General features: G+C 35.2%; 5 protein-coding genes, 2 long non-coding RNA genes and 1 pseudogene across 8 annotated transcripts in view; 5 read left to right on the top strand and 3 right to left on the bottom strand.

The window, feature by feature from the left end:
* Nucleotides 1–7,180: 7,180 nt before the first annotated feature.
* On the top strand, nt 7,181–12,424 carry LOC110873497 (serine carboxypeptidase 1). Its single transcript, XM_022122437.2, has 14 exons — nt 7,181–7,412; nt 7,505–7,650; nt 8,553–8,620; nt 8,747–8,869; nt 9,285–9,387; nt 9,461–9,498; nt 9,626–9,727; nt 9,937–10,017; nt 10,118–10,363; nt 10,897–10,962; nt 11,070–11,191; nt 11,575–11,688; nt 11,767–11,812; nt 12,195–12,424. The coding sequence occupies exons 1-14, from the start codon at nt 7,279–7,281 to the stop codon at nt 12,276–12,278; spliced, it is 1,473 nt and encodes a 490-aa protein (XP_021978129.1). The 5' UTR covers nt 7,181–7,278; the 3' UTR covers nt 12,279–12,424.
* Nucleotides 12,425–14,384: 1,960 nt separating this feature from the next.
* LOC110871369 (calmodulin-like protein 3) lies at nt 14,385–14,840 on the top strand. The gene has a single exon (XM_022120170.2). The coding sequence runs from the start codon at nt 14,385–14,387 to the stop codon at nt 14,838–14,840; it is 456 nt and encodes a 151-aa protein (XP_021975862.1).
* An 11,130-nt stretch (nt 14,841–25,970) lies between these two features.
* Nucleotides 25,971–27,104, top strand: LOC110871370 (putative F-box/FBD/LRR-repeat protein At4g13965). The gene has a single exon (XM_022120171.2). The coding sequence runs from the start codon at nt 25,971–25,973 to the stop codon at nt 27,102–27,104; it is 1,134 nt and encodes a 377-aa protein (XP_021975863.1).
* Nucleotides 27,105–39,369: 12,265 nt separating this feature from the next.
* LOC110871371 lies at nt 39,370–46,513 on the bottom strand (annotated as a pseudogene).
* A 6,318-nt stretch (nt 46,514–52,831) lies between these two features.
* On the bottom strand, nt 52,832–53,907 carry LOC110871372. The gene is made up of 4 exons (XR_002553682.2): nt 53,827–53,907; nt 53,647–53,731; nt 53,446–53,524; nt 52,832–52,916 (listed from the first exon to the last, which is right to left on the bottom strand). It is a non-coding gene; the product is annotated as an uncharacterized LOC110871372 (long non-coding RNA).
* A 7,018-nt stretch (nt 53,908–60,925) lies between these two features.
* Nucleotides 60,926–64,097, bottom strand: LOC110926755. The gene is made up of 3 exons (XM_022170454.1): nt 64,086–64,097; nt 61,202–63,656; nt 60,926–61,113 (listed from the first exon to the last, which is right to left on the bottom strand). The coding sequence occupies exons 1-3, from the start codon at nt 64,095–64,097 to the stop codon at nt 60,926–60,928; spliced, it is 2,655 nt and encodes an 884-aa protein (XP_022026146.1).
* Nucleotides 64,098–66,566: 2,469 nt separating this feature from the next.
* Nucleotides 66,567–68,182, top strand: LOC110926757. 2 transcript variants are annotated; one of them, XR_002585390.2, is made up of 5 exons: nt 66,693–66,752; nt 66,854–66,923; nt 67,025–67,093; nt 67,193–67,839; nt 67,944–68,182. It is a non-coding gene; the product is annotated as an uncharacterized LOC110926757 (long non-coding RNA). The 2 variants fall into 2 exon arrangements; XR_004888381.1 differs by lacking the exons at nt 66,693–66,752; nt 66,854–66,923 and adding an exon at nt 66,567–66,581.
* Nucleotides 68,183–69,327: 1,145 nt separating this feature from the next.
* LOC110926756 overlaps nt 69,328–72,089 on the top strand; it is a 3,795-nt gene continuing 1,033 nt past the window's right edge. The window contains exons 1-9 of the mRNA XM_022170455.2: nt 69,328–69,412; nt 69,507–69,648; nt 69,732–69,801; nt 70,630–70,827; nt 70,915–71,014; nt 71,108–71,320; nt 71,424–71,556; nt 71,624–71,820; nt 71,910–72,030. Of these exons, the coding sequence (XP_022026147.2) occupies nt 69,402–69,412; nt 69,507–69,648; nt 69,732–69,801; nt 70,630–70,827; nt 70,915–71,014; nt 71,108–71,320; nt 71,424–71,556; nt 71,624–71,820; nt 71,910–72,030 (1,185 nt within the window). The 5' untranslated portion in view covers nt 69,328–69,401. The remainder of the gene's footprint in view (nt 69,413–69,506; nt 69,649–69,731; nt 69,802–70,629; nt 70,828–70,914; nt 71,015–71,107; nt 71,321–71,423; nt 71,557–71,623; nt 71,821–71,909; nt 72,031–72,089) is intronic.

Genomic DNA, 72,089 nt, shown 5'->3' with positions numbered 1-72,089 from the left:
AATGACATACTTTCCTTTTATTGAAACGAACAACATAAGAAATGAAATATACATTCAAATTCCATTAAGAGTCCATTTCATTAGGGAAATGAACACTACCTTAATGTTTTAGTTTATATGTTATAATTATTTTTATAATTTGAATAAATTATTTTTGAAATACTGCATTTAATATTTAAATTTGGTTAGTACATATACTAAAATTTTATAATATTTTAACATGCAAGACCGTTAAAGCCCTTACTCTATTCCTTGCCAGGAATAACAACCTTAAAGCTTTTAAGGGATTTTGTTGGGGGAATCGGTGTTGCGGTGGAATACAACTTTAGACCCATTAGAGTGATACTAGGTTGGGTCTCTCTGTTTAGCCAGTTGCACATCTGAGGCACTATGCCTTGACTTTCTAAAGATGGATACACTACCATATCCACTGCTTCACTTATAAGTGTACAACTACTAATAAAAATAATAATTAAAACATATGAAATAGAAAAAATGTATTGCTAAGACAAAACTAAAGTGAAGGCACTCAAGAGAGACGTGGGAAAAAGATAGGACACTAAAGACAAAGTTAGGAAAAATCTATACACTCCCATAAACATCCATTGCTTTATCTTCTTTTTCCAAGAAATCACAAATCTTTTACTTAGAGAGGTGCAAATCTAGCACATCATGCCTAATTTGCTCATCCTATGTCATTTTTGGTTTGCCTCTGTTCCTCTTTCGATCAAATGTGATTGTTTCCATGGTTCTTACTAGTGTCATTATTATCTGTCTCTTCTACACATGCCTAAATCATCTAAATCTCCTCTCCCTTATCTTACTTGGAAATGAATGCCACCTCATTTTTCCCTAGAATACTTCATTTCTTATATTGTCCAATCTTGTGTGCTCACAAACCCACCTCATCACCCTAATTTCTATGACATCCAGCTTTCTCTCTTATTTCTTCTTGATCACCCGACAACTGGTTTGGTATAACTTAGCGTAAACTTCATAACTATAGAATTTCCACTCCATTCTCTTTTCACACAATATTATGTGATTGCTCTTCACTTGCATCAACCCGCCTGAATGCACTAAGCTATGTGACTCTTAATATCCTCGTCACTTTGCATAAAGAACCCTAGATACTTGATCTTGGTTGTCTGCGGAATGACTTATCAATAGTAATTTGGGTATCCTTGTAGGGACCACTAAAGTTATATTAAAGGTACTTTATGTAGAAACGATTTATCCCTAGACCTTTTCTCTTTAACGTTGCTTGCCATCCAAGACTACTACAAAAATGAACGAACTCAATGCAGATCTTTGGTGAAGGCCCACCTCATGACGAAGTTTGTATTTTTCACTAATGCACAAACACTTGTTTTAGCATTAACATACATTTCCCTAACTATCTTTATATACCTCCAAGGGATCCCGGTCACCTCAAGATTATCCTAGATCACTAGATGAGACGCACCATCACAAGCTTATTCAAAGTCAATGAACACCGTATGCAAATATCCCTTTGTGTCCCTATGATGATAAGAGCTAAAAGATTAAATAGTAATGACAAAAATCATAAATTTTAAACCTTAAAAGCAAAGACGAGTTCAAAGATGCACTTTTAGCAATTAGTACATGTTTACTAATAGAGCATTGTATATTTTAGGGAAAATATTGTTATTTTAGTCATGTATATCTCCACCTAATAGTAGGAGATTCCCTTGTAAATGATATATACGATGTTACATGAATGAGAAGGACACAGAAATTTACATCCTTACATGGTATCAAACCTACCCTAGGAAGATACCCTAGCCGATCCTTCTTTTTTCCCCACCATTCCCTGCGCCGATCTCAACCTCCCTTCTCAGCATGTCTTCATCGTCTTCCCCTCACCCCGCTGTAACTGTTACCTCCATAAAGAACCTCATACCCGTTACATTGGACATCGAAACCGGGCATTACACTACCTGGTCTGAGATGTTCAAAATCCAATGTAAAGCCCACCTCGTCTTCGATCACCTTCAACAAAAATCGACCTCAGAAACTTCTTCTTCTTCTTCTGACACGGCCAAAGATAAGGAAAAAGAAAAGTCTGCTCCGACCGAGACGTGGGAACGTCTCGACTCCATTGTACTTCAATGGATATACAGTACCATCTCCACCGACTTGCTACACACGGTTCTTAAACCAGACACGACTACTTATGATGCTTGGACCACCATCGCCAACATATTTCAAGACAACAAGGCTACACGTACGATTGATCTCAACAACAAATTCTCGAACACTCACCTGGATCAATTCCCAAACATGTCCGCGTACTGCCAGGCACTAAAGGTGATTTTCGACCAACTCACCAACCTCGGCTCTCCTGTAACTGACGAACAGCTGGTCTTGCAATTACTCTCGGGTCTCAATGAGCAATACGAAAACACCGCATCTGTTATTCAACAAATGAAGCCCCTCCCCGATTTCTATGACACACGCTCCAGATTATGTATGGCCGAATCCCGGAAATTAAGTCAAGTCCGACATTCCGCGCAAACCGCCGGCACGGCTCTCACAGCCACCGCTGACACGCAACATCGGGAGACACGAGACAAGGCTGATCAGCGGTCCGACGCTTCTGAACGGGGCCGCGGACGCGGACGCAGTCAGGGTAGAGGTCGCGGGCGTCAAGGCAGTGGTCGTGGCTGAGGTATCTATGGACAGTATGGTGGCGGCGGCTTCAATTCTTCCCCTGGTGGCCCTATTTCGGGCGGATATTACCCATGGCCTTGTTATCCCCCATGGGCCGGCCCACATAATGGCAACTCTCACTCACAATGGGGTGCATGGCCCAACCTACCCCCATGTCCCTACCCAACAGCAAACAAAACTAATAACCACTCAGCGGGTATTCTCGGGCCCAGACCAAACCAACCCTTTGCTGCCGGTCACACGCCCACTAATCTGAATCAAGCAATGTACGCGATATCTCTCAACGACCCATCATGGACCATGGATACAGGTGCCACAGGTCATATGACTTCTAACTCTCACCTTTCGTCTGTTTTTAATAATGGCATTAATCGAAATATTATTGTGGGAAATGGTCAAACCATTCCCGTGCATGGACAAGGCGACCTTACCCTACCCCCTCCCCTCCCACCTTTTAAATTGAACCAAGTCCTTTATGCCCCATCTCTCATTAAAAACTTGCTTTCTGTTCGTCGGTTTACTACCGATAATAAATTATCCATTGAATTTGACCCATATGGTTTTTTGGTGAAGGATCTCAAGACTCGGACCCCTATCCTACGATGCAATAGCTCCGAAGGACTCTACACTTTTGATCCATCCCAAGTCACCAAGATCATATCTCCCACGGCACTTACGGCAATCTCGCAAGACACATGGCATCAACGTCTCGGTCATCCGGGATTTTCTTCATTGAACTCTCTTAAACATTCTAGTTTTATTAATTGTGGAACTTTGAAAACTCATGTTTGTCAATCTTGTGTGTTTGGTAAACATATTAAATTACCGTTTTTTGCTTCACACAATGTTACCAGCATGCCATTTGATATAATTCACAGTGATCTTTAGACCTCCCCGATTCTTAGCTCGGGAGGTCACCGGTATTATATACTTTTTCTTGATGATTTTTCAAATTTTTTATGGACCTACCCCCTTGCGAATAAATCTCAAGTTTTCTCCACCTTTACTACATTCTACAATCTGATTCTCACTCAATTTGAACGCAAACTGAAACAATTTCAATGTGATAATGGCAAGGAATATAATAAGAATATGTTCCAACAATTTTGCAAATTAAATGGAATGCAATTTCGTTTTTCTTGTCCATATACCTCATCTCAGAACGGAAAGGCCGAACGAAAAATCCATTCTATTAACAATATCATTCGCACACTTTTAGCTCATGCATCCCTACCTAACACTTATTGGCATCATGCTTTGGAGGTCGCCACATACCTTCACAATATTTTGCCTAGTAAAATTCTAAACAATCTTTCTCCTACCCAAAAATTATATCATTGCATTCCATCCTACTCACACCTTCGAGTCTTTGGCTGTTTATGTTACCCCCTCATTCCCCACACTAATATACATAAACTCCAATATCGATCAATGCCATGTGTCTTCCTCGGTTACCCAGCCAATCATCGGGGATATAAATGCCTCGATTTCCACACTCGTAAAATTATACTAAGTCGACACGTCATCTTTGACGAAGGCATTTTTCCTTTTGCGAATAACCCCACCCCCTCTCCACAAACTTATGATTTCTTAACTGATCCTATACACCCTTCACATCTTTTCGACTCCCCCCACAATACTCACCCCAATACTCCTCCCTCCAACAGTCACACTACTGTTCCACCCAATTCTCCTTCCACTGCCCCCTCCAGTGCTCCCAACATAGCTCCCATCGGCCCACTTCCCATCCCACCTAATACCCATTCTCACAGCCCAACCTCCTCGAGCCCAACCACATCCCTCACTAGCCCACCTACATCCCCCACTAGCCCACCTTCATCACACCTACATCCCGGCCCACCTACACAGCCTCCTAATTCCCTTCTCGGCCCAAACTCCTTCGCAAGCCCAACACCTTCTCTCGGCCCTTCTTCCTCTTTTCACCTTAACAGCTCTCCATCTACTTCTAGCCTACCTCTACCTCCGACATATCTTCGCCATCCAGTACTTCTCCTACACCTCCACCACCTTCTCCCCCCCCCCCCTCCACCACCCACCCGTACCATCCGTACACGATCTATGGATGGAATACATAAACCGAAAAACATCTTTAACCTTGCCTCCTCAACTATCGTCCCCATACCTAAAAATCCTAAGGATGCTTTGTCCAGCACGGAATGGCGTAATGCCATGACTACCGAATTTAATGCACTTATTAAAAATAAGACCTGGGTGTTAGTTCCCCGGCAACCTCATATGCATGTTTTACGTAGCATGTGGCTCGTTCGCCACAAATTCAGGTCGGATGGTACATTGGAGCGCTATAAGGCTCGGCTTGTTTGTGATGGGAGCAACCAACAAATTGAAGTAGACTGTGGTGAAACATTTAGTCCGGTTGTCAAACCTACCACCATACGCACTGTGCTATCACTTGCATTGTCACAATCGTGGCCAATTCACCAACTTGATGTCACCAACGCATTTCTTCACGGCAACCTAAATGAGACTGTTTATATGTATCAACCCATGGGGTTCCGCCATCGTCAATATCCTGATCATGTCTGTCTCCTACAGAAGTCCCTTTATGGTTTAAAGCAGGCTCCTCGTGCGTGGTACCAACGATTTACTGTCTTCGTTCTCACCTTGGGTTTTCAACAAAGTAAATGTGGCAACTCTTTATTTATCTACCGGCTTAATGGCAACACAGCTTATCTTCTCATATACGTCGATGGCAACATACTCACAACCTCATCTGACTCCCTTCGCGTTCTTCTTATGGCTCGTCTTTCGGCCGAATTCGCAATGAAAGACCTAGGGCCACTTAGTCATTTTTTGGGCATACAGGTTCAGCGACAGGGTGGCAACATGTTCTTGTCTCAACACGTCTATACAAAAGAAATTATTGAGAGAGCCGGTATGTCTTCTTGTAAATCTGCGGCTACGCCGGTTGACACCAAACCCAAGCTTGGAGCTAATTCGGGTGCTGATTTTGATGACCCGACACTGTACCGTAGCCTCGCTGGAGCACTTCAATATCTAACTTTCACGCGACCCGACATTTGCTATGCTGTTCAGCAAGTGTGCATGTACATGCATGCACCAAAGGTAGATCATTGGAATGCACTAAAACGAATCATTCGGTATTTGCAAGGCACCTCATCTCATGGTCTGACCATTGGTACCTCTATGGATATCTCATTGCGTGCTTACACGGATGCCGACTGGGCAGGGTGTCCGGATACACGGAGGTCTACTTCAGGTTATTGTGTCTATTTGGGCCCAATTATTATTTCATGGTCATCCAAACGTCAGTCAGTTATATCTCATTCTAGTGCCGAAGCAGAATATAGGGGAGTTGCTAATGTGGTTGCGGATATATGTTGGCTCCGTAATCTGTTGCTGGAATTACACAAACCTCTTACCACTGCCAGTCTTGTGTACTGTGATAACATTAGTGCGATTTACCTCTCCGGCAACCCCGTTCAACATCAGTGTACAAAACACATTGAGCTTGATATTCATTTTGTTGGTGATCTAGTTCAACGAGGTTCTGTTCGGATACTTCACATTCCTACGCGTTCTCAGGTAGCTGACATATTCACCAAAGGTTTGCCTAAGGTGTTATTTGATGACTTCCGATCCAGTCTCAGCATTCGGCCACCTCTCGCTTCGACTACGGGGGTGTAATAGAGCATTGTATATTTTAGGGAAAATATTGTTATTTTAGTCATGTATATCTCCACCTAATGATAGGAGATTCCCTTGTAAATGATATATACGATGTTACATGAATGAGAAGGACACAGAAATTTACATCCTTACATTTACATACAAAAAGGGATAAAGATACATGTGTACACATTATTATTCTTGTGAATATGCATCTACAATAATATTAAAATTGTTTTACACGGGTTAATTAATTGGGTGTTGGTTTTAACTATCAACTGTAATGTCTTGTTTAAGTCGGTTAATCAGTTTAGAAACAATACCGATAACAATTCACTTATTATGGTTCGGTTAATTAAGTTACTACTTTCACCCACTTTTAGAAAAATGCATAATCATTTTGAATTGCTGATTGACGTTAGTTAACCTGTTTGTTATATTTATAAATACGAAAAAGTAGCAATTTACATGTAAGTTAATCTCGGGATTTCAACTCTAAAATTCTAAAGCTCAGATTCAATAAATAATACCAATTCTCCTTGGCGGAAGCCTGTTGTTCAATGTGGAAGAAAGAATAACGGGCAGGGAGGATGTGGTAGAGAGACAGCCAGAAATCCTTTTGCAAGGGTGCGGCCATGAAGGTAGACGAGGGAAGAAGGCCCTCCTGTATAGTGTCACATATATGTTTAAATGTATCACATGTTTAAATGTTATCTGGTCCCAAAAAGAGTGGCTCCATTTGAGTAGATACAAAAAATCTTCACTGGTCCCCTTTTATCATTTATTTTGTTTTGTAAGCGAACACCATAGACGGTTCTATACTCAGAATGCACTCCCACTATAAATCCAAACAAATCCAAGAGTCTTTCACACATTTATGTTTCTTGAAACCGCTAAATAATTTTATTCTCAAACATGAACAAGATAACATTTTCAATTTGTATAACATTTACCTTTTTATTTTTCTCGGCACATTCCGCACCTGAAAATGCTGCGATTTCTCAAATTCCTGGGTTTGATGGAACTCTTCCTTCCAAACACTATGCTGGGTACTCTTGATCTTTACTTTCTTAACTTAACGTGTTGATGTTTTTATTGATGGGTTGGTATTTATTTTGTGTAATCTTCAATGGGTTTGTAGGTATGTGACAATAGATGAAAACCATGGCAAGAAATTGTATTATTATTACGTGCTATCAGAAAGAAATCCTTCTGAAGATCCAGTGGTCCTTTGGCTCAATGGTGGCCCTGGTTGCTCTAGTTTTGATGGGTTTGTTTATGAACATGGTATACTTTACTTTTGTGTACCGTTTTATTTCAGTCATTTATCTTTTTTATATAAATTCTCTTAAATTTGTTTGTTATTTAGTACCAAATAACGCAGGGAACATGGGTTTAATCTTGAATTGATAAAAGGATTTTGTAGCGCATTGATGTAAAAAAAGTTTATATATATATAAACAAGTTGAGACAAGCATGAGCTCAGCTCAAGTCAGACTCGTTTAATTTAAGAATACTCAAGCTCGAGCTTGGCTCGCTTATAGTTTTCAAAGCTTGGGTTGTGCTGCACGGATCACTTAAATTAAAATTTTAATTGTATCAGTATATCAAAATTTATTATCTAGTTTACTTTAATCATCTTTTTACGTAAAATAATTATTATTACATTAAATAAAATTAATTATATTTTACAAGTAACATCCTCAATTAAGGTCACGAGCATAATCAAGCTTTGGTATGTGAAATCAAGCTCGAGCTCTATACCTAAAGCTTTAATCTCGGCTCACTTTTTGACCTTGAGCTCGGTTTGTTTACACCTCTACAGTTATTGTGGCTAACTTGATTCGAGTCAAAAGCTAACTTATTGATTTTAGGGTGTTTATATATAGGGTATTTGCATGTGAAAATAACCATTGCGATTTTAAGAGTAACAAATAGACAGCCAGATAATCACTCGACTAAAACGAAATAGTTAGAAAATATTACATGTCTTAATAATCCAGTTTAATTAACCAAATTATTAACCTGTTACCCTAATCTGATTATATGACCGTAATAAATAAAAAAATTTGATAGAATTTAATTAGTAATCATCAAGGATTAGTGGTCTTTATATATAGGGTATTTGAATGGGAGTGGTTCTTGGATCATTTAGTTGGTGTAAGAATAAAGCCAATGTGTTATCGCAGGTCCATTTAATTTTGAAAAAACTGGAGGCTTGCCCAAACTTCATCTTAATCCATATACATGGACAAAGGTAATTTATATATATTCATGTTTTTGAGTTGTGAAAACCAGTATGATATACCACAAATCACTACATAAATTTGATCATTAGCAAGAATTGTAATCTTTGTTAGGGTTTTTATTCATATGTGATTAGGTTTCGAACGTGATATATTTGGACTCTCCAGCTGGAGTTGGATTGTCATATTCCGAGAATAAAACCGACTATATCACAGGGGATATAGCAACAGCTTTAGACGCACACAAATTTCTCCTTGAGGTATTTCTGAAAAAATAGGAACAAAATAAAGAAAACAAATTAAATGCGATAAGTACGAAATTTATGTTCTTATGGATTATAATCCTTTTGCAATATTATCTTTTTATAACATAAACTAGATGATGGAATAGTTGATCGATTACATGCAAACATGACTAAATTGTTATTAGCAGTGTGCAAATTGATTGTATGATGAAATTGACTACAAGCAAACATGACTAAATTGATATGCCACTCGTCCAAAAGCAAGCGACCTAATTCGGACCATCCCTCCGTTGTGGAGGTTTGACCCTGGTGGTCCAGTTTGTTCCACTGGACCACCTTGGTTTGGAAATGAAGCCCACCCCCCCCCCCCCTCCTCACACACACACACTCAAAAAAATATATGTTCACGTTTTGGTTTTTGTGATTCTAGTGGTTCAAGATATATCCTGAATATCTCTCAAATCCATTTTTCATTTCTGGTGAATCATATGCTGGAGTTTACGTCCCTATGTTGTCTTATGAAGTAGTGAAAGGTAAATCATCTATTAATAAATCCCAAGTAGCATAAGTTTGAGAAAATTATTTACCCATTTTGATATTTTTCAGGACTTGATGCTGGTGTTATACCCACTATTAACTTTAAGGTACATCCTCATAAAAAGAACTAAACTGCACATCCCTATTGTCCACAACCTGTTTTATTACAACTATAATTATTCAAGCACTCGATATACATTACTATTCGCCGGGATTTAATCAATAAAAATGCAGGGATACATGGTAGGAAATGGAGTTGCAGATGAAGTGTTTGATGGGAATGCTATTGTTCCATTTGCACATGGGATGGGCCTCATTTCAGATGAACTTTATGAGGTACACTTTTACTTTAAAGTTTAAATATTTTATCATCAACATTCAAATTCCAAAAAGGATTTTCTTATAAATTTCAAACCCACAATGATATTTGTAAACTTTTGTCATAAAGTTAAAATTTGCTACACAATTTTGATAAATTTTGTCTCTTTGACTTGGAAAGTCAAACTGTATCTTTATGAACAGAGGCTGACCTTAAACACATGCAGGAAGTTGTCACAGTGTGTGAAGGGAAGTATTACAATTCTACAAAACCTGATTGTGAAAGAGCGCTTTCGAAAGTTGACGAAGTAATCTTATTTTTGAATATTCACTATTTTTCATATATATATAATTCTAATGAATTGTATAACATCCTTGCTTATCTTGGATTTGAACTTGTAATTTCAGGATGTTGCTGGTATAAACATGTACAACATTTTAGAAGCATGTTATCATGGTGATATATCAAGTAAAATTAGCCTTGGAAAATCAAACTTGCCAGCTAGCTTCAGGAAATTGGGTGAGACCGAAAGACCCCTTCCGGTTCGAACCAGGATGTTTGGGCGGGCTTGGCCTTTTAGAGCCCCGGTTAAGCCTGGTTACGTGCCGTCTTGGCCTGAGCTTCTCAATGGTGCACCAGCTGTCCCATGTACCGTAAGTCATTTATGTAAAGTTACGTCAATCCGGATTGTGTTATATTGATGACGGGCCAAATGGGTAAAACTAGAAAAACTAGTTTAAGAAAACAAGTCAAAAGGTTTAAATGTCACTGAAAAACTATATTCAAGCTTTAGTGTGTACAAACTATATTCAATTTCTTTTTTTGTTTCACTAAAGTTTTCTCTAAAGTTACACAACTTTCTTTAGTTATTCCTGTCTTGTTACTAATAAGGGATAATTATTTTCCAATTAACTTGTTTAATTTAAGTGAATTTGGAAAAAAAAGTGAATCACATAGTAACCAATTGTATATCTTTTATTCGTCTCACTTAATTCTTGTTTTTTTACATATATAAAAGAGTTGTACATGCTTTGCACATCTAATGAATGTTAAATGACCAGAAGAAAAAAAAAACTTTGAATCACTATAGTTTAACACTTAGGAAACTTGGTCACTATTGTATAAAGTTACAAAAAAGAAAAAAAAATAATAAATCAATCTTATTTCCGCACATATATTTTTGTAGGATGATGTAGTAGCAACCATATGGCTAAACAATGAAGAAGTCCGGAAGGCGATTCATGCTGATCCGGTAAGATATAATACATTTCTATTTTTATTTTATTTTTTTTGTAAATTTATACACTAATTGAATTCTTGGCAAAAAAAAAAAAAAAATAAATCAAAATGATTCTTCAGATTAATGTGGCGGGCGATTGGGTGATATGTACTGATAAGATAGCATACTATAGTGATGCTGGAAGCATGATCCCTTACCATAAAATCCTCACTGCTCGTGGTTATCGTGCTCTAATTTTCAGGTACCGTCACTTGATTAATTTTAAACACTCGTGTTTATACAGATTTTTAAAACTAAACAATTGCAATAAAGGTGGCAATGTAAACCCGTTTACTTATTAACTGGGTTGATAACATCTATAACGGGCCAAGTAGTTAAAAGAAACTAGTTAAACTAGAACATGTCAAACCGGGTCAAAAGACACCCAAATTTGTAACGATATTCTTTTTTTATGTAATTGAGAAAGAAATAAACAAAAAGTGTATCAGATCAACTTTAACGTTGCGTTTCAACTTCCAACAAGTAAAATTGTACGATTTGTCCCATTACCTAACCTGCCCGATCTATTTAATCAAGACAACCAAAATTTAAACGATAGTAACATTAATTTGTATGTTCTCGCAGCGGGGATCATGATCTGTGTGTTCCTTTCACTGGAAGTGAAGCGTGGACACGATCATTAGGTTACCAAGTTATTGACGAGTGGAGGAGGTGGTGGGTTGATGACCAAGTCGCGGGGTAGGCTTTTATATTTATTAAAAGGGTTACTTATTATTAAGATATCTGTATAAGCAGACATGTTTCTTGTGTTTGCAGATTTATACAAGGATACGACAACGGTCTCACGTTTCTCACTATTAAGGTTTGTCATACATACATCAGATTGACAAGCATTTTTAAGAGGCTTTTAATTTCTGTTTTAAATCATTGTTTTGTCCAAGAATGTTGGAACCATTTAAAACAGCGAAGCAAGGTTAATATAGTATAAAATTTAAGTAAAGAACTGTTGAAACCGCATAAATATATATACATAGCGCTTTAAATGTGATACTCTCTCTTCCATGATATATAGGCAGCACTACTACATAGAAGTATACATGTGGTTCTCATGGTTCTTTACTTAAAAATATGTTATATGTCAATGTACCCACACATATACTTAAACCTGTGGATTAGGCTATAATACCTATCACTATCTTGCAGTGTGTTTATTTGAATTTGATTTTACATTAATTTTGATGTAGGGATCGGGCCATACGGTTCCAGAGTATAAACCTAAGGAAGCATTGGCGTTTTACAGTCGTTGGTTGGAGGGAAAGAATATATAAGAATCTCATCCATCCAGTTAACATGACGTTTGCGGCGTATTTTGTACTTGTGTACTTGAGAATAAATTGGTGTTAAGGGTAAATAAGACAGCAAAGGTCATGGATGATGAAAACTGAAATTGGAATAATGTTGTGAAATTTCCTTACTTGGTGTTTGTTCCAATTTAAAGTTACAACTAGGATAATACTCCGCAGGCGTTGCGCCGCGGACAACATGTGCGGACATCACGTTAAAGCGTGCGCAGACGTGATACTAAATTGAGCCGAATCTTTGCATCTCTCAGCTTTTGTTTAGCGCGGATTATAACAAATCCATTGTGTACACATATTAGTAAGAATAACTATTTGTGGCATAGTATTCTACATATCATTTAGGAGCCGAAAAATGTGGTGCCAGTTGACAGCAAACATGTCAAACGACAACTATTTTGTCAAACCTGGTGTTAATGTGGTGCTGATTATAACAAATCCATTGTGTACACACGTTATTTTGTGAAACCTTTAAAATAACCTTCAAACCAATTGTCAAATGACTATAAATCTCACCAATTTAACCAAAACCTTTTTTGAATCTTTCAACTTCAATAATCGTACACGAACTCATTAAATCGAATTTAAAAATAAACAAAAAAATAGCATACTTTTTATACAATTATCATTAGAACCCCTCGCTCGAGCCACGATTGTCATACCGCAACCTAATCGTCTCCATTTTGCGAGTATTCGGCCCTTCACTACTTAACCCAGATGGGTGCAATATGTATTCACTCCTGTACCGGCCGTACTCACTGTTGGCCTAGTCTTGTGTGCCCAAAGCCATTTTTCTGAATTTGATCATGTCTTCGTTGTATTGGGTCGTGTCATAGTGTGAGCTCCCATTGTAGAACGACCAGTGTCCTGTCTTGATCCCATTATCAAGTTCAGACAATGATGCGGAGGCGAGCAGAGTGGCAGACACACACAGCTCACAGCTGCACATGACAATGTCCTACTCCTCTCATCTTATATTTCTTTCGTGACACCGGGCATTGTGGCCAAGGTGGACTACTCGACTGCCGCCAACCCCTTGTCTTTCCCCAGATGTGCGGAAACCCGACCTCCACCCGCCCGAAGGCACTACAGTGGTTTAATCGGTAAAACCTCGCCTCACATCCAAGTCGAACCGACGCCACCCGTACTTGCTCTTCACTTGGATGCCGCATAAAATAATGAGCAGAGTGAGAATCGAACCTGAGTCACAAAGAACACCAATTCTTTCTCCAACCACTCCACTCATTGGTAATATTTATTGGATAATTAAAATTAAGTAGACATATTTTATTTAATTATAATTAAATTAATATTTTCTAAAACATAAAGTTATATGTTGAATTTTATAATTCTTTGTTTTAGTTTTTATTTTTTATTAATTACATATTTGGAACTAACAAATATTAGAGAAATAATAGATTATGTATATTTTAGTTTATTAATAATGCACTTCATTTTCTAATTTATAAACATTTAAAACCACATAATTCAATTTTTTTTAAAAATCACCCAAAGCTAAGAGTACAACTAACTAAGCTCAAACTTGTTGTTTATTTATAATGGTTAAATATTATCTTTTTATAACATATCAAATGAGTAAAATTTTAAAATTTAGTTAAAAAACTAACAGGTCATGGTCTCATGGCATGAAATTCAAACACTTATAGCTTTTTTATTTTATATTTATAAACTTGAACTATTACTATTATTATGTTTTAAAAATGTTATTCACCAAAGTAATATGTACAATATCAACCAAGCAAACAAATTGACAATTTGCGGAATTACAGGTTGTCCACAAATAGCCCCTCATATATCTTCTCCTTCTTTTTCTCTAAACCACAAACCCCCTTAATTACACCACTTCCTCTTCAATAAACCCTCCATTTTATCTTTGTAACCAATTTTGCATATTTCCTTCTCTTATTCATTATGCATTCAATCATGATGTTATACCTATGTTCTTCGTAACCGACTCATCTTTATAATTGATCATTTTCATTTCCTTTCTATCGTACTGAAAACCACTAAACTTTTGATTCATTTTGATTAACATAAGTGTTATTTTTATACATTATGGATCCAGCAGAGCTACGTCGTGTTTTTCAGATGTTTGATCGCAATGGTGATGGCAAGATCACAAAACAAGAGCTTGCAAAGTCTTTAGAGAACCTTGGAATATACATACCAGATGATGACCTTGCCCAAATGATCGAGAAAATAGATGTCAATAAAGACGGGTTTGTGGACATGGAGGAGTTTGGTGAACTTTATCAGACAATATTGGGCGAGAGGGACGAGGAAGAAGATATGAGAGAGGCGTTCAATGTGTTTGACCAAAATAGGGACGGGTTCATCACAGTGGAAGAGTTGAGGTCCGTATTGGGCTCGCTTGGGTTAAGGCAGGGTCGATCGGTTGAGGAGTGTAGGCTCATGATCAAAAAGGTCGATGAAGATGGTGATGGAATGGTTAACTACAAAGAGTTTAAACAAATGATGAAAGCGGGTGGTTTTGCTGGCTTGGAAACTTGATTTTCATCCAAGTCAAGTCTTATTTCACAAGTAGATATTTGGTCTAATGTAAGTTGTGCCACTTTTGATGTAAATACACTGAAATGTATACAATTATAGAAATTTTGTAACACATATTTATATAAATTCTTTGTAAATTATTTAAATAATTTCATCTTTTATTTAAGATACTGTCCCAAAATTTCGAAATGTTAACGTAGCGAAAGTCTTTAAATGGGTTTACCGTTTACAAAACCAAATTAACATTTTGTTATCAACTAATACCTAATGCTTAAAAGTCAGGTATTTTACCTTAAACTATACACGACACCAAATTATGGATGCCAAATGAATAATAGAGGTTACATTTAAGCTAGATTTATAGAAATTCAGAGAAGGAAAAAGATTTAGGGTAGGATATAATAATACAACTACCTTATGCCAGTTTTTGTGTACTCATATCAACTGGTTTTATGAACATCTACACAACATAAAAAAATTTAATAACATTGTTGAACTTGAGCTGAAAATTAATATATTAAATCAATACTTGTTTCTAAAACGCTTTGTTAAGTGGATGCACTAGTACCTGTGTTAGAGAATCCGCTCATGATATCGAACTATGAATATTTTAATATCCTTAGATGTGAAGAAAACGATATTGGCTTTTGTTTCTGATTTCTTCATTTACACCAAAAGAAAATTACAAGTATAAATAAGGTTTCAAGAAGAAAAATAAATATGGAAAATATAGAGTCCCAATATGAAAGAAATTGCAAATATCCAACTTGAAGCATGAAGGTCACAAATGCCCAACTTGCCAAGTAGAAGTTGTAACAGTTTGGAGCCCAAAGCTTTAGTAAACAGATCTACTATTTGCATATCGGTGTTGATATGGATTGTCACACCCTCGAAATACCACAGACGGAATCCACCACGAGACGTGTGATGTACCATAATCTAGCCACTAATCGCATTGAACTACAGTGAATAATAAATATGAAATCTGAATTCAATATGAAAAGTGCAATTCAAACATCTGTTTTAAACAAGTTTACGTTCAGCGGAAGCTTTGGATATTGTTCTATGTATTTGAAATTAAATTGTTCATAAAGCATAGCATAACATCAACGTATTCACAAACAGCACGACCCATGACATCCTCAACTCCCCCGATTGCAAGCTCCGTTTCATGAAATCACTTAACGACCTGCAAACATGCAGAAAAGTGTATCAGCATAAAGCTAGCAAGTTCACATTTTTGTTTAACGAAAATCATGTAAGTTTTTAGTTTAAAGACATGTTACGAATAATAAACTCTGTACCAATTGACTGTTTGTTTTTGGTGCTCCCATCAATGTCTATCATCATTGATCATAGTGTTTAAGGTCATTAGTTCATGCTCGTCCTCCCAGGTACGGTGTGAGGTTTGTCAAGCCTAATAGCGCTATCAACTAATACCCCGTTGCCTCCTAGGCAACTAGCTCGGTATGTAAGTAGGGACTTTCGTGATACAGTTCGAGTTTATTAACCAACATCATAATTAAGCCAAAGCGTTTGAAAAGTATTCCTCCCAGGAATATTAGTTTGTTTGTCCCCCGGTACACATGCTTGTGAAAGAGTAGTGAACTCGCCTTAGTTTGCTCGATTTGATAATGTACTTCTAGTGTTAATTAACAGTTGATCTGTTACACGCGACCTAAAGTACAGTAGATATAAGTATGCGTATGTAGGGTCATGCAATACCCTATCGTCCAAAGTTGATTATAATTTTAACAAGTTAACATCACATGCTCGGCCCAAACATTAGATACCAGCCCACAAATGAATCACGTTGGCCCACTGAAATTTCATTTGCACATAAATAACATTGGCCCACATGTTCTCCCATATAAATTTGAAATTTACAATCAAGTTTGAACCCTTTTTGATTTAATAGGCCGACCCACATGGTCACCTATTATCGGTCCAATTATTATTATCCTTATCCTTATATTATTTTAATTATTAATTAATTATCCAAGGTTTTAAACAGTAAATTTATTTTTATTTTCTAATATTATAGTAATATATATAATTTTTTAATACTTTTATTATTTCGATATTATAATAATAATTATTTCCTTAACCGGTACTTGTATCGAAAATACATGTATGGTCCAGTTTGTTATCGGTACATGAAGGTAAAAACCGGCACCAGCCTGGTACAGTTATCGATATACAATGATAAAAACCGGCACCAACCTTGTACAGAAAACCCCAAAAGTCAGTACCGAAATGATTTTGAAAATATTTTAGTTCGGGAAATTCGGTACTTTTACCTGGTACCATTTGCTCATCTCTGATCATGGGTACCGTACGAACAACAACGGTATCGTGCAACTTTTTTGTTGATTTTCTTCAACTTTTAATGATTTCTTTTTTTCAGTTTCATGGGTAGGGATGAGCTCGGTGCCAACCGATATCGATACCGAAAATACCGGTTATGGTACCGGTATATGAAGGTAAAAACCAGTAGGCGCCAAATGTCGGTACCGAATTTGTACTTAAGATCTTTTGGTTAGGGAAATTCAGGTTCGGTATCCAATACCATTTGCTTATCTCTGACCACGGGTTTCATGCGAACAAAATCATTACCATAAAATTTTTTTGGTTGATTTTCTTTCGGCTATCTTTTAGTGTTTTTTTCTATATCTTCTTTTTATTCTTGTCAGCGGTTTCGTGTGCAACGCTCTCGTAGTGATTTCAAAACACATGTAAACACAGAATAAATAACAAAATAAGTTCACCGCAACGCGGTGATTGTGAAAAAACCTAGTTTAATTAAATTCTTATAGTTTTACATATTGACTGACATTTATACAACCAAAGTTATATGAAGTAAAATTAAAACTATTTTTTATTCTTTATCATATACTTAATTATTTTTTTATATTATATGTACTTTTTTATTGTTTTATGATATAATTACTTTTTAGTTTATTTTGTTCCTTAGAGTGTGTCGTTACAATCCACTTATTTTTATTCACGTATCAATACGAATTTACTCAAAATCGAGTTCTGAATAATAATGTACAAGTGATCCAAGCACAAAGATATATTTTATTAACCTTTTCATTATTTTAGTAATTAAATATAATGTTCCATTAAAATTCAGCTACTATGTTTTAATACATGTTAATTTTTTTATCTCGACGAATCGAGCCATTACCGTCCGAGGTCATGATGAACAAAACCAAATCTGACTGAATGACATCGATATCCGTATCAGTATTATCTGAACTAATACTTGTATTCTTTTTTATGGTTTTCAAACATTACAAAACACATGTCAGTATCATCTTTGTCATATATTTTTTGGTTGCTATACCGAGTAACAGTATCGTATGAATATTGTTAAAAACCAAGCTGATACCAACTGAATGCCCCATTGCAATGCACGGGAATTCACCTAGTTCTAATAAGGGGTTTTTACATATTTCCCCCTCCTAAGAAGCCTTATTACATATTTCCCCAAACTTTAAATTTAATTACATATTTCCCCTTCCTAAAGAAACCTTATTACATATTTCCCCTTACTAAAGAAACCTTATTACATATTTCTCCAATCCCTAAATTTAATTACATATTTCACCTTTCTAAACCTCATATATTACATATTTATCCATTTCATTAAAAAACTCTTATAGAATTACTATTTTAACCTTAATGAGTTTATTAAATGATTAATTACATATTTCTCATTCTAATAAAATCAAATACATAAAAAATATAACATTAAAAATATGTTTTTTTTTTTTTTTGCTTTTTCTATTTTAACTCTTTATTGAATTTGAATTTAATATTTTTCGTTGGAACCATCTAGAAGTTTATTTTCACATTTAATTTAGAAAAAAACAAACAAACTCTAGTCGATTCAAGTACAACTGAACTATGTAACTTGAATTTAATCAATTTGGTAGAACCCTACAGATTCCTAACTCGAATAAAAAAAAAAGAGATAATTTGATTTCAAATTTTAATTAGTAAACAACTAATATAACCCAGCAAACCAAAAATCAAATTTGCGTCTGGTCCCGATTCCGATTTATATTCAATTTACACAAGGAATAAACTTAAAAAGCAAAAGAAAAAAAAACATATTGTTAATCTTATAATTTTTTTAATAGATTTTATTTGAATGGGAAATATATATTTAGTTATTTAATAAACTCATTAAGGGTAAAATAGTAACTATATATGAGTATTTTAAAGAAATCGACAAAAATGTAATATATGTGCTTTAGCAAGGTGAAATATGTAATTAAATTAAGGGATTGGGGAAATATGTAATAAGCCTTCTTTAGGAAGGGGAAATATGTAATTAAATTTAGGGATTGGGGAAATATGTAATAAGGCTTCTTAGGAGGGGGAAATATGTAAAAATCCCTTCTAATAATTATACTACCACAAAAATAATCATGTTCACACTACTCGGAAGTCGGCACTTTGTGGGGGACTGATTTAATTCATTTACAGTATTTAATTCAATTGGCGCTCTCGCCCCTGACGCGGTGCGGTTCCTGAAGCGGGTTCAACAGGTGGTAAGCAAGCAGTAACACCGCACATGTTAAGGGGCAGAATTTTGTGTTTAGCAGGGTAGGGTTTGCTATTCAGAAAGGGGTAGCGGCGCAACTTGTTGCTCGTCTACCTGCCATTAGTTTGTAATCGTTTTGAGTTTGAAGTAAGAAGATATATCCGATTTGTATTAGGGTTGCAAATGTCACACCCCCCAAAATACCACGTACGGAAAACCCCCGCGAGGCGTGTGACATGCCAGGATCCAAGCCACCAATCACATTGAACTCATAATTATAATAAAACTTTCATTTATTAACATAAAGCGTTACAAACGTTACATATCGTTCATTGTGTACAGCGGAAGCATAAATCATTTGTTAAGTGTTTAGTAAACCAAGAGTACATTAACCATTGAGCTTGTATTGAGATTCCATATATCTCGACCCATGACCACTCCAGCTTCCCAGACAGCAAGTTCCAATTGATATGCACCTAAAGGCCTGCAAGGCATGTAACAACGAATCAACAACAAAGTTGAGCGAGTTCACAGTTGGGTGTTCGTTTTAAGTTGTTTCATAAACATAGTTTTTCTTTAGCTGGCTTACTTGCCGTGGGGGTTACCCCATAGTTGAAAATATGATTTACCAATTCCTTCTTTCCCAAACCATAACCAGTAGGAGCTTCCCTATGTGAACCACTAGACCCGTATACAATATCGACCACTGACTAAAGTAAGTTGGTGCCCTAACGTCAATGTCTATCATCATTGACTAGTGCCCAGATCCATTAGTTCACACCCGTCCTCTGCGGCACGGTGTGAGGCTTGTCAAACCTAAATAGCGCTATCTAACTAATGACCCGCTCGCCATTGGCCCGGCGATTAAGTCAATATAAAAAGGAGGGACTTCATGATAGAGAGTTTTGGTCTAGTATCCGTGTTGTCACCCTTCAGTAAAGAGGGTGTGTACGAAATCTCCAAACCACGGTTCCGATTAAATACTTATCACATGTTGTCACCCTTCAATAAAGAGGGTGTGTACGTGTCCCAAACTAGGAGATCACGTAGTTTCAGTTTCAATCCTTTACCCATTCCAAACCCTTGGGAATCCCATGCCTTGTGGAAAGTGTGAACTCAACTCGGTTTGGTCGGTATGTTTATTCACGTATTCAAGTTGATCAATCAAACCCTATCGTGGTTACCAGAGACAGTCAGTTTCAGGAATTCACAATTCACGTATCTAGACACACGTATGTAACAATTTGCACAAAGTGTATTAGTAATCACGTAGTCACATAGTAAACATTCGAGTCATATACACTTCACATATTCCATTCACGTCTCACATTCACCGTTAATACTTTAATGCAGTAATCCAATCAATTATGCGGCCCGAGTCTAACCCGTGGCCCGAATAAATCCCAGGCCCACTAAATAATGTGATCCGGCCCAAGCATCGAGCAAGAGCCCACCTGCCCGGTCCAACAGAAATGTCGTGCGCTTGGGCCTCCACCCGGCTACCCCTGCCGCACCCCTATGCGGCCCAAGACCTTATTAACCCAACTTATTAAACATTCAGCCCATTAAACCCCTCGGTCCAATAACATAACCAAATAACACTGCCCGTTTGCTAAAGCCCAATTAAATCCTTCGGCCTAACAATCCTAATGTCCATTTACTAATTGCACAGTTAGTCACATAAAGCAATTTTTGTGTTTCACATACTTGTTAGCATAATAAACTCTTCACAACATTAATGACATGCACATATTATATCATTCTAATCCAACAGTAATGATTGAACCGATTAATACTAGAAATTGATTGGAGCAACTCTAATTAGTGCATACCAACTTACATGGGTTCATCTTTTTATAAAGTTCAACTCAATTGTTTGACTGCAAAAATTAAATGCACTGACACTAAATGGGACTTTGATTGTTTCATCAAGTTACTACCCATTAACTCAATTCCTTCTACTCATGCATTTATATACGATTAATCACTATTTTGCCATTAACAATCATTCACATCATTCTGACAACATTAATTAGATGCCTCATGATCCCTCTAATTCATTAAACCTTTTATTTGATTGGACCACTTCAAGCAAATGGCTGACAACATTGGCCATTGTTTCACATGAGCACCAAATATTATTGTTTGATTAGATCACTCATGGCCTCCACTTTCATTCAAGGTTATCATCATCATATATATATAAACAATACGTTTCATTAACATGTTATTTAACCCTAGATCAATGATTCACATCATCCACATATAATCACAATCATATGAAATAATTCTAATCATTAGCATGTTAACTGATCATCACCTATTCATCATAATAACAACTTCCAGTTTCACATAGCATTCCCATAATCCAATCATCATCATTCATGTTATAACATAAACTCACAATCATGCTTGATACCACGACAAGACATATACAGCCAAGGACAACTATCTAATCGAGTACAAGGGTACTAACCTTGGGATGGAATAACTTGGTGATGTCTGTTATCAGGCAACTGGGAATGAGAGAAGGGATGGGGCTGCTGAAAGTCGCTACAGGGAAAAGAATAACTAGGGTTCTCTTGTGGTAAAAGGAAACTAATTCAAGAAAACCACGCACATTTATGTGCGTGCATGAGGTTACAAGGGTTCATGGGCCGTGTAATGTGGGCTGTGCATTCGGGCTACATGGGTTCGGACCAAATAGAGTATGAAGAATGAAGATGCAACATTGTCTAACTAGTCATGGCCATTTGTTATATCATAGGTGATAATCACAAGAACTAGAATAATCACAAGAACTAGATATAATTAAACAATTTAACAGACATACGAGACGTAAACATAGTGACGAAAAATAGTAAGACATGGATAATAGCGATGCTAGTCAGGTGTCACGAGATTAAACAAAACTAACCTTGAAAGTTCGGGTTATCACATCATCCCCAACTTGAAAGAAATTTCGTCCCGAAATTTAGCACATAGTTACTGAGGAAGCTAGTTAGGTTGCATGGTTTCCTAGTTTTCCTGGGGTGTCACATCATCCCCCCGTTGGTTTGGAATTTCGTCCCGAAATTCCACAGTAGCTTCAGGCTCAGTAGTGGTTTCATTGTTCTCGAACAACTGGGGATATTTGTGTTTCATTTGGTCTTCTCGTTCCCAGGTAAACTCTGGGCCACGACGGGAGTTCCAACGAACTCGAACAATAGGTATCCTGGTGCGTTTAAGAATCTTGATCTCCCGATTCAAGATTTCTACTGGTCCTTCGACAAATCGCAACTGATCTTCGATGGTGAGCACCTTGAAAGGAACTATGAGTGTTTCCTTTGACAGAAACTTCTTCAGATTCGACCCATGGAATACGTTGTGAACTCCACTGAGTTCTTTGGGGTAGACTCAATCTGTAGGCCACCTTGCCAATTCTCTCCGTGACTTCGAAAGGTCCAACATACCGCGGGTTGAGTTTGCCTTGCTTACCAAAACGAACTGCACCTTTCCAAGGTGAGACTTTAAGTAGTACTCGATCTCCAACCTGGAACTCGAGTGGTTTCCTGTGTTTATCAGCGTAGCTTTTCTGACGGTCACGAGCTGTCGCCATTCATTGTCGTATCTGAGCAATCGTCTCTGTTGTTTCTACGACGGTTTCTGGGCCAGTGATTTGGCTGTTTCCAACTTCTGTCCCACAAAGACGTGATCGGCACTTCTGCCCGTACAATGCCTCGAACTGAGCAGCCTGGATGCTGGTGTGGTAACTGTTGTCATACGGGAACTCCACTAAAGGGAGGTGTCTTTCCCATCCGTTGCCAAAGTGGATTACATATGCTCGAAGCATGTCTTCAAGAGTTTGGATGTTGTGTTCAGTCTGCCCATCCGTTTGTGGGTGATATGTTGTGTTCAGTCTGCCCACAAATCAGATGCAAATCGTGAGTCGCAATCAGAGATAATGGAGGTAGGCACCCCGTGCCTAGCACCCACTTCTTTCAGGTAGATGACTGCAAGTGTAGAAAACTTATCCGTTTGCTTGATGGCTAGAAAGTGTGCAGGTTACGTGAGACAATCAACGATCATCCAGGTGATATTGTTTCCGCTTCGAGTTGTAAGTAGAATAGCGACCAAATTTCATGGCAGTCTGTTCTCATTTCCATGTGGGTATTGCTGGTTGCTGATCCTTCACTTTGACTTTCCCACAAGTCCATCCATCATTCACATACTTAACTAGGTGGGCCTTCATGCCCGATCGTCAGTACAAGGTTTATAAATCCTAGTGTCTCTCATCCAAACCTGGATGACTAGAATATCGAAGCCGGTGTGATTTGCTCAACACGAGTTCCCTACAGTTGCCGTATAATGAGACCCACATTCGTTCCAGGAGGTAACGAGTATCGTCTGACCTGTCCAAGGTTGCTTCCCTCTGCCCCGCATGGGTTCAACTTAAAAATCCTCTTCTTTCAGTTCTCGAGTTTGAACAGAGCGAGTCTGATCAGGCAAGTTAGAGTCGGTAGTGAGCTGCAAAGCTCGAGCACGTTTAAGTTTCATAGTTGTAATCATCCTAAAGTTCCCTCCAGCAAAGCCTTTAACTGATTTAGCTCTGCCGAAGCCAAGGTACATGGGAGGCCCAACGCTTCTCTAAAAAAATAGATTAAAGAAAAAAAAATTTAACTTTGAGTCATAAACCGTTAATCCCAACGCTTCTCTAAAAAAATTTCTTTCTTTCCTTTTCATGAGGTAAAACCGGTTTCAACATCAAGGGTTGTATCGGAATCAGGCGTTGGAAGGATTGTAGTAGTAGGACATTGGCACCACTGTGAAAATTGTTAAGTTTCTGACCCAACCGAAATCCACAAATTCAAGTCAAGGATTGTTCTAATAGATTAAAGAGAATAAACCCTCGTTTCTTCATCTTCATCTTCATCTTCAAGAACAATGATGAAAAGATGATGTTTTTTTTTTCGCAGAACGTGGTGGATTGCGGTGGTTTGGGTCTAGGGTTGTCAGAGAGAGAAAAGGAGGGGAGAGAGTCTGATACAATAAGGATGTTGGGAATTAAACGCATGTACGTGACAAAACAAGGATCGTTCTAATAGATTAAAGAGAATAAAGCAAGGATGTTGGGAATTCGCATAAACACATATTCGTTTCATAACCTCCTCCTATAAATCAACCACAACTGACAAAGAGCCTGTATTAGAAACCATCCTATGTCTTTTACCAACCGAAGAGGCAGCAAGGACAGATAATACTTCATTTGTCGAGAAACCATACTGTCAAGAAGCTAACATCTTTTACTCATAAACCCTTGAATCCCAACGCTTCTCTAAAAGAGCCTGTATTAGAAACCATCCTATGTCTTTTACCAACCGAAGAGGCAGCAAGGACAGATAATACTTCATTTGTCGAGAAACCATATTGTCAAGAAACTAACATCTTTTAATACTTCATTTGTAACCGTAAGGATGATGCAAATTTGTACGTAAAGATCTCTACACAAATTCTTCTACATCTTTTAACCAATTGTCCATCACTTAAGACCTTGAAAGATTTGTTGAAATCGGAGAAAAGAGTAACTAGCAGAAGATGTGTCGGGTTCTTCCAACAAATTGTGTATGTGCTTGTGTTGTAGAAACCGGTGATGAATTTGTGTATCTAAATCAGGTTCTCTGCCTTAGATCGGTCATTCCTTGTGATACATGAACGTTGTATTCTTGTCTTTCAGAAGAGTTGGTATTGAACCAAGAATACTTCAAACATTCTAAACCCTACCTGAAAACAAACCAACAAAATCCTGATACTCTTCTAGCAGAACCCGACACGCCTTCTATGATGATTCGAAACAAGTGATTAAAACGCTTCTCCTTACAACTCTCATCAAATGCCTCACCCTTCCTTTTTATTACAGTCATACGACACGTTTTTTTATTCTTCAATCTTTGTTACTTGTTAATGTTATATTTTTTTCTACTTTTAGAAAGATTTGACCACCTAACGACTGTAAAATGTCTCGTGTGATTGACACCTTAAATCCCTTAAATAATTTGGGTAAAATCTAATTTTCGTTTCATACGGGTCGTATACGGTTGTACGGCCCGTATACATCGTTCGTACACATTGTATACGACCAGACAAATTATTTACACATGGTGTATACGGGCCGTATACAGTTATACGACCCGTATGGAATGTAAAAAACTGACAAAGTCTGCAGGCACAGACTTTGTTAGTTTTATTTCATTTTATACGGGCCGTATAACTGTATACGGTCAATATATAGAGCATGTGTAAATAAGTTTTTGCCATGTATTAATATTAGGACCTTTATTTAATATAATAATACTTGAGCCGTTCAAAAGAAAGAGTAGTAGAGGGACCTGAAACGTAAGTGCTATTAGTAATAGGGGATAAGATGAAAGATAAAGTAATTAAATAGTATCTGCAACATGAAAAGTACGCTACAGGACCGACAAATTGGAGCCCCTCTGCGACCAAAACCCTAAGTAGACAAATTGGCGATTGAGGTTAGAAATCAGCTATAAATTATTTGTATTTGTTTGAAAGATTGTATCTTTACCCCAATTCAGATGGGGGTCAAAAAATTACGTACAGAAACAGAAACAACGCTTGACAGTCTGCCCGAAATCCCGCTGCTTGAAATTCTTTCTTATCTTGACGCCAAACATGCCGTTGAAACATCGATGATATCGCGATCATGGTCGTTTTTATGGACCTTGGTTCCCGATCTCAATTTCAGTTCTGATAGTTTTAAACAACTCCATGTTTTTGATAACTTTGTCATTAAGGTTTTATCCAATCGTCAACCAGTGCAGTTGCGTAGACTAACCTTCAAACGTGGTGGAACATGCAATGCCCAGATGGTAAAAAAAGTTTTTGATTACGCGTTTTTGCACGGTGTAAAAGAACTGGAAGCAAGCATCGGATACACTATATATAACCAAGGGATCTGGATGTGGCCGATCTGGTCATCGGATTCATTAACAAGCTTGAAGTTAGTGAGCAAATATGCTGCGGGTTGCCCGTTTTTGCAACCAAGATCAGGATCATTCAAGAATCTCACCAGTTTACATCTGGTATGGGTAATCATCAGGGATCTTGATCCGTTCTCAGGGTTTCCGGAGCTAGACAAGTTAAGATTGGTCCGTTGTTATCTTGCTACAAATGGCCAAGCTTTGAATGTACACGCTCTGCAACTTTCAGAGTTCACCTTCGTTTACTGCAGTCAGGATGTGGGTCACTGTGAATTCACGACTCCAAAACTTAGATATTTCAAGTGGAAAGGGAGTGGTCTCCCACAGTTGAAAGCACATTTTCCTGTTCTTGACACCGGGGTCATTAATTCCAATGGTCGTAGCAGCCGCAAAAATCAAGAGAAGATGGAGTTTGATAATCTGCTGATGATGTTCGATACTTTACAAGCTGCCAAATCGATTACGCTTTCCGCACATGTTGTTCGTCTACTTGCATTGTTTCCGGTGAATGGAATCCGTTGTTCACCTTTTCGGGATTTGAGGTTTTTGAAGCTGGATTTTAAGGTACACCATATATATATTGAAACTGACAGCAAGTTGTTTTTTAGTGAAACGTTACAACTTGTTCCTGGTGTCAAAGCTTACCTGCTACACAAATCACCTGATGCCAAGTGTACCATAATTAATTATCTAAAGGAAGAATCTCCATGCTCAAAAGAGTATGTGTGATACCACCCAGAGAGAAGAGAAGCGGCTCAACAGACTGGCCCATTTGCTCTGAGCCGACCCAAACCCACCTGGTTTCTGGATTGATCTCTAAGTAAATATGCAGGTGGTTCTTGAAATTTGAGACTTTTTTAATAATTTTTGTAGAGTTTGTGTTTATCTATGAATGGTTTTAGGTTGAAAACAAAGAGACCCGTCTAGTGGCCCGGTACTTTAATACCATACTTTCATCACTATATTGAATTGCGTTCATTTTATTTGTGCTCAAAGTTCAACTCATTAACATAATAAGTTCACTATGAAAGATTGGTACAATTTAGTGTCTTCATCTAACAGATTACTATCATTTTTCTCTTTATAAATCAATAGTATATTATCAAAAGAAAGAATATGCAACTAATCTATATCTATACTATATTATAATAAACTAGGTTAGAACCCCGTGTAATACACGGGTTGGATAAATGTAATTTTTTATACCAAATAATAAAACAATACATCTTTAAAAATCTCGTTTATTACATGGGATATAAATGTATTTTTTATATTAAATAACAGAAAAGTTATATTTTTAAGAACCCCATGTATTGTACGGGTTGAGTAATTTAATTTTCTATATTAAATAATGAAAAAAGTTACATTTTTAAGAACCTTGGGTTGAGCACATATAATTTATATACCAATCAATAAAAAATTATATTGTTATATCTTTATATACCATGTGTATTATACAGATTGAATAAATCTAATTTTAGATAGCACATAACAAAAAAATTATATTTTTAGAAACCCGGTGTATTACACGGTTGTGTAAAATGTTATTTTGTATAGTAAATAATAAAATAATTATATCTTTAAAGACCTCATTTATTACACGGGTTGAACGAATCTAATAAAAAATTATATCTTCAAAAAAAACTAATGGATATACTCGATATATGATGGATTGGGTGATTGCGGTGATGGTTCTTATAAATGTCACGTAAACATAGTGAATACCGCATTTGAGTTGAGAGTTGAACACGAAAAGAAAAATATAGAACCAATAAACATTGATTAATGTTTTTGTTTACCCCTTGTAAACATTTTTAAAATGGCTTCTACCTTAACTACTTTAGTTTAATAAAATAAATAAATCATTTACATTATATTAGTTTATATTTAGTGTATGTTTTTGTTAATTTTAGGATAAATAATTTTGAAATCTAATAATATTTCAAAATATTATATTATCTCCTATACAAATTGTTTAAATTTATATTAAATTAAATTTTGATAATTATCTTTTAATTAATATTAATTATTTATAATTAAGTACGATAGAGAGGAAAAAATTAAAAAATAGATGGCTTCAATAAATGGCATGTGTCCCCTCATTGGTTTCTTTTATTATATAGTCAGTTGCGAAGTATAGAAGGGGCGGGGAGGGGCGGCCGCCCCCCGAACTTTTCGCTCAGTAGTGTTATATATACGGTTTTCTTATAGAATTTTTTTGGTATATATGTTTCCGACCCCCCAGTTCTATAATTTTTTTTTTCGTATATACGTTTTCGACCCCCTGTCATTTGGTTAAAACTTCGCCACTGTATGTAGTATAGGTATAGATGATCTTCTATACAACATTAATATTATTTTATATATTATCTTATACAATATAATTTTTTATCATACAAAAATATATATTCAAGCCATAGTACGTAGTTATCTATTTATCTATATATTATTTTGAACAATCATTAGGGATTATAATACACTTATAATTTAAATGGTTACGGAATGGAATTTGAAGTAAAAAAATAAGTCTTTAACAACCTATTTTATTAATTTTGAAATATATAAATAATTATTGATCATTAATAAGATTTTAATCCTATACGAATTGTTTAAATTTATATTAAATTTAATTTTATAATTATCTTTTACTTAATATTAATTATTTATAATTAAGTAGGTTAGAGAGAAAAAAACTAAAAAATAGATGCCTTCAATGAATGACATGTGTCCCAAAGTTGGTTTCTTTTATTATATAGTATAGATGAGGGAGAGGTATTTTAAGATACCCAAAAAATAAGAACTCCCCCCCCTATTTATAGATAGACCCCTAAAATGAGAGTAATTTGGTCTTTTAAACACTATTTATTTTTTAGCCCCTTAACTTATTACACTTAAATCCCTGAGTTTTAACAAAATTATGGACAATTAGTTACACTTTTCTCACTCTACAACAAACTTATAATTCTTTTACGTTTCTTGATATATCTTATAAACTATAATGTTTAAAAAAATCTAAAGGTACCGTGACGACCTACTCATTTTTGTCGACGTTTCGATAGTTGTCTTGTTCAGTATTGACGCGCGGATTAAAATGTACAAGTAGATGATAAATTCCGTCAAAGCCACAAAATGTTTAATAGCTAATTTGTTATAGAACCTACCTTTAACATAATATTTCACAATAAGTAGGTTTCGTTTACCATCTTTAAACAAAAGATCAACATAAAAAGACAATGGAGGGTTAGAAAAATATTGTATTCACAAAATTGGTAACTAAAAAAAGTTAAATCGGTTAGTACCATGGAAAAAAGTGCTCGTGGCTTTAACGCCAGAGGCTTGTTTAGGTTTTGGCTTTGGCCATTGAACTTTGTTTGAATACAACAGGCGGTTATACAAATAAAAAACTACCGGAAACGAGTATCACAATGCAAAGTGTCGCCCCCGCCGCATCGCGCAGGCACGTTACTAGTCTCATAAACTGATAAGAGATATGAAACCCGATATTTTTGTTCAAACTGTAGCAAATGGATCTTATAACTTGCCATTTTTCGTCACACGTTTCAAGGAAGCCCTTTTTCATTACTCTTCTATGTTTGACATGTTCGATGCTACATTAGACCATAATGATGAACAACGGCTGAATTTCGAAAAGGAGTTTTTTGGGCGTGAAGCTATAAACGTGATTACATGTGAAGGTGCCGAGATGGTCGAGAGGCCTGAGACGTACAAGCAGTGGCAAGAACGACTCGTACGGGCTGGGTTCAAGATCAAACCGCTGAACCGTGAACTTGTGTCGAAACTGAGGGCCAGTATGAAATCAGGGTATCATAGAGACTTTGTGTTTGATGAAGACAGTGAATGGGTGTTACAGGGGTGGATGCGCCTGCATAGGGGAAATTATAAGGATGGAATTTGTGAGCTATCTGTCACTTGTAAGTTATGTATTGTCACGACCCCCGACCCACCCTGGACGGAATCGGGTGCCGTGAGCAGTCCCGTGGTACCGGTGATTATTTTTGAAAAACATTGCAGCGGAATTTTCATCAGGACCGTGAGTTAGGAAAAATATCAGAGTTTAGAAAACACCGGATTTGATTTAAATAGATGGGATAAATCCCTATTTTAAAATGGTAGCTTTAATAAAGATAAATTTTATTTTATAAAACAATATTTCTTTAATAAGCCATTTCTTGATGCCTTTCAGTGCCGTATCCAGCCTTATGATAATTACCTGAAACATGTTTGAAAAATGTTTTGTCAGCGGGAATGCTGAGTGAATTCATTCCATTTTTATACAAATATATTGTTATACCTTACAGTATTAAGGTTTTATATTTATTTGCATTTACCTTACTCAATCAGTATTTTGTCACATAATGGCAATTCCAACATAACAGCAATAGTATCACTCATTGGCTTACTTTCGTCCAATAGTGAATTTATCAAATAACTATACTTTATTATTATTCACTTTATCTGTCATTAGGTGATTCTTGTGACTGGGCCATATCACTGTTGATCATTCTTTCAACTAGTGATTCAAATTATAACACTGTTGATCATTCTCTCAACTAGGGTCTTTGGTCATATCGCTGTTGATCATTCTTTCAACTAGCGATTCTATTCATGGCACTGTTGATCATTCTTTCAACTAGTGCTTCTGGTCATTATCACTGTTGATCATTCTTTCAACTAGTGATTCTAATTATAACACTGTTGATCATTCTTTCAACTAGTGTCTTTGGACATATCACTGCTGATCATTCTTTCAGCTAGTGACTTTGGACATAATGATGTCTTATTACTTTGTCAAATATATTATCTCTAGCACTAAATCATGCAATCCAGAATAATGACATTTTATGTCAATTATTATAACTTATCAAAATATATTAATTCACTAATTGTAATATCAGTGTATAGTAACCTGACTAAAAGTATTATACTTGACTATTTTATTATGGCATGCACCATTTAGATTTATACCTAATAATTTAAGAGTAATATTAGTTATAATTGTGGTCATGCTAACTTCCTGGATAATAGTAACGAGAATCAAATAATGTATAATACCTCCCATACCAGTAAAATATAATAACTTAATCACTGTAAGTATAACTGGTAACCATTTAGGATTTTAGAAAGCATTTTGTAATATAATTGTTTCACAAAAAGGTGATAAAACTGTGATAAAAGAGTATAGACTCACAAACGGTGAGAAAAGAGAAATGAACTCACATTGCAGATTTCTACCGGCAAGGTTTAGTCTACAGATAAGCCTTGATATATTGCTGATTCAATTTGGGCAGAGTCTAGTCTACTGATTAGCCTAATTCACACAAACGGGGTTGTAACTAATACAGCAGTTACGACAATTCACGAGATTAAACCCTCACAACGATTAACAAGTGCAATACTTAACAATTCAATCGGATTCGCAACGAATAACAGAGCATAGTCCGAATTCGAACAGCACTCGAATATTCAAGTCGAAATCACGATGAATAACAAAGTATAAGCTCAATTTGAGCAGCACCCGGACAATCGTTGGATAGTTACAATCGATCGGACGTTGAATCGTAATAGCGATCGAGTTATTACCCTGATTGCGGCAGCGATTCGAGGTTTGTGTGTGTTAATTGTGGTAAACAGAGCATAACTCCGTGCCTCAGACGAATTTCTTCGTCGTTCAAACGCCGAATTTCAAGTCCCAACCTCTCCTATTTATAGCTGAAAAATGTCCTCCCTCGCGTGTCACGACAGGGAAACCTGGTCCTGGCGCGTGGCGCGAGAGGTCACTTTTAATATGAGGTAGCCACGCGTCTCAGTAGCTTGGGTGAGTCGACGGTTCGTTAAAATTCAATTTCTATCGAAAACAGTTTGGATAATACTAACTAGGAAATGCCCCCCCTGAGTTTTAGGGGCCCTGATCCTGATTCCGATTGTTCTGAAAATTTTAGGGGTCATGCAGTATCACTTGGGTGTTTTAATTAGGTTTTCCTATTGAATAAAATAATACAATAAATAATAGTTTTGACGAGGGTTGTTACATTCTCCCCACCTTAATAAAAATCTCGTCCAGATTTGGGTTATGATATTTTAGTTAGATTTATGTCCTAATTTAGTCAATGAAACTAGATTCTTAAGGTAAATGACACAGAGTCAAATTTTGTGAATACTAGTTGTATCAGTAGGGTTTTTAAAATTCAACTGAAATAGTTCAAGAAATCGATGACAACTGAATGAGATGAAATGATATAGTTTAGAATAGGACTAGGTTCAAGTCAACAGATATATGATCAAATAGGTATCCGTTTAGTGAAATGACTTTTTAAAATTCATGGTCAAAAGAAAACTTACTTTGATTGGCAACTGGGGAAGACTCAGAATCAATAAGGTCAGAATGAAATAATAGCACGAAGATGATTGTTAATTATCGAATCATATCAAGAGAAAAATCAGTGTGTTGACCTTGCAAGAATACACTGGACTGCAACAAAGTTTAGTGTATCATTGTCTTAATATACAATTGTATCAAGACTATTTTCAAATGATGAGTCAAACGAAAGATATACGTGGGTTTTGAATGATTTGTATGTTTATGATAAGCTACGACTTCGCAAGGTGTCGTAAGGCTTGGAATAATTTCAATAATTACGGTGCTCGAACAATTTCACCGTATAATTAACTGAAAGTTTTAAATGAAGAAAACTTGGATATTCAAAAATAGGAGTTTCAATTGATGATGAAAAAGACCAATTGAATTACTCTAATATTTTTGATAAATAATGAAAGAAACGTTTAAGAAGTACACCGGAATATGATACGAATTTGTGTACTTTTATCTTAACACATAGTTGTATTAAGACTGGTTAAGAATATGAACCAAAAATTAAAATTCGTACATTAGGAGTAAAATTGAAAATAGCTCAAGCTATAAATTTATTATGACGCCACAAGGTGTCATAGTGATTGAAATAGTAGCGGTGAATGAAACGAGTTTCACCATGATGTAAATCAAATGAAGTAAATCCGAATGTTTCAATAAATTATTTTGGATTGAAATTGAAATAATTGAAAAAAAAATTTCGATCGAAGATGATAAGGTAATAAGGATTACGAAACGCTCGATAGATACACGGAAATATGAAATGAGTTTGTGTATCATTATCTTAGCACATGATTGTGTTAAGATTGTTTTGATAGAATAAATCAAAGCGAATTCAACATGAATGAATAATTAAACCCGTACGTAAGAGGTGCAACGAGATTAGCACAAGCTTCAAATTTGTGAAAACGTCACCACAAGGTGATCGTGACCAAATAAAGGATTCAACGAAAGTGAAAACCAAACAAGTTTGTTATGGATCTGAAATAGAGGAAATATTTGACGGAATGTATTTATTTATGAACTTTTATTCGTACTAGGGTCAAATAATAACTTAACTTAGAAATATATCAGTGACTACGTCTGGAATCATCTCTGTTTCTTGGGTAGTAAGTACGTATGCTCGCGCATTCTTCTTAGCTCCGTTTGTTGTTCTAGCCTTGGTGTCAGATGTTTTGGTTAGTTTCGGGCAATATGGTTTGATGTGTCCGGTTTCCCCGCAATTGTAACAGACGTTAGTTTTCCTTCTGCACTCTTCTTCTATGTGCCCGGTCATCTTGCAGAAGTCACAGTAGGGTGTGTTCCTAAAACGACATCGTCCTGAATGCGTTTTGTTACTGTTTCTGCAGATAGGTTGCTCCAATGACGGTTCAGTTTCTTTCTTCTTGAATTCTTGGAAAATTTTCTGGGCTAATTCTTTCTTCTTGTTTTTTTCTCTTGTGCGGATTAGTCCATCTATCAGCATGTTAGCTAGTTCAACTGCTTCCTCAATAGTCTGTGGTCTAACGGCCTTGACTATGTCTCGGATTTCGCTAACTAATCCCCAAATATAACGAGAAATCAGTACGGGTTCTGGCGAAGCCAGAGTTGGTACCATTCTTGCATATTCGAAGAATATTGTCGTATATTCACGACAATTCACATCTATCATTTTATGATTTAGGAACTTGTTAGTTATTCGTTCCTTTTCATAAGGAGGACAAAATTTTCTTTCTACTACTTCCTTGAATTTTTCCCAGTTTATGGCATAAGCCATGGTCCTTCCTTTTGCCTGAAGAATTGTATTCCACCATTCTAAGGTTTCTTCCTTAAAGAGATTAGATGCATACATCACCTTATCTTCTTCAGCACATTTGCTGATCGTAAGAACAGCTTCCGTCTTTTCCAACCATCGTAGAGCAGCCGTGGCACCTTCACTGCCCGCGAACTCGGTTGGTTTACAGGCTAGAAATTCTTTGTAGGTACACCCGAGAGTCATCGTCTTCTTCTTCTTGGGAAATGGGGTTTTGGTAATATCATTATTATCACTATTGATATTATGGTTAAAACTATCGTCACGGGTATGCTTACTGTTCATAGCTTTGGTGGGTTCTACGGGATTTTTAACAGCTTTGATTATTAAAGGTAAAGCATTAGCTATTCCTTGAGCTATTAGATTTTCTATAGCATTTTTATCCAAAGGATTTTCATTATTAGCATGAACTTCTGGATTATGTGATACTTCATTCGACATCTGGATTGCAAATATTTTCACTTATTAATATCACAGAATAATTAAACAAAATAATACCTCCAGGATATTATGTGTGCATATTGACATATACATATTCATGTACAACACATAAGTTAATTTGTATTAGTTTCCTAATTTTATTGTTTAGGTATTAAAGGAACACCTAAATAGCTTAAACAAGTGGCTTAGCTTATACTAAGGCATCTCTTTTTATATTCAAGTCAGATATGCTACCAGTTAATAGCAATGTCCTAACTCTTTTATTTAAGTTTAAGTATAATTGTCACAACACTTATAGGCTCACAGTAATGGCTCGATCAGTGGCTCTGATACCACCTTCTGTCACGACCCCCGACCCACCCTGGACGGAATCGGGTGCCGTAAGCAGTCCCGTGGTACCGGTGATTATTTTTGAAAAACATTGCAGCGGAATTTTCATCAGGACCGTAAGTTAGGAAAAATATCAGAGTTTAGAAAACACCGGATTTGATTTAAATAGATGGGATAAATCCCTATTTTAAAATGGTAGCTTTAATAAAGATAAATTTTATTTTATAAAACAATATTTCTTTAATAAGCCATTTCTTGATGCCTTTCAGTGCCGTATCCAGCCTTATGATAATTACCTGAAACATGTTTGAAAAAGGTTTTGTCAGCGGGAATGCTGAGTGAATTCATTCCATTTTTATACAAATATATTGTTATACCTTACAGTATTAAGGTTTTATATTTATTTGCATTTACCTTACTCAATCAGTATTTTGTCACATAATGGCAATTCCAACATAACAGCAATAGTATCACTCATTGGCTTACTTTCGTCCAATAGTGAATTTATCAAATAACTATACTTTATTATTATTCACTTTATCTGTCATTAGGTGATTCTTGTGACTGGGCCATATCACTGTTGATCATTCTTTCAACTAGTGATTCAAATTATAACACTGTTGATCATTCTCTCAACTAGGGTCTTTGGTCATATCGTTGTTGATCATTCTTTCAACTAGCGATTCTATTCATGGCACTGTTGATCATTCTTTCAACTAGTGCTTCTGGTCATTATCACTGTTGATCATTCTTTCAACTAGTGATTCTAATTATAACACTGTTGATCATTCTTTCAACTAGTGTCTTTGGACATATCACTGCTGATCATTCTTTCAGCTAGTGACTTTGGACATAATGATGTCTTATTACTTTGTCAAATATATTATCTCTAGCACTAAATCATGCAATCCAGAATAATGACATTTTATGTCAATTATTATAACTTATCAAAATATATTAATTCACTAATTGTAATATCAGTGTATAGTAACCTGACTAAAAGTATTATACTTGACTATTTTATTATGGCATGCACCATTTAGATTTATACCTAATAATTTTAGAGTAATATTAGTTATAATTGTGGTCATGCTAACTTCCTGGATAATAGTAACGAGAATCAAATAATGTATAATACCTCCCATACCAGTAAAATATAATAACTTAATCACTGTAAGTATAACTGGTAACCATTTAGGATTTTAGAAAGCATTTTGTAATATAATTGTTTCACAAAAAGGTGATAAAACTGTGATAAAAGAGTATAGACTCACAAACGGTGAGAAAAGAGAAATGAACTCACATTGCAGATTTCTACCGGCAAGGTTTAGTCTACAGATAAGCCTTGATATATTGCTGATTCAATTTGGGCAGAGTCTAGTCTACTGATTAGCCTAATTCACACAAACGGGGTTGTAACTAATACAGCAGTTACGACAATTCACGAGATTAAACCCTCACAACGATTAACAAGTGCAATACTTAACAATTCAATCGGATTCGCAACGAATAACAGAGCATAGTCCGAATTCGAACAGCACTCGAATATTCAAGTCGAAATCACGATGAATAACAAAGTATAAGCTCAATTTGAGCAGCACCCGGACAATCGTTGGATAGTTACAATCGATCGGACGTTGAATCGTAATAGCGATCGAGTAATTACCCTGATTGCGGCAACGATTCGAGGTTTGTGTGTGTTAATTGTGGTAAACAGAGCATAACTCCGTGCCTCAGACGAATTTCTTCGTCGTTCAAACGCCGAATTTCAAGTCCCAACCTCTCCTATTTATAGCTGAAAAATGTCCTCCCTCGCGTGTCACGACCGGGAAACCTGGTCCTGGCGCGTGGCGCGAGAGGTCACTTTTAATATGAGGTAGCCACGCGTCTCAGTAGCTTGGGTGAGTCGACGGTTCGTTAAAATTCAATTTCTATCGAAAACAGTTTGGATAATACTAACTAGGAAATGCCCCCCCTGAGTTTTAGGGGCCCTGATCCTGATTCCGATTGTTCTGAAAATTTTAGGGGTCATGCAGTATCACTTGGGTGTTTTAATTAGGTTTTCCTATTGAATAAAATAATACAATAAATAATAGTTTTGACGAGGGTTGTTACATGTATATTATATTATAATCTTGTTATATTAAGTAGTTGTTTGAATAGTTATTTAGGAAGATATGTTTGATCAGATATATTATGGTGTATGATAATGTACCAGGAGTGTTCTAGAAACGTAATTAACTGTAACTGAAGTTTTGTCTGTGAGTTATCTCGGTTTTGTCCGACTTTAAGGGGTGTGCCCGGTTCAATTATTAGTATTGACTGAAACCGTAACCAAAGTTATCGGCTAATCAGTTCGGTTTATTCGGTTAATTTATCGGTTTTTGGTTCGGTTAATTTCGATTAATAACCAAACCAAACAAGTGCTAATTTTTTTACTTAGAAATAAATGTAATGGATGTATATATACATGAAATAGTTGTATAAATAAATAAAATGGATTGATAAATACATGAAATGGAGATATAAAAGCTAGACATATATGCAAATAATATAAATGGGTTGGTTTGATTAATTTTAATTAACCGAAGGTACAAATAAATAACCGATAATCGATTTTCGGCTAATTCGGTTTCGTTGGTTTTCGGTTCGGATCCATTTAATGGTTCAGTTATTGCTCACCCCTTGCTCTGGCTCTAAAGGGTTCTACATTTTGAATTGTAACTAGTAAGATTATCCTCGCTACGCCGCAGGTTTTGGTCGATTTATATTTTGGTTCAGTATAGCAGCGAAAGAAGTATGTTCAAAAGAAAATCTATACATGTTTTACATCCACCAAAAACCATAAAAATAAATTTAAGTTTGACAGAGGTATAGACAGATTAATTATAAAGGGAAATGTAAACACTATCTTTTAATATAACTTTAATGAAAATTTACGTTTAAACGTAAACCAACTTGAATTTATACAGAAATATGCTTAAAAATAAGCACGTATGAAAATATTGTTTTTTTTTTGTTGATGAATGGTACGACGCATTTTTGCGGTGCCAAAACATAAAGTGACTCGAATTTATACGTTCTTCATACAAACACGTTAAAAATTACAACTCTAATCTCTCTAAAGCATGTGCAAATAAAAAGTCTTGTAACAGAATTCAACGGACAACTGATCAACCCCGAGTCATCCTACGACCCCATGGGTGCAATTTAGCATTGTACAGTACAATGTCGTTATGCGCACACAAACAAACGGGTTCGTTCCATATATGATTACAACAAAAAGAAAAATTGTTGTTGTTGATTTGGGTCGACCAGGTAATGTTGGTGATACGGTTGGGCTTCAAAAGCAAGGCCCACCGGATGGGATTTTGGATTTGGATCAATCGCTGGGCTCAAAGAAGGCTATTGGGCTTCAAAATGAAACTGATTCAACTTTGGACCGGCTTGGTACTTCAGGCCCATTGCGGAATAGTCCAGGTATGGCGTCTTTAAAATCTGATGTCCAATATCCTCTTCTAAAAGGTGTTGGGCCGGGTATTAAAGGCCCAGTCAAGGGAAGCGGTTTTTTTGATGTTTCAAAAAATGTTTTTGGGCCTGGACCGAGTCCTAATGTAAACACAAAAAATAGCTTTGGTACATTACAGGATGAAGAAGATTGTTTTGACACGGATCTTGGGTTGTGGGAACATGAGATAGAAATGGTTAAAAAGTTTGTGGAAACTAGTACCCGCCCGAAGATTGAAGAATATAGTTCATGGTCTGAAAACATGAGAAAATATTATGATGGTTTGACAAAAATAAATGGGGATGAAGCTGAGGTGGAGTCGGAAACCGATGAAATGGTGCGCTTTATGAAGTTAGGCTCCAAATTTTAGCTTCTTTGTTAGTTTGGTATTTTTGAGATGTATTTTTTCTTTTTTTGCACTTTGTTTTTTGGCTAGTCGCCTTTAAACAAAGTTGCTTTGTTTGTAATTTTGTTTTGAAATATTAATAAAGTTTAGCCGGGGATTCCCCATTTCCAAAAAAAAAAAAAAGAAAAATTAAAGCAACTTGACACCTGCTTCCCTTAAGGAATCAATGACTGCTTTGACCTTACCATGATATGTTGGTTCAGTTCTGTTTATGCATGAAGGAAAACAATATAAGTCATACCTGTCACAGCAGATAGTGCAGAGGAGAATCCTGTGAGGGAGTTCGACATGCCTGTCATCTTGATCTGGTTCCTCCTTAGGGTGCTAACTGATGATGGTGCTAAGAAAACCGAAAAGGGTATCGGTTATGGAGAGGAGGTTTCGTGATGATGTTATGGCTAATGGGGTGTGTGAATTGTGAAACTGAGTAACCCTTAAACCTCCACATAACTCTCCTTATATAAGCACCCAGGAGGAAACCTAATTAGTTACTAAGGGTAATATGGTCCATCAACAATTACCAACTAATTAAATAATAGGTTCTAATATATTTTGATCTCTATAATGTAAATGATTAAGATGGCTATAGATTAAATATTAAACATAATATATTTAATCTTACATTCTCCCACTTAGCCGAGTAATCATTTACTATGAGTATTAGATAAGCCTGATCAGGAGTTAACACTCATTTTAGCCTTAAACAAGTACTATAGCAGAAAAATACAGCCGTTGAATCATTATGCGACTCAGGACCCCCATTAATCATACTATAGCCTTAATTTAAAACCTAATCGTCATGATCAAAATACGCGTAAGCCCTTTGTTTGATTTGTAACTTTTATTTGTCTATATGCCATTATACCAGTTGAACATATTCTAACAGACATACAAAATCAAACTTGAGGAAATTTCATTAATCATAAAACATAAGCTAGTACAATATGCTCAAATAAGGTCTTTACTAAATCCCATATTCCGAACATGTTCTTCATAAACCTTAGGAGGGAGACCTTTAGTCATCGGATCCGCAAGCATATCCTTAGTACTAATATACTCGATACAAAGATTATTTTCCTCAACACGTTCACGTACAAATAGATATTTCGTATCGAGATATAAACCAGCTCCAGTCGAACTGTTACTGTTCGAGAAACTAACGGCAGCTGAATTATCACAGTAAAGCTTCAATGGTCTAGAAATGGAATTAACGATTTTGAGCCCAGTGACCAGGTTTCTAAGCAACATTCCATGACAGGTTGCGTTATAAACAGCAATGTACTCTGCCATCATTGTGGAAGTTGTGGTCAACTGTTGTTTATGACTCTTCCAAGAGATAGGGCCGCCTGCTAACATAAAGATATAGCCCGAAGTGGATTTCTTGTCATCTTTGCATTTGGCAAAGTCAGAATCAGAATAGCCCACCACTTCCAAATGATCACTTCTTCTATAAGTCAGTTTATATTCTTTCGTCCCTTGCAGATATCGAAGTACCTTCTTAGCTGCTTTCCAGTGATCTAAGCCAGGGTTAGTCTGATAACGGCCTAGCATTCCAGCAATATAAGCGATATCTGGACGAGTACAGACTTGAGCATACATCAAGCTCCCGACTACTGATGCGTAAGGTATCTGGCTCATTTGCTCCTTCTCAACCTCTGTTGTCGGACACTGAAACGAACCGAAAACATCTCCCTTAACTACTGGAGCGACGGAGGGTTTGCACTGTTGCATGTTATACCGTGTAAGGACACGATCTATGTAGGCCCTTTGGGACAATCCTAAGATCCCTTTGTTTCTATCTCGGTGAATTTCGATGCCAATGACGTAAGATGCATCTCCGAGATCCTTCATGTCGAAGTTATGCGAGAGTAAACGCTTCGACTCATGCAGCATGTCTAAACTATTACTTGCCAATAGAATGTCGTCTACGTAAAGGACAAGTATAGTAAAGTCGCTCCCACTCATCTTGAGGTAGGTGCATTGATCCACTTGATTCTTCATAAAACCTTGCTTCTTCATGACTTCATCAAACTTGAGGTACCACTGACGTGATGCTTGTTTTAACCCGTAAATGGATTTCTTCAGCTTACAGACTAGATGCTCCTGACCTTCAGGCTCAAAGCCTTCAGGTTGCTTCATGTAAACATCTTCGTCCAAATCTCCGTTAAGGAAAGCGGTTTTAACGTCCATCTGATGCAGCTCTAAATCGAAATGAGCTACTAGGGCCATGACGATCCTTAATGAATCTTTACGAGAGACAGGTGAAAACGTCTCTTGATAATCAATTCCCTCTTTCTGAGTGTAGCCCTTTGCAACCAATCTCGCTTTGTAGCGTTCAACGTTACCATTCGGATCCAGTTTTGTTTTGAACACCCATTTGCATCCTACGGGTTTGACTCCGTTGGGTAATTCTACCAAATCCCAAACGTCATTTTTCTTCATGGAATCAAGCTCATCAATCATTGCTTTATTCCATTCAGAAGACTGATCACTGCTAATGGCTTCATTGTAAGAGATAGGATCATTGAGCTTTCCGGGATCCATTTCAGTCAGGTAGGTAACATAATCATCCCAGTTAGGAGGCCTTCTTTGCCTGGATGACCTCCTGAGTAGATTATCGGGTTCAGCGTTTGTCTTGGTTTTGAGCGTTTGATGTGCCTTCGTCATGAGGTATAATGGGTTCTGATTGTAGAGGTGAATTTGGAGTTGGTGCAGTAACTCCAGGTGTAATAATTGCATTGGGTACAAGAGGAGTAATCGGAGTAATGGTAAGTGACGAGTCTCTCCCCCCCGCGTCTTGTACTTCTTGCAATTCTTCGTAAGGGTTGGTACTGCTCCCACTGACCTTGAAATCCTCCAGGAACGCGGCACGCTTGGTTTCAACAATACGGGTGACATGGGAAGGACAATAGAAACGATAACCCTTAGAGTTCTCAGGGTACCCGATAAAGAAACAGGTAACTGTCTTAGGGTCAAGTTTCCTTAGGAAAGGATTGTAAAGTTTTGCTTCAGCAATGCAGCCCCATACTTTCATATATTTAAGACTCGGTTTCCTTCCTGTCCAAAGTTCATAAGGAGTTTTAGGGACAGACTTAGAAGGAACTCTATTGAGTATATGAACAGCTGCTTTTAACGCTTCAGTCCAGAGGAATAATGGTAAGTTAGTGTTGGCTAACATACTGCGCACCATGTTCATAAGGGTACGGTTTCTTCTTTCAGCGACACCGTTCTGCTGAGGTGTACCAGGCATGGTGTATTGGTTCACAATCCCCTGGCCCTTACAAAACTCATAAAATGGACCAGGAGCTTGACCCACATCAGTATGTCTTCCATAATACTCACCGCCTCTATCTGATCTCACAACTTTAATCTGACGATCTAATTGCTTTTCAACTTCAGCCTTATAATCTTTAAAAGTTGTTAGAGATTCAGATTTCTCCTTAATAAGATACAAGTACATGTAACGAGAATAATCATCAATAAAAGTGATAAATGAAGTATGTCCTGTTATGCCAGCGATTTGGTAGGGACCACTAATGTCAGTGTGAATGAGTTCTAATAAATTAGAACTCCTAGTGGCACCTTTCTTATTCGCTAATGTCATTTTACCTTTAAGACATTTGACACATGTTCCAAAGTCAGAGAAATCGAGAGGAGGTAAGACTTCATCCTTTACGAGACGATTTAATCGCTCTTTTGAAATGTGGCCTAAACACTGATGCCACAACATGGATGAAGTCTCTAAGTCTCGTTTCTCTTCCATCTTTGTGAGTGATTCATTAATGTTATATGACAACAAAGATTTGGAAAAGCCATCATCTAGTTCTAATCTATAGAGACCTCCATCCAGAACACCAGTACCATAAAGAACAGAATCATAATGGATAGAGAGTTGGTGATGACCATGGGAAACAATAAAACCGTCCATGTCTAACTTTGGTCCTGATACAAGGTTCCGAGTTACCTCAGGAACATATAAGGTATCATAAAGTTTAATACATAAACCAGTTTTCATAACTAATTGTAATGTTCCAATGGCCTTCACTTCTAATTCTCGATCATCCCCAACCTTAAGCGTTCTTTGGTTTCTTTCCAGCTTCCGGATTGAAAGGAATCCCTGAGTAGAATTGGTAACATGAACCATAGAACCAGAATCAAACCACCAAGAATTAGCAGGAACACTTAAATTATAGGACTCAAGTATCATAAAATAATCGTTACCTTTCTTAGCCAGCCACTCCTTGAAGTCAGGGCATTCCTTCTGCATGTGTCCTGTCTTTTTACAGAACTTGCAGCGGATACTGCCTAAGGAGTTCTTAGAGCTGGAAGGTGCACTTGTATTAGGGTTAGGATTAGACTTATGGACTTTAGAAGCATCCTTCCTCTGATAATTGTGCTTCCTTTTCTTAGGATTGGAGGTAGTGAAATTGGCAACATCAGTAGTGCGATCCATCCTCATGCACTCTTCCTCCTGTACGCACATGGCGACCAGCTCACTCATCGTCCATTTTTCCTTCTGAGTGTTGTAGTTGATCTTAAATGCTTCAAAAGAAGAAGGAAGCGAAGTAATGATGAAATGAACAAGGAAACCATCACTGATTTCCATTTCCAGCCCCTTCAGCTTATTGGCCATGTCATTCATCATCATGATGTGCTCGCGAATGCCGCTCCTCCCATCATACTTAGTTGTCACCAGCTTGAGAATAAGGGTACTAGCGTGTGCTTTAGACGTCCCTTTGAACTGAGCCTCCACATGTTCTAAGTAGGTTTTAGCATCTTCAGAATCAGGAATAGCTCCCCTGATTGCATTGCTTATGGATTGCTTCATAAACATGAGAGACATGCGGTTACACCTAGTCCACTTTTCATGAGTTAACTGCTCAGCAGCAGTACTTTGAGTGGTAAGGTCCGCTGGCTTTTTCTCTCTTAGAGCATAATCGAAATCAAGCAATCCGAGAGTAAGCATGAGAGCATCCTTCCATGCAGCAAAGTTATCACCAGTCAAAGGTGGAATCCCGCAGTTGGGTGCTGATAGTGGAAATAAGATGAGCAAGTTATGATACTAAGGAAGAAAAACTAATGTGATCTATGGGCACGTTAAACTAAGGCAGACAAAATAATGACCATTTTACATAATGAAGCTGTGATAATGTCTATTACTAACATCAAAATAATAGACTTAACTAAAAATTTCTACTTAAACGAAAACAAAACAGCTTTGGCCAGAAGTGTAATCATTCAAGCATATGTGCAAAGTGGTTGTAACAAATCAGCTTTGGCCAGAAATTGAAACAATCACTTTAGTTATGCACTTGCTAAGTATGCCATCTATAAAAGAATTAATCAGCTTTGGCCAGATATTAAAACATTCATGCTTATGATGCACACTTAGCATAGCTTTCGTAATACCTGAATGATAAGTAGATGTATCAAGTCAGCTTTGGCCAGAAATGATATATCAAAAGCTCATTCAAGTTAAGCTATTTCTGGTTTTGTAAAACATTACATTATCTGATTCTGATTAATTAACTAAGTAAATTACAAAACCATTTATTTAATAGCAAACTACCCGTTAGCGCGGATCGAACTACGGTCTTAGGATTGCTTGGCCAGAAATGATATATCAAAAGCTCATTCAAATTAACTAAGTAAAAAATTTTTCTTTAGTTCACATTTAAACAGCTTAAAATAATGAGATTTCGAGTCGCAACTACGGTCTCGACTAATGACGTTATGGTTGCGAGTCGCAACTACGGTCTCGACTAATGACGTTTTGGTTGCGAGTCGCAACTACGGTCTCGACTAATCACGTTATGGTTGCGAGTCGCAACCTCATGGTCTCGAGTGATGACGTAATGGTTGCGAGTAGCAACCTCATGGTTGCGAGTGATGACGTTATGGTTGCGAGTAGCAACCTCATGGTTGCGAGTGATGACGTTATGGTTGCGAGTAGCAACCTCATGGTTGCGAGTGATGACGTTATGGTTGCGAGTAGCAACCTCACTAACAGCTGTTAATTGTGATATCATAACCGAAAATTCGAAATCTAAGGGATTAAGAGATATTCTTTCCTGTTTTAAGCTGATCTAATTTTGTCAACAGATTTCGAAATTGCAATCTCTTTATCTTTTAACAGTTTTCTAAAAAACTTTAGAGGACAAAATAGATCAAAGCCAGGAAAAAACACTTAATAATCCGAATCATATTCCAAATCATAACAGAATACTTCGAATTTTCTCAAGAACATGATGAACCCTAAAACATAAAACATAAATTCTGGAACCCGAAACCTGAATTTTAATAGTTTTTTCTAAACAGATTTCGGCTAAACATAAACAAGTTAATTCCGAATGAACATATCATTAATCTTTTTCCGAAAATCATGATTTCGAGTCGATCTTCATGACTCGAAACCGGCTGTGACGGTTTTGAAAAATTATAAAGAAAATAATCCGTTTTCCAAGTTTCAATCCCAGAATTATGGATACGAAAACAGAACTGACTAATCAACATATGCTCTGATACCACATGTTGGTTCAGTTCTGTTTATGCATGAAGGAAAACAATATAAGTCATACCTGTCATAGCAGATAGTGCAGAGGAGAATCCTGTGAGGGAGTTCAACATGCCTGTCATCTTGATCGGGTTCCTCCTTAGGGTGCTAACTGATGATGGTGCTAAGAAAACCGAAAAGGGTATCGGTTATGGAGAGGAGGTTTCGTGATGATGTTATGGCTAATGGGGTGTGTGAATTGTGAAACTGAGTAACCCTTAAACCTCCACATAACTCTCCTTATATAAGCACCCAGGAGGAAACCTAATTAGTTACTAAGGGTAATATGGTCCATCAACAATTACCAACTAATTAAATAATAGGTTCTAATATATTTTGATCTCTATAATGTAAATGATTAAGATGGCTATAGATTAAATATTAAACATAATATATTTAATCTTACATGATATCTTTGGTTTTTTTTTTTTTTTTTTTTTTGTAGACGACTGAAACGGCTGGGATGTCGTTAACGAGCAACCTCTCACCTAATATCATTCCGATCTTAGCAGCAGCGGAAACATCTCATGTACTTTGTTGTGTTTGAGTCCAGGCTTCACGCAGAACCTTCTCCTGTGAACTTGCGGCAGCTGCAACAGTTGCAGTTGGCGCATGAATCACCTGTGCACTTACAAACTTGTTTGAAAAATGCATCTTCAAGAGATATGGTTTTAGAAAGTTTGTGATTCTTTGAGCCTTTACGGGTGAAGGAATCACCATATCTGTTTATAAAAAGAAAATGTGTTCAAAAAACGCATACAACAATAGAAATTCAGTAACAATCTAATTTTGTGAATAAAACACAAGTGTCTCAAGTATTTCTTGTATCATCGTAATCCAAATATCAGGCAAAGGAGTTGGTTAGACTTGGTTAGAGGTATTAACTGAAATCCTACGTCATTTGGGCAATTAGCCAAAAAAAATAATAATAATAATAATAAGCATTGCATGATTCACTACAAATGATGCTAGCATCCGAGCTATTAGAAACACTAAAGAAGCCAGCTTTGAAATATGGAAGTCCAAAGAAAGAAAGAGCGAATTGTGAACCAAGTGAAGAACTTAAATGATGACAACCGTTGGGCGTTAGTTGAAGATCATTAGTGCACAATTCAAAGGAACTAAAGCATTCTTAAGAGGTTAAGGAATGTTTTTCAATTTTCATGTTTTGAGGTGATCTAAGGATGAACTTTTAAAAGGGTAATCACCTTCGTCAAGTGTGTATCGAATGTGGAATTAAAAAGCGGCGTATGTGAGGCGTTCATTATTAAACTATACTAAAAATAATCATTCTAGATAGCAATTCTTATATCGTTAATACTTAAAACATAAAAACACTCTTATAACAACACACTTAAACATACAAACTCAGTTTTAATTTATAAAATCAAGTATAAAACAAATTAACAGTGATTCAAAAACAGAAAATATGTTATTCAAAGTTCAAACACAGTAGCAACAGGTATAAAGCATATAAAATCAACATATTTGTGTTGGCTTATGTAACGAGGTATAAAACCACAAACAGAAAATAGGTAAATAACAAACAATATATAAAATCATAATCTTACAAACAATATATAAAATCATAATACCTAATCCTAAAATCAATATATCAAACAAACATATAGACATTAGGTGGTTAAAACAATATATAAATATAATTTCAAATACAAACAGACCGCATCACCTGCACCATACATAGTTGTTAATGGTGAATAGCGACAAATAACGATAAGGTACCTATATGCTACATAGCGAATAGTGATAAATAGCGGGCGGCTATTTTTAAATAGCGATACATTAGAAAAGAAAAATTAAAATTTTATATGTGTATTAAATCAAAATACCCTGGTATATATGCTACTTTACATGTATATTTAACAAAAGCCTAAAATTCAGCTATTTTATAGCTATATTTAATTGCTATTTATATTAAGAAAACAAAAAAAGGAGTTAAATGCCATTTTAGTCCCTGTGGTTTTTGGCCATTTTTCCAGTTTAGTCCAAAGGTTTCGTTTTTTGCCTGTGGGTCCAAAAAGGTTTCACCGTTGCCATTTTAGTCCACTCGGTTAACTTCATTCATTTTTTCTGTTAACGAAAGGGCAATTTGGTCATTTTATATGTAATTTTGTTAACTAGAAGGGCAATTCGGTCATGTGAAATGACCAAATTGCCCTTCTCGTTAAAAGAATTAATGGATGAAGTTAACCCAATGGACTAAAATGGCAAAGGTGAAACCTTTTTGGACCCACAGGTGAAAAATAAAACCTTTGGACTAAACTGGCAAAATGGCTCAAACCATAGAAACTAAAATGGCATTTAACTCAAAAAATAAAGTGTCGCTAATCTCGCTATCCATCGCTACAACCCTAATAGCGACACTATACTTATACGCTACGTAGCGCGCTATAGCGATCGCTATTGACAATGCGCTTTGAGAAATCACTGCACATCAACTGCAGCAATGCGTTTTCATCACCGCATCGTGCACGCATTACGCATTATGCGCACCTGATGCGGCATTTTTAAACCATGGTACTAAACACTGGATGCATCATTGTTCTCACTATCTTATACATGCTACTCTTTACGCAAATTCATGTTTTCATAAAACAAACCTAAAATTATTTGTTGCAATTTTTCACCGTCGCATTTGATGAATCAGTTGGACCAAGACATAACTTAATTCACAAGTTCCGAATAAAAGAAGTACAAGATATCTCGCTAGAAGAGGCTTGGTTGTATCATTGGTCTCATCATTTTACGCATACTACTCTACCTGTACAACAATTGATGTTAGTACAAAGAGTCAAATACATCAAAATCTAAACTTATTCATGATTTTTCACCTAGGCATTTTGTCGAACGGTTGACCAAAAGTTAACTTGGTTCACCACAAGTTCCTTATGAAAAAAAGTACAAGATATATCTTTACAGCGTAAGGATTATAGGTGGCAAAGTGGGCAAGTTAGGTAGGTTTGGATCATGGGTCAAGATGGGTTTAGTTTAGGATGAGTTTGGGTCAGGATGAGTATATTAAAAAAAGGTCAGGATAAGTTTGAGTTAGGATGGGTTTGGGTTAGGACGAGATGATAAAAAATTAATCAAAAAATATATAAAAAAAGAAAAAAATTATAATATGTAAAAACGAAAAATAAAAATATTAAAAACTAAAAAATAAGAAGATATAAAAGTAAAAAAAATAAATAAAAACAAAAAGAAAAAAAAAATATAAATAAAAACAAAAAGTTAAAAATAACAATAACAATTAGTCCAATGCCTTTTATGTTGTACAAAAATCTTTTTGGACACTAGAAAATTAGTATATCCTTTTAGGGGTGTAGAACATATTTTAGACACTAGAAAATTATTCAAACTATCTTAAGTGTCAAATAAAATTTGCTTGTAAATGCAGTTAAAATTAGGGATAGGCAATTGGTACTGGGTACCGGAACCGATACTCATTTTCCCCGTTTTTCGGTACTGATACCGATACTGTACCAGTATATTCGGTACCGGTACCCATTTTCCCCGTTATTCGGTACCCGTACCAGTTCGGTACCGAACCGGTACCATGCTCATCCCTAGTTTAAATTATGCTATCAAGTATTCTATTATCTAATTCCCAGCTGAGAGAAAATGTTGTAGCCTTGCTTAAAGAACTAACAAGAAGGTACGTTATGCATAACTGTTAATTACCATTGATCCACCTATAAATTCAAGCTATTTGGTAACTTACTGGTAATAAGAGATAGAAACCAACAGATTTATCGTACTTATATTCATGTTGGTTTTTCTAACCATGCTCAGCTAACAAAGATTAAAGCGTGATGCATAGATATATCATCCTCCTACTATCAAAGATAACGATATTAAACATCTCCATTTGAGTTATAAGTGTAAAAAAAAAAAAAAACAAAAAACTTGTTATTCTAGTTTGACCGTTGAAGAATTGTTACACGTGTGGATATCCAGACCAGAGATCCTAGATCACTTAGGTCAACCAAATTAGTTATTTCTTACATAAATTGGTTGTGCTTGTTTGTTTGTTATTAAACTGCTCTGCATCATTTTCTATTTTTCTTAATATGAAGACGCATCACAGTTGCTTACGGTCATAACCATAATGATCAAACCACATAAATAAATCTCTATGTATGAGTGATTGTTCTTATTCTTCTTCATCTTCTTCAGTATACAAAACATATATATCGTATATATATATAGGGAGAAGATCATGCGAGAACCACCTCTTATTGTGAGAACCGCGAGAACCAATGTGAACACACCAAAAATGCCTAAAAATAGCTAAAAATCACACAAAAAATTTTTTTTTGAATTTTTTAATATTTTTTATAAAAAAATCGCTACTTTTCGAAAAAATAAAAAAAAAATTTAATTTTTTTTTTTTTTTTGCTTCTAAAAGTAGCGATTTTAACATGAAAAATATTTAAAAATTCAAAAAAAAATTTGTAGATTTTTTAGATTTTTTTAGGTTTTTTGGGGGTTTAGTTTTTAGCATTTTAGCTTTGGGGGGGGGTTTAGGTTTTTGAGGGGGGGTGGGGGTGGGGTTAGGTTTTTTTTAGGTTTTTTTTAGCATTTAGCTTTGGGGGGTGGGGGGGGGTTTAGGTTTTTTTTTTTTTGGGGGGGGGGGGGGGTGGGGGTTAGGTTTTTTTAGCTATTTTAGGTTGTGTTCACATTGGTTCTCAAGGTTCTCACAATAAGGGTGGTTCTCGCATGAGCCCCTCCCTATATATATATATATATATATAGAAAAAGTGTAACATACAAATGGGCTTATCGTACGATACGATGGTACGCTGAAGCCAATTCGCACCCTATAAAAAAGCGCGTGTTCTGGAGTCGAACAAATCGCATGTGGGGGTTTTTGGTTGAAATCGCATGGGAGGTCTCCAAAATCGCATGGAGTGTGTTTTTGTATGAAATCGCATGGAAAAATCATGAAATTGCTATAATTGATTTCACGACAAATTAACCCTAAAATCCTGACAAACTAACCCTAAAATCAGTGATTTTGCGACAAAATAACCCTAAAATTGATGTTTACCTCAAATTACGCAGCACAATAAATCTTCAGAATAGACAGATGAGATGATTTGAATTCGAATCGTTTCAAACCTGTTTGTTAAGTTATGAGTCTTGATAATCGAATTGAATCTGCGTTTGAATTCGATTTGGAAACCCGTTTGTTTTTTAGGGTAACCCACCGGGTAATTTTATTTGGCCATTCATCCACCCATTTCAACCCACTTAAGTATTAATGTTAACCCAAAGTAGCCCATCACTTTTTTTTAAAGTCCAAATTAGCCCAAATTCAAACTATTGGGTCAAAATTTCCGGGTCTACTGTCTATTCACAAAACTTCTTAATTGTATTATAGTTGATTAATTAATTAAATAGAGCATGTTGTTAAGTGGATTATGTCCAAAAATATTGGGAATTTGTAGCTGAATGTTGACTAGAAACTACAGGTGTGCAATCGCTCAGATCAAAGCAAGAACCCGATCAAACTTCTGGGCTAATGATATAAGTCTGATTCCTTGCGTAAACGGTGTCTTTTCAATAAAAAAAAGGATTTGGTTCTGGACATGAACCAGACCGAAATGGTAGTGGATGGACCAATCCAAAAACCATGTATTTTTCCATACCATGAACGTGAATTGGCTCGTTCTCTGTTCGATCTGGTTTTCAGTTTGCCAGTTTGAGCAGAAATTAGCACACCCGTATTTTGTATAACTCTTTCACTAGTTAATTTTGTAATTTGTGTGTCAAATTACGAGTCAAAATGTAAATTTCTAACAAAAGAAAAAGTTATTCAAATGATAACATGTACAAATAGCCACTTTTAATAGTAAACTTTACTTGTAATTATTAAATATTCTAATAATTGTACTCTGGGGATATAGTATGGTCGGAAGGTGTTGTTTAAGTAGATTAGTTTGCCGTTTGAAAATGTATATTTCTAACCTTAAAACACTTGTTTAAACTTTAAATGATGAATCATGACCTTTTTAGACTATGGGGTATGGTGGGGCTTGGGTTGGGGCATTTGTTGACATGTGTAATGGGAGCCCCCCCCCCCCACACCACCACTCAAACCCACGCCCATGGGGTATGGGGGGGCTTGGGTTGGGGGCATGAGTTTGGTTTGGCCATTGAGAGCCCGCCATGTCACCTTACTAGCTCGCCCCACGCCCGGCTTCAAACCCACGCCAATGGGGCCACGCCCCAACCCAAGCCCCCGGGGTGGTGGCTTGGACGTTTTCAGCCAACCCACGCCCCAACCCAAGCCCCATACCCCATAGCCTTAGCATTAGCAAACAGGCAGCCTAATTTTCATGTATGGTAAAAATACATCCACTAGTACAAAAATAACCCTTTTTAAAACGGTGATCTATACATTTTAAAACGGTTGGACCACCGTTTTAAATTCATATGTTTTAAAAGCTAATGGACCGTTTTAATTAAGACTCAACCGTTTTAAAAGGCTTGCACAAAAAATCACGTTCACAAGTGCTTGTGTAGATTATGAGTGTTTTAAAAAAAAAAATGCAACCGTTTTAAAAGTGGTGTTTTTAGATTATGAGTGTTTTAAAAAAACTAATACAACCGTTTTAAAAGGTGGAATCAACCGTTTTAAAAGGTGTTCATGAGTTTCTAAGTGTTTTAAAAATACAAATCAACGGTTTTAAAAGGTTCTTTTATGATTTATGAGTGTTTTAGAAAAATCAAAACAACATCGTTTTAGGTTGTTTTAAAAAGTGGTCATTTATGATTGTTTTAAAAAAGAAATATACCCTCTTAAAAATGTTTTTCATCATTCAATTACTGCTAACAATGAGGTTCATGAGGTTATATTATATATAGTAACTAATTATATAATACAATTAATAATTTAAAAGCATTACTAAGCCATTCAAACAAAAATAGATGCATAAATATAAAGGAAATCTGGTTCTTCAAAACATCACACAATTGTTCTAATTTGTCTTTACATAACCCATTAATCCAAGTTTCGGCAAAATAACATCTACTAGAAATCCTTAATAAGTTGACTTGAACCCTCTAGCACACATCCATATTGCTGTGAATTCAACCCCTGCAAAAACAATGACACATTAAAACTTTAAACTTATAACCTGAATGTAGTATTATGTAACCGGAGAAAGAACATGTCAACATCAATAGATCCAAGCTAATACATGGTTTCAAGTTAATTCTAGTTTTATCAACACCAAATCAGTTTATAAATACTCTTATTATTGTGAGTATTCACTATGTCATACAATTAACTAAATAAAACCTTAAACTCGAATCGCTAAACTAACATATTGGACGAAATGCGTTTCGAACTAGACCAAAATTCACGACTATCTGGTCTATAGGATTCCAAATGTACTTAGATACTCAAGGCAGCATGGGATTCACATAATAACTAGAAACCATAATCCTAACGGTCAAATTTAGCTCATTTAAGAATTTACAGCTATTTTACTTTATAATAACTAGAAACCACATTAGATGTGCATAGAACGCATCGGATAGCGAAACTACCAATATATCGACACCCCAAAATCTCTACGCAAGAGACTACATGCTAACAATATCAAATCAAAGTTAAAACTAACCTGATTCTTAGAAGCCAATAGCAAATTGTTTCTTTAAAAATCCCGGTGAATCGTCAGGTAGAATTTGCTCTCTTCTTTACTGCATAATATAATATAAATATATAAGTGGCACTATCACCAGCCAAGGTCACAAGCATACCATATCTATGCTCTAGATTACATATTCATACAAAATAACATGAAAAGAAGATAAAAGCTTACCATGTAATTGCACAAACGTCTTTAATATGTTTTCTACAAATTTGTCAATTTCACACCGAGTAAGGGGCCTAGAATTGTACATCATCTTGAACAAATAAATAAATAAATAAAAGTTAGATTACAATTCAATATGCATTATAGTTCAACATATAAAAGATATAAATATACAAATATACTTACAAGATGTTCTCTGCAAGTCATCAAAAAATCATACATAGCGTACATCACATAATACCCACATTCCCAGGTTCCGCTTTGTTGATGACACTAAATATATTGAATTAACAAGTAACTAGTTAAAAAATATAAATAAACAAAACTTAAAGAAAATGAATAAAAACTTACATTTTCCATTTTCCATGTTATTTTCGTTTTCGTAGCTTTTTCAAATAACTCAGTGATCTTGTAACACGGTGCATCTTTTTCCTCATTGCTTGAATCGATAATATGTCCATAGTAGTTTTTATCTACGGGGTTGTGATGAATCATAATTAATGAATAATGACCCCTGCATTATGAAGTTTTTTACAAAAATTAATATGTTAGTTTTTAACTAAATGAAATAAATAAAATCAAGAAAAGTAGCAAAAAAAAACTAATACCCGGCTAAATATGGTGCCATAAAATATTGTCTTTTCTTATGACACTTCATGACAGATTTAATATGATTTATGGCAAGGTTTTCATTTGCTTCAATTGCATTTAATGCAATATAATGAGGATTAAAATACGAAGTTTTATTCAAGCTGTTTATCTCTCCCAAAGCATATAAATACCTAAAAGCAAAGAAAGAAATATTATAAATTAGTATCACTCACTTATATTTTCATAAAATGTTTCCATAAAATAACTCAACAAAAAATCAAGTACTTACATAATATACCAATTCAAAGTTCCGAGCTCCGCCCATTTGTCAAGAGATAGATTCATTAATTCCTTTATTTCAACGTGCTCAACTTCAGGTTCCTTGTACATTCCGTTTGGCGAAGTAACTTTCGTTAGCTTTAAGCGCCAATTCTTCTACTAATCTATATATGTTTTCAGGCCGCCTTTTCTTTACCTTTCTCAAAAGTTTAGCGATGTTTGTATTTTTTTTCTTCGGTTTGGAAACAGGTGTTGTACGAACAGGCTCAGTAGACCCACGCGGTGCAAGAACAGGCTCAGTAGAGACAAGCGGTGCAAGAACAGGCTCAGTGGAGACAGGTTGTGTAGGAACAGGCTCAGTGGAGACATGCGGTATAGGAACATGCTCGCTACGAACAGGCCGAGTAGGAGCAGTCTCAATAACTTTAGGATCAGCAACATCCTTGTTATGACTCGGTGGTATTGGAATCTCAATATTTAGCTACATTAACAAATGACATTATCAGACCATTTCTTATAACTATATATATATAGAGAGAGAAATAGAATAAAGTGATTACCAAATCCATAAAACTCACTCCAGTGTTAACTTCTTCTTGAAATTCCATGTGTCCTTCGTCAGGCTACATTAGCAAAGAAAATATATTTTATTTCAACTATATGTAAATTATAAGTTATAAAAAAAAACAATTACCGGAGCTGGCATATAACACTCAGAATAGTCGGGTGGTGGTTGTTGATGATAAGCATCTGATTCTTGACGAGAATCAGTGTTTAAAAGCTGTATCATAAAACAAATATTGTTAATATAACAATAAATAAAGTAATATACGGCTACAGTTTCGTAAAAAATATACCTTTATGGCTTTTCTAGGCCATTGAATAAAATTTCCTTGTGTACTACCCATATCAGTTACTTCCTCAGGCTTCATTGTGTGTGGCGGGATTGGATAACCTTTATATTTTTCCACTACACCATCTACATAGATCTTTATGTAATCAACATGCATCGGGTTGTTATCTAAGATCCTATCAGAAGACGGATAAGCTTGCCCATGTCCTAAAATCATGTTGGGGAAGGAATCGTTGAATGGCCATATAAGCTCACAAGTAGTGATTGACTGCAAACACGTAAATACTGTTAGTAAATACTATAAAATACACCTATCTTTTTCTAATGTATCGCTATTTCTAATATCTGGATTATCCAAAATATCCGAAACTTTCTAAAAAATTCATTCAAAATATACATAATATCCGAAAATTCTAATAATATTTATTATTTAAAAACTTTTTTAGAATTATTTTTAGATATCTGAAATGGCAAAAACTTTGTAAGAATACTATCCAAATCCAAAAAATTCAGATATGTATTTTCTAATCCAAATCCATCCGTTCGCTGCCGTTAAACGACTGTGTTTACGGTCGTATAACAGCTGCGAACTGGCCGTTAAACCGCTGCGCTTACGGCTTGTTCGCAGCTGTTATACGGCCTTAAACGCAGCCATTTAACGGCTGCGAACAGGCCGTAAACGCATTGGTTAACTTTTGCGTTTGCAGCCGTTAAACCGCTTCGTTTACGGACCGTTCGCAGCCGTTATATGGCCGTAAACGCAGTCATTTAAAGGCTGCGAACGGGCCGTAAACGCAGCGGATAACCGTTGTGTTTGCAGCCGTTAAACAGCTGCTTTTACAGCCCGTACGCAGTCGTTATACGGCCCTAAACGCAGCCATTTAATGGCAGCGAACGGGCCGTAAACGCAGCCGTACACCCAGATTTCTAACATGGGGTCACTTTTAAACCGTCCAAGAAAGGTGCCCTTTATGACGCTCAAGGCGCGTCAAGAAAGGTGTTTCTCTACTAGTGTGCAGCCGTATTAAAAAGAATAGTAATCAGACGTTAAAAATTGGACTGAAGTGACAACTTTTAACAAACCACAGGGACGAAAATGGCGGTTTACTCATTAATTAATATAGAGGAAATATGGTACCTCAATTTCCGGTAGAGCCTGAGCCGTTGCAACTAAACGAGATTGGTCCCTTTGCACCGTGTCTGTCTCTTCTATTACTCTATCAACCCCCTTAGACTTCTTTTTTCTCTTTCTGGAATGCAAGGTTTTTGTAACACCAAGCACACTTGAAACTAACAGAGTACGTCCCCCGTGATGATGACCATTACCAAGCACTTCAGTCACTACGTCTTTTCCAATGTCATAGTATGTACCATCTTCTTTCATCTCTCTCTCTTTACAATGCTGTTACAAAAACAAATTGCGGTAAAAATGATTTATATATATATATAAATGTATATAAATACTTACAAATTTGTGAAGTGTTCCTTTGAATTCACCATCTGATAATAGGTGTTGTGGAAGTTCGTACAACTTTGTGAGATGATTATAGTACGATCTACTAACAGTATATTTTTGTATACGTTCATCTCCGAATACCTCTAGGTGTGGGTAGCTTTCTACTAGTTGCTTCCATCTATCTTCCCAAACATCCTCCAATCCAACGAATCCCATTCGTCCTACATGGGCATGGTCAGTGTTTTTTTCTGCACTCTTCTTTGCTTTTCGACTTATTTTCTTCAGAAAATATAAAAAAAAAACCCGTTAATACTAATTACAACATATAATAATCTTATTTAAAACATATAATAATATTAATAATAAATTAAAGAATACCTTAAAACGTTCAGATTTTACTTTTACAACAAAAGAATCCCAATAACTTTTGTCTAGAAATTTGAACGTTTCAAAGGGAGATATATCTTTTTGAGCGTATTTGGTTGCAAGTGTATGTCGAAAGTTTCTCATTGAGACCTTTCCAAGTTTCACGACTGTATCTTTTGCATCGTTGTTAGGTATCTTCCATGATTCCTGTGTATTCAAAAAAATAAGTAAAACATAAAAAGTAACATATATAATATTTAAATTTTGTAGATAAAAATATAATACCTTAATATACTCCCATAAATCATCGTACAGTTGTTTGTCTACTTGTTTAGCTACCTTATGATAAGGAATCCTTTTCCTAAACTCTATGCCAACCCATGACTTAAAAGTCGCCGCATTTTTTCCAATCGCTAAACCGTTCTCATTGAATTTAACAGTACATTCTTCCGGATCATTAAACTTCTTCAAACATTTTGCAGCTCCTCGCTTGCGCTTATTAGACATTTTTCCTAAGAAAAAATCAATAAAACGTTATACAAACGTAAACATTAGCACACCCAAGAATCAAACAACAAAACATATTAAATGACATTATTATTATAACAGCAGCACACAAGAGCAATCAAGAAAACGAATAAAGTGACTTAATATGGAAATAGAAACATGCACTTTTATCCTGGAAGTCAAGCAAACCTTATTTAAGTAGATATATTTTGAAATTCTAAAAAAAATCCTAACTTTTTAATGTGAGAGGTAGGGACCAGATAATATAAAACATCACTTTCACATTTAAATACTAAAAAAACTAACAAAATCGAAGATGTGGGGACATCTGAGACCAAATTATATATAAAAAAAAAAAACATGGCACAAAACCAAAAGTGCATAATATATTCATCACTTAAATCCTAAGACCCTAACATATGTTGAACCACAAAGTTAGTAAGGCTTGAAAGAATTATCCCCTATTTCTCTTCAAAACAAGAAGTAATGGCAGATTTTCAAAGCAAAGACTACCTAAGAAGCCCAAAACAAAACTACAAAACCAAATAAAATTAAGCCCTAACCATTAGAGCAAAATCCTATAGACATTTTTAGGGTTTTAAATTAGAGTTTGGTTTTAAATTAGGGTTTGCCTATAGCAATTTACTCATTGGTGTTTAGGACTTCCGATTGCATTAGTTTGAAGTGTAATTGCTTGTAATTCGAGTTTGAAACATACCTGAATCTGATGGATTGGTACAGGACGAGACTGAATCTGACGAGACTGAATCTGATGGAGCCATGCTCTTGTGCCAATGTATGTAGCGATTACAAGAAGGATGTATCTCAACACTATATCTGGACGTGTTCCTCTCAGTGCGGTAACTGAGGGGTTGTGGCGGTTAGGGCTTCTAAAGGCGGGGAGATAAGGCGGGGAGATGAAAGTGAAAAGAGAAAGGTGGGAAGTAATTACCGATTATTTTTAACCCTTTTAATCGTAACATATAATTATTATCAATAGAAGCCCGTTATTAAATAACCTAAAAATCTAAAATCCATATAGGCTATCTTATGTGAAAACCTATTTATAACCTGGTTTACTTGTGTGATAATTAATTTAGTTATATTATATTATACAACAGTTGGAGCTCTATTTCAAACGATGAAAGAAAATGAAACTAACATAAGTTCTGAATGATTTTTTTCTAAAAATGTATAGTTTAGAGTAACATGAAGAAAAATACAATGGTTAAACAAAATAAATTAGTTATATTATATTATATAAGACAATCAAAGGAAAAAATATATAGTAAACCGCAAACACATTAAACAAATAATTTTTTTTGGGCCGACACGAATTTCCGCATGAGACGAGTTTCGGGTCGGAACGAGTTTCGTACCGTTTCGACGCGTACTGTTTCGACGCCAACCATTTTGACCTGTACCATTTCGACTCGAACCGTTTCAACGCCAACCATTCAGACTATTTATTTCACGAGCAGATGTCTGAATGGTTCAGAAATTTGCTCTGAATGGTTAAGCATTATACTGGCTCTTAATTGTTTAGACCTCTTACTGATTCAGCAGTTAATGGTTCAGACTTTTTACTAATTCAACTCTTAACTATTCAGATGTTGCCAAACAGCCCCAAAGTCTGCTAGCCCAATTAGAGCATCTTCAACGGGTTAGAGAATGTTCGTACGAAACCAAACTCATACAACTGTTGGAGGGGATGGCATGGCACCATCCGGTTTGTTCTACCAGATACGTCCGGAGTTGATGTGGTGGGCTCATGAAGTTATTAAACCGTTTAAATTTTTTTTAAACAACTTATTTTGTTTATTTTGTTTTTAAAAGCTTAGTTTTGCTATTCAAAAAGGGGTAGCGGCGCAGCTTGTTGCCCGGTTACCAACTATCTCGATGTAAATTCATAATATATTTATCAACATAATTTTTTTTAAAGTATTAATTAAAAATCGGGTTATAAATAGGTTTCGGGTCGCCGCTAAACGGAACTAGCACTCAATATAGCACCCGATAAAAACCCAAAAATCAAACTTGCGATATGCATACATATGTACTTGTTCCAAAATTAAGTTGGTTCGAACATTGTAATTACAGAGTCTCAATTAACAATCTCATTACCTCATACCAACATTTCATTTTGCAAATAAGGAGAATGTAACAATCAAGCAAAGAGTCGTCAACAATCTAAAATTACCTCGATGTATCCAAGTTACGGACCCGAGATAACTCGATTCGGTTTCAAGCATCACTAAAACAAGAATAATGGAACTTAAAAATACAAACAAGTTGATGAAATAAAAATAGTTAAAAAGAAAACCCCAAAAACATAAAGAGTTACATGTCCTCCCGTTCGTTCATTGAAAAACAAGAAACGAAAATCTCGAGTCTTTTATAATCTTTTTCTTCTTTTCTTTTCTTGGTTTCGATCATTCCTGGAAAAAAAAGGTTTATTAGTAAATTGGCTTCAACGATTTAATAAGAAGTAAAATATAGATATATCATATCAACCTTGATTATTCAACATATATCCTTTCGTTGTGGTCGGATCGTACGTATGTGACGCCATCAGTTGCAGATTCGTTTATCGATTGAACACCGACGGAAAATGGCGGTAGCTCATCAAATTGGTTGTACTCTTCCTCATCAACAACATGATCAACACCAAGAATACGACGTTTACTTTGCAATACTATATGGTATTTTGGTTTGCTTGGGTCATTCACAAAAAACACTTGTGTGGCTTGACTTGCAAGAATGAATGGTTCGGATTTATACCCATCAGTGGTAAGATCGACAAGTGTAAAACCATATTCATCAACTTTAACACCTGTACGATTATCGACCCACTTACATTTTAACAAAGGTATAATGATATCATCGTAATTTAACTCCCAAATTTCTTCTATGACACCATAATATGAGTTTGTGGCGATTCTTTTGGCGTGATTAACTCTGTCAAATTCTGTAGCTGAGGCTATTAACGTGACTCCGCTATTTTGCGTTGCACTTTTTTTATCTTGATTTTTAGTGTAAAATGTATAACCGTTAATATCATACCCTTGGTATGATTTTACTCTAAAATCTGGCCCCTGCCCCAACTTTTGCACAGTTTTATCAACATTTGGTTGATCGTAAGTTTTCGCCACCTTGTTCTTCATCCATTCAGAAAACTGTTCGTTATGTTTAGTTTTGTACCATTTTTCTGTCTTTTGCAAATGCGTCGATCGTCATATTTCCATGTGTTCTTCAATATATGAAGCAATGCATGTCATATGTTGTAGAACAACAAAATGTGCAAGTTGTAGATCCTCATAGCCTGGATCTATTATTTTCATACCAACTACTCCCAAACCTGCAAGTCGACCTGAATGACGACTTTTAGGAACACCAATACTTTCGACACCTTCCAAATAACCTGTGAATATATCAGTTAGTATATTGTAAATTGTATCTATCAAAACTAATATCAATTAATAATATTATAGTTCTTATGATACCATTACCTGTGCAGAACTCGGTCGGCTCTTCGCAAATATATCCTTCAACAATACTGCCCTCGGGATGGTTACGGTTTCTTACATAACCTTTTAAGAAACCCATGTATCTTTCAAAAGGGTACATGTAACGTAGGAATACAGGACCACAAGCCTTAATCTCTTGTACGATATGAGATATCAGGTGTACCATTATATCAAAAAAGGACGGTGGAAAATGCATCTCTAGTTCACAAAGGGTAATGATAATTTCCTTTTGCCATTCGTCCAAGACTTCGGGATCAATAACCTTTGTGTGAATCATGTTAAAAAACAAACAAAGTTTTGTGATTGTATGTCGAATGTTCTCCGGTAATAATCCACGAATTGCAATAGGAATCATATGTGTCATTAAAACATGACAATCATGAGACTTCATACCAAGCAATTTACACTCTTTCATCGACACCAAACTTTTAATATTTGCAGAATAGCTAGATGGGACTTTAATATCATGTAAACATTTACAAAACTTTGTTTTTTCTGCCTTTGACATAGTATAAAATGCAGGTGGGAGATAAGTACCATTCACACTCTCAACAGGGGCAAGCTCTTTACGTATTCCCATCTCTTCCATGTCTTTACGAGCATTAACACCATCTTTAGTTTTTCCGGAAATATTTAGCAATAAGCCCAACAAACTATCACACACATTCTTTTCAATATGCATAACATCTAGGCAATGTCGAACTTCCAAACATTTCCAGTAAGGTAAATCCCAAAAAATTGACCTTTTTTTCCAATTATCTCTATTTTCGATATGAGTTCCTTTCTCAGTACGAGTTCCTTTCTTGGTACGAGTTCCTTTCTTGGTACGAGTTCCTTTCTTGGTACGAGTTCCTTTCTCAGTACGAGTTCTTTTTCCCAACACGGTGTTTATACCTTCAACTCGCGAATATGCATCAAAACCCCCTTTCCGAACCGTTCGGAGCTCAGTATTTCCATCAAACTCTTTGGTTTTTCTTCGATAACGGTGGTTAGTGGGAAGAAATCGTCGATGTCCCATATACACGGTTTTTCTGCAATTATTTAACCATATCGAACTTGTTTCGTCTTCACATACTGGACAAGCTTTTTTACCTTTCGTACTATATCCTGACAAATTTCCATATGCTGGAAAATCACTTATGGTGCAAAAAATCATGGCTCTCAAAGTAAAGTTCTCTTTTTTATAAGCATCATACATGTTTACGCCTGTACTCCATAGTGTTTTCATGTCATCAATCAAAGGAGATAAATAAACATCAATGTCATTACCGGGTTGGTATGGACCTTGAATTAACAACGACATTATTATGTATTTTCGTTTCATACATAACCATGGTGGAAGATTGTAGATGCACATAAGAACCGGCCAAGTACTATGACGACTACTCATATTTGCAAAAGGATTGATACCGTCCGAACTAAGACTAAACCGTATATTTCTAATCTCGGTACCAAAATCTGGAAATTTATAATCAATATTTCTCCACTGAGGTGAATCCGCCACATGTCTTAACTTTCCATCTTTTTTACGATCTTCAAAATGCCAACGCAATAATTTTGATTCTTTAGCATTAGCAAATAAACGTTTAAGTCTCGGTATAATGGGAAAATACCACAACAATTTAGCGGGTGGTCCATTTTTCGTCACATCGTCATCATATTCAGCAACTTCTTTTTTTCGCTTGTACCTCGATGCACCACATGTAGGACATTCATGACTGTTTTCGAACTCATTTCTATATAGGATACAGTCATTCGGACATGCATGTATTCTTTTAACTTTTAATCCCATTGGACACATCATTTTTTTAGCTTGGTATAAGGATATGGGTAACTCGTTGTCTTTGGGAAGCATGTCATTCAAAACCACTAATAGACTTGTAAAACTCTTATCGCTCCATCCGTACTTCGACTTTAAGTTGAACAATTTCAACACTGCACTGAGTTTAGAATAGTTTTCACAACCTGTATATAATGGTTTTTCCGAATCGGCAAATATCTGTTGTAGTTTTTCTTGATCATTGTCACCAATATTAGTTTCCAAATCATCGAATATGTCTTTTAAATTATCATTGTTATCGTTTAAATTGTCATCACTGTCATTTAAATTGTCATTATCATCACTAATGTATGAATCATTGTTCTCATCATTATAACCAACAGAACTAGTCGATGTTGTGCTACGATTGGCAAGTGATTCCCCATGTTTTGACCAACAAGTATAATTATACATAAAACCATTTGTAATCAAATGATGTCTGATGTCCTTTATTTCTTTAAATTCGGTAAAATTTTTGCATTCCATACAAGGACACGGAATTGATTCATTTCCTTTTAGTACACGATCATCTTCAGCAATCTTAATAAAACTTTGCACGCCTCTCAAATATGCAGGGTTAAATCTCCCAGTTTTGTACATCCAATGATTACGATTCATCTGAAATTTTTAAACAAACAAATAAAAGATATAAATGCACATATATGATGTGAATAAATAAGTAATCCTAAAGCAATTTAAGGCGGTGAATCCTAACCCACTTTTTGATTATTCTATCTCATATATATATATACACACACACACATTATAACGAGTTGATTATGTAAAAAAATCGACAGCATTTCTCTTTAACTCCTCAGGTATGCATGCAAAAAGAACATACCCGATGGAGTATAAAGAGAAATGTTGCCAATTTTTTTACATAATCAACTCGTTAAAATGCGCGCGTGTGTATATATATATCCTAAATGAGATAGAATAATCAAAAAGCAGTCCCGAAAAAGGGGACAATCCAAAATTAATCTCTAATAGATTAATTTTAGACGGGTATAATCTACAAGGTTTATAAATACGGGCCGCTAAACGTACCATTTTTTTCATCTTTTTACTAGCTATAACCCCTCCCCCCCCCCCTCCCCTAAAACTTTTAAATCTTTTATTTAATTACTTTAGCCTTCTTTATTTAACATATCACCACCTTCAATGTTTTTCCACTTAAAATTTTTCTTATTATGTCAAATAAAATAAATATGAGTTTTTTAAATTTATTATTATTAGTAGTAGTAAAATTATCATGGTTATTATACTAATAATATTAACATAAATAATAATATTAATATCATTTCTTTATTACTAACAAATTTTAAAAACATTTGTAAAACCATATTTCAAGAAATATATATCGAACTTTGTTTATATTCATCAACAATGGTTAATCAAATTAACCAAATCCTTTATATCCAAACTATTAGTTTATGAAAGAAAAGACCCAACTAATAACTTCCTCATTTATCACCACTTTAGTGGGGTGGTAGAGGCTTTGTATCTCTTGGGGAGAGACCAGGGTTCAAATCCTGGCATGGGGTAGAATTAATGTAATTTAAGAGTGTTTATGTAATATTTGCTGTTCAAAAAAAAAAAAAAAAATAACTTCCTCATTTTTTTATCAAAACAGATCATAATATTAAAACCTATCAAACAAAAATTCAATGTTACTTTAAAAATTGTTACTTAGATTCCAACTTATAAATTTTAATTGATTGCGGTCAAGACGAAAAAATAAAATTTCTTTCATCTACAATTAATCTAGAAAATCACAAAATTTTAGAGGAAAAAATCATGGATGGAATGATAGATTAGGGGAGGGGTATGACAAGTAACAATGACGTTACGTTTAGCCTAACCCTTATGCTCTATATAATTATTTTTAATTTAAAGATGCAAGTTTGTATAAGTCAATGATTATATAAGCTAAAAATATAATAATGTTACCTTAATAAACAATTCTTGAAAATGGTTTGGTAGATATGGTCTGATGATTATGATTATTGCTCTTCTGAACCAAATTGATTATGATTATTGCTCTTCCAAACCAAATTTTGTGCTCTGATCATGAAAAAATAAATATAAGTGTTATAACTAACATTCAAGAATCGATAACCAAACTAACCTTACCTGAAGAATTTGTTTTAGATCACTTGACGGCAACCACACAAAGCAAACTAAACCCTAATCAAATCAATGTTACTGTAAACACGTATATATGGATTTTAGAATTATATATTTAAAATATAAAATGCATATAACAAATAAATCGGTGAAATTGTTGAAACTGTTTTAAATAATAAGGATTACAAGGAAAATATATAGATATATATAAATTTTAAAACAAACTAAACAAAACTCAATTAACATACTCAAATGAAACGATTGAAAATAAAAAATAAATCAAATAAAACGGTATATAGGATTTTGAAACCGTTTTAATTGAAACAAAACAAACCTCAAATAACATACTCAAATAAAACGGTTGAAATGATAAATCAAATAAAACGGTTTATAAGATGTTTTTTATCACGATGGTTTTGGTTTTTTATATTGTTTTTAAAACCGTTTTAATTGAATATCTTATACCGTTTTATTTGAGAATAATTTAGCAAAAATAGCGGTTCAATTTTGTTTTTTTTAACCGTTTTATTTGGTCATAAGAAAACAACGGTTTCAAATAAATGAACCGTTTTAAATAAATATATGGCACTTTAATGTATATCAAATAAAACGGGTTTGTATAACCGATTTAAAAGGATTATTTTTATAAAACGGTGATTTGGCTTTTAAAACGGGTTTCTTAAAACCGTTTTAATTGGCTACAATTCACCGTTTTTAATGATGTTTTTTGTAGTAGTGATCACTCGTTTAAGGCGCTTATCTTGGATTTTTAGATCAACATTGTGCCATGAAATCTAAGATTAATATTCATTAGATATTTAGGATGCTAATATTACCATACATTGTTATCCATATGACATGAAGAAGTTATCAACTTATGATGAGAACGTGTAAATACTAACATGTTCAACGTAATGTTGAGGAGCTACAAATCGTTAGAAGGGGATCCTGGTTGGCTTTAATCTCTAACTATAATAAAAGAAACAAGGTTCTGCCACTTGGCACCCCCACATTCCCCCTATACACATGTCAACCTCTCAATCAATATACTACCGTGTTCAAAAGATAGGGTGTCCACGTCTACACGATTGTGAACCGGGTTCTTTCTTTCATTCCACACAAACCCTAATCCTTTACAGCGCCGCTCCATTTCCTTCTTCTCTCCTCAACAATCCCTCATCCAATTTTTCTCTTCAGTTCTCATCTATGGTTGAAGTTCTTATCCACGTGCTTAACAGGTATGTGATTAATACTTTTTTTTTTCATTGTTCTTCAATCCTGCAATTTGTTTACTTGATTTCCTTTCTTTTTTTTTATAGATCTGCTGCAACCGTTGATGATATTAGGGTTTCATCATCCATTCTTGAGTTAACGGCAGTGAATCAGGCTTGAAGCTCTTAACCACGCGTTTCACAGGTATGGGTTTCTTCAATTTTTGATCATTGTTCTTGATTCTTGCACTTTAGTTGATTTTGTTATTTTTTTTTCTAGATCTGAACCACCGTTTATGATATTAGGGTTTCATCTTCCATTCTTGAGTTAACGGCAGTGAATCAGGCTTGAAGCTCTTAACCACGCGTTTCACAGGTATGGGTTTCTTCAATTTTTTATCATTGTTCTTGATTCTTGCACTTTAGTTGATTTTGTTATTTTTTTTTCTAGATCTGAACCACCGTTTATGATATTAGGGTTTCATCATCCATTCTTGAGTTAACGGCAGTGAATCAGGCTTGAAGCTGTTAACCACGCGTTTCACAGGTATGGGTTTCTTCAATTTTTGATCATTGTTCTTGATTCTTGCACTTTAGTTGATTTTGTTATTTTTTTTTCTAGATCTGAACCACCGTTTATGATATTAGGGTTTCTTCATCCATTGATATTTTTCATCAGTCAATCATGTCTGAAGGTCTTAACCACTCGATAAACAGGTAAATATATTTTTCTTCATGTCTTTGTTGATTTTGTGTTAGTTTTTATGATTTGTGATTCATTTTTGTTATTCTAACATTTGATTTTGCTTTGAACAGATTAGGGTTTATTCAAGTATTGGCAGTCAATCAACTTGGTGGGCTTCATTTGATTAGCACTTCAGTTCATTCTTCTTTGGAATTGCTCTAATCAGATAAGTCTATTTAATATTGATAATTTTCCCTAAACCAACTCAAGCTGTTAATAAACATTTTAAAATGTAATTGAGGAATTGTAACTTGGTACTTGAATATTCATACTAATTTTTTGTATTGATAATTCAAATTCAATTGTTGACTTAATATGACTAATATTTTGGTTTTTAATTTTTAGTTATATTAACATTATGGATTATGGATTTGAAAAAGTAATTATTTATAACATATCTGAATCTTAATATCTGAAATCTGAATATGATTTGATTTGATAATCCAATATTTTGTTGAATGTTCCTTTTTGTTTGTGGATGTTTGCCGTGAATAATTTCACCTTTGATATCTAGCCTTAGATGATATTTTGTAGTTTAGCACTGGAGTACATGTTTTTTTAAGTTCAGTTTTGGTTGATCATAGACTTTTGATTTTCAACAACTGTTTTTTGTTGTAGGGCATACAACTTACTTTCCTTCCAGTCATCAGTTTGATCATTTGATTGATGCATACCTGATTCCGAATTGTGATTCAGTGGAATTTGAAATTGTCGAAAGGTACATAAAATTTTAAGTTTCATTTTCCTTTTTGTTGTTAATTTACTCACAATTAGATCAATGCGTTTATACTTTTGATTTTCAACAACTGTTTTTTGTTGTAGGGCATACAACCTACTTTCCTTCGAGTCATCAGTTTGATCATTTGATTGATGCATACCTGAATCCCAATTGTTATTTAGTGGACTTTTAAATTGACGAAAGGTACATACAATTTTAAGTTTCATTTTCCTTTTTGTTGTTAATTTACTCACAAATAGAACAATGCGTTTATTACTAATGATTGTACAATTTAAACCAAAAGTTTGTTGCTATGATTTCATCTTGGTTAACCCTTATGTCACCAATTTGACCTATTAGGTATTTTTTTTTTATGAATATTTTGTAACCATTATGTATTTCTGAATAAAAACTATAGAAAATATCTGAATAATGTTGGTATTTCTTTTAACAGTTTTTTTAACTTTTTAGACTGTAAACTTCTTAAATTTCCTAAAGTATAGAAGTTAGTCTTTTGATCAAGTAGGTATTCAAACCGTTTCCTAAAAACACTGTTCCGCTTTTTAACTTTTTCGCTTTCCTAAGTTATAGACAGCAGTAAAAGCAGATAAAAACAAACTCTTTGTTTCCTCTTTTCCATAATTTTAAATTTTGACCTTATGAAAGACCTTTTTGTTGTAGTTGACCTTACCAACAATTTTTTCCCTCACTTTTTATCCATCTGTTTTTAAACGCACAAGTCCTTTTTTGGTGATTCCACTTCATTTATTAGTATTTGAACATTTAAACTGTTAAGTAGATATTTCTCGGTGTTTGAATAATTCACTAACAATATTTGCTATCTTGAAACTAAAACAAATTATGTTAATCAGTTTCAGTAAAATACTTTTATTTAACAACCCACCCGAATTTTGTTTTTAACTGTTTTTCTCGCAAACATTAGTTTGTTTCTTTTTAAACACTATAGTCGTTGTTGTTCTTTATAAAACTTCCTTAATTTGATCTTGAACAAACTTTTTCGTTAACTATACAAATAGATATCTCACATCCATCTCTAATATCAGAACAAGTATTAACATTACAAAAGCTAACAAAACAGAAGTAACTTATATTACAGGCTATAAATGTCCTGAAAAAGACAGCAGGAAAAAAACATAATAATACAAACAAAATTGAAAGCCTAATATGGGACTGAATGTTTTGTTTGTTTCACAAAATTCAGCAGTTGACCTTCAAATGGTTAACACTTGAAATTGACTGTTCATTTTAAGTAGATAAGATAAAAATTTAAAAATGAAGTTTGACCACACTTTTTGTGTACAGGTCTGTTTTTAAACGGTCCACTATAAGGACAAACAACACATTTCAAATTGTTTCATGTTTTAGTTATTCAACTACAGTCAACCAAGAAAGATAACTTTTTCTGCTTTTCACATACCTCAAAATAGTTTTGTTGTTTTCTTTCATTCCCCACTATTTATATCCACTCTCCCACCTTCATTCTTCATCATCCACTTAACTCTCATTGTTGCATTTCAGCTTTCAAGCAAAAGAGTTAACTAATGGAGCTCGGGTACCCATCTCTCTAATATTTTTCCCTTTAATGGTTTTGTTATTCATTGAATATTTTACACTTGATACTATTAACCCTATATTTTATGATACAGTAACATCACTTATTTGAAGGATTTGGACCTTGCTCGCCGTGATTACACTGTGAAGGTTCGTGTACTACGGTTATGGAAGCAGCCTATGTATAACAATCCAGATCAGTTTTACTCAATCGAAATGATTGTTGTTGATGAAGAGGTATATGTTTGTAACAACCATGTATGTCATATTTTTCTGTTCTTTTCCCTTTTTTGACGTAGATTTTCATGTTTTTTTTTCAGGGAACAACCATGCAAGCCAATGTTCTCCGAAGATGGTTTCCCAAATTTGAACATCTTTTGAATGAATCTGGTAATATGTTTCTACCTTTTTAAGTTTTGTATATTTATTTTAGTGCACAATATTGCATGTTTGTCTGTTTTTTCTAACTTCCTTTCTAAGATGTAATTTATCATAGTGGACTTTGTTATATTCTTTGTTTCTTTATGAACTGCCAAACTTTGTTTGAACACACAACATGCAATTACTTAACTTAAAAATGACATTAATTTAAGATATGAAATTGAGGTTATTTACATATACATAATTATAAATAAGGTGTACTTAGGAATACCCGACGGTTTTTATTTAATTGTATATGTGTATTATTTCAGTTGCTTATAACTGTTAAAGTCCATAAAGGTGTACTTATGAAATATTCTTTGGGTCTTTATGAACTTACAATAAATGTATACTTATTAAATACTTGGTTTTTTATCTTTTTTTTTGTATTATGAATTTTTTCATTATACTAGCACATAAAACTCTTGAGTAGATCGAATCCCCATCCATAAATTTTGACCTTATTATGAATGAAGTAGCTTACATTTTTATCTTTTATACATCCAAAATATTTAGAAAATTTACATTTACATTATCCCTCAAATTGATAAAATGTAATTCTTTATCTCCAAATAGTTTAAACTTTGGTTGTTATTAATCTTAATCTCAATAAGTTAAAACCTGGTTAAATAGCCAACTGCAATGTATATGTTTACCTTCTTAATTAATCTCCAAATAGTATGAACATTGATTGCATTAAAATAGCTTTAAAAAAGCGTACTTATGCCTGTTATAATAAGTTAGTTATAACCTTCTTAATTAATCAACTTCCATGTAATTTTTGTGCGTTCATAATAGATTGCTATTTCATTGTCAAACCCACTATTGGTTTAAATGAGTCCAAGTACAAGTATGTGGACAACAAAAACAAGCTGGGAATCTACTGTGATACTGATGTTCAGCCATGTAAGGATTTCAATGGTCCCATCTATGGCTTCTCATTCACATCCTTTAAGGATATCATTGAGAAAACTGTTCCTGAAAACAAATCTATAGGTAACTATAAACCTTATACATGTATTTTAGCTAAATTTTTAAAATAGGTAACATTTTTGAACATTTTGCCTAACTGTGATTATTTAGATGTTATTGGTTTTGTTGCTGATGTTAAAGACCTTAAGAAGTTTAAGACAGCAAGGGGTAAAGACACCAAGAAACTCAATGTCATCATTCAAGATCTAGAGTAAGTAGTTTTATTCGTAATCAATATATTGATTTGAAATTCTAAATTAAAATTTTTAGTCCTTTTGTTTAACGCTGTTTGTACATCCCGAAGGATGGATTCTATATACCTTTCTTTTTGGGATTCTTATGCTGATCGGATTCTAGAGCACTGGGAAAACAGAGAACAACATGGTGTTATTATTGTCATTCTGCAGTTTGGTACACTAAAGTACTTTGGTCGTTTTGGTTATGTTAACAGCTGTTTCAATGTTTCAAAGCTTTTCATCAATTCTGCTTGTGATGAAATTACTGCTTTTCGTAACAGGTTAATCATTTTAATTAAAAAACCCCAGATTTTCTTAAATAAATTTGTTTGGTAAGTTATTATACATACAAAGCTATTAATTTAATATAAATATTTCTAACAGGCTTATTAAAAGCTCTGCTGCTTCTTCATGTTCGAGTCAATCTTCTCGGCTTTCTGGAATCTTTTTATCATTGTATAATGAGTATGTTGTTAAATCTGAATTCAACAACATAGCTGAAGTAAATCTCAATCAGGTAAATTACATGACTCTGTTTTTATATTAACTTTATTTCTGTTATAACTAAACTACTATTTTTTTAGGCAAAGTCTGTTGTTATTGTTGGTACTGTTCAAATGATATCCGAAGGTTTGCCATGGTATTATTTTGCTTGTAACAAGAAGGTTTTCAAAAAAGTTGTTGATGATACACCTACGGTTGATGTGTTGGTTGATGAAGAAGATGTTTATGAGTGCAAAACGGCAACTTGCAAGGACACTGTGATTCAATATACTGAGAGGTCTAAACATATTTGAAAACGTTATAATTATTTTGTTTCTCTTAGGTGTTTATATTTCTTAACTTTCATTGTTACACTTTGTTATGTAGGCTTAAAATTCCATTGACTGTTCAAGATTCAAGTGGAACTGTGTCATTGACATTGTTTGACAGAGATGCTTGCAGAATCCTAAAAACAACTGCTGCAAAGTTAATTGAGAAACATGTTGCTGTAAGTTTTTATTTATTAATTTTGCACATTGTTAATTTTGTCCCCTCTAATATTTCATA

This window comes from Helianthus annuus, chromosome 1, assembly GCF_002127325.2.
Source record: "Helianthus annuus cultivar XRQ/B chromosome 1, HanXRQr2.0-SUNRISE, whole genome shotgun sequence".
NCBI classification, from domain to species: domain Eukaryota; kingdom Viridiplantae; phylum Streptophyta; class Magnoliopsida; order Asterales; family Asteraceae; genus Helianthus; species Helianthus annuus.
Note: the sequence above shows the minus strand (reverse complement) of the source record. Positions and strands in the feature narration are given on the sequence as shown.

Bases quoted from the DNA above. Each gene is read 5' to 3' on its own strand.
- LOC110873497 (XM_022122437.2), top strand. From the start codon at position 7,279: ATGAACAAGATAACATTTTCAATTTGTATAACATTTACCTTTTTATTT. The intron at 9,388-9,460 runs GTAAATCATCTA...GATATTTTTCAG, and splicing joins GTCTTATGAAGTAGTGAAAG to GACTTGATGCTGGTGTTATA. The intron at 9,728-9,936 runs GTACACTTTTAC...AAACACATGCAG, and splicing joins TTTCAGATGAACTTTATGAG to GAAGTTGTCACAGTGTGTGA.
- LOC110871369 (XM_022120170.2), top strand. From the start codon at position 14,385: ATGGATCCAGCAGAGCTACGTCGTGTTTTTCAGATGTTTGATCGCAAT.
- LOC110871370 (XM_022120171.2), top strand. From the start codon at position 25,971: ATGGGGGTCAAAAAATTACGTACAGAAACAGAAACAACGCTTGACAGT.
- LOC110926755 (XM_022170454.1), bottom strand. The intron at 61,114-61,201 runs GTAATGGTATCA...ATATATTCACAG, and splicing joins GCCGACCGAGTTCTGCACAG to GTTATTTGGAAGGTGTCGAA.